This window comes from Dermacentor silvarum, chromosome 5, assembly GCF_013339745.2.
Source record: "Dermacentor silvarum isolate Dsil-2018 chromosome 5, BIME_Dsil_1.4, whole genome shotgun sequence".
In the NCBI taxonomy this organism is placed as follows: Eukaryota; Metazoa; Arthropoda; class Arachnida; order Ixodida; family Ixodidae; genus Dermacentor; species Dermacentor silvarum.
Window position 1 is genome coordinate 102,628,059 of NC_051158.1, and position 61,104 is coordinate 102,689,162.

The 61,104-nt window shown below is 46.6% G+C and overlaps 2 protein-coding genes across 2 annotated transcripts in view; one reads left to right on the top strand and one right to left on the bottom strand.

The window, feature by feature from the left end:
* Window positions 1-1,945, top strand: part of LOC125945742 (cytochrome P450 3A43-like) — an 18,741-nt gene extending 16,796 nt beyond the window's left edge. The window contains exon 5 of the mRNA XM_049668014.1: window positions 1,856-1,945. Within this exon, the coding sequence (XP_049523971.1) occupies window positions 1,856-1,945 (90 nt within the window). The remainder of the gene's footprint in view (window positions 1-1,855) is intronic.
* Window positions 1,946-23,970: 22,025 nt separating this feature from the next.
* LOC119454293 (thromboxane-A synthase) lies at window positions 23,971-51,745 on the bottom strand. Its single transcript, XM_037716262.1, has 7 exons — window positions 51,672-51,745; window positions 48,880-48,976; window positions 47,945-48,070; window positions 45,404-45,641; window positions 30,666-30,729; window positions 24,485-24,625; window positions 23,971-24,001 (listed from the first exon to the last, which is right to left on the bottom strand). The coding sequence occupies exons 1-7, from the start codon at window positions 51,743-51,745 to the stop codon at window positions 23,971-23,973; spliced, it is 771 nt and encodes a 256-aa protein (XP_037572190.1).
* Window positions 51,746-61,104: the final 9,359 nt, after the last annotated feature.

The window sequence follows — 61,104 nt, forward strand, 5'->3', positions numbered from 1 at the left end:
GTAATAGTGCTTGCTTCTACCCTATTTCAAGTGCCGCATCAACTTTCTAGAGTAATTTTTTTTCCGGAGGAACGGCGGCTACTCCGTAGAATCAGCCACCACAGCAATGTCAACAAGTGTTCAAATAGCCCTCCATGGGAAAGCCGCAACGTCAGTGTTGCCAGTTTGTAACGACGGGGAAGAACCACAGTGGGCCAACCACAAGTCACGAAACTAACTGTTTATTGAGCAAACTTGTGCCCGCAAAAACCAGTAACACGCAGAGCACGAAGCGGGGAGCATGATCGCTGAAGTCGGATCTACGGGTCAGAACATCGGCTATGTTACATGACTCGTCGGAGGTTCCAGCGTAATAAATGGTACTGGCGTACCTTCCGGAAAGTGCACCATCCGCGTGGCACATACAATCTGATACTGAATATACTCAAGGCTGGGCAACAACGTAGACAGAAATAGAATCAACAGTAACACTCGAGAAAGTTCCTATGCATGCAAGCGCATTTTGTGCTGGGCGATAACTTTTAACAGTTGTTAGCGGGTTAAAAGTGGTCCCCGGAGGAAGGATAAACAAGTACGCGCGTCAGTATATTAGCGATTAGGAAATATTCTCCCGCGCACTTCACAACAGACTGAAGCACTTCTTCATTTCGCCTTTCGACGATTTCGCAAATCAAATGCAAGAAAACTTACAACTAGATCAGAGGGGCAACCCTGGATTTGTAGAATCAGCGTTATTGCAGTAGCTTTTTCCTTAAATCCCCCATAAATTGTACGTTTATTGAAATAAAGGCAAATTCAAATTAAAATTCAAAGCTCAAGTCGACATGTCTTGGCGACCGTTTGTGGGCTCGGTGCGAACCTTCAAATGTGCGCGAAACTGTGCTCTCTCTCTCTCCTCTCTCTCTTCATCAATATACCCACTTCCCCTTGTGCAAGTTAGAAAACCAGACGTGCGTCTGGTTAACCTCCCTGCCGTTCCTCTCCTATTTCACTGACTCTCTCAGTTCAGATGAAGCAAGCTGTTTGCCTGTGTCACACATGGGATTTCTATATGCTCTTTCTACATTAAAGATATACACTGTAGACAAGTGGCCAGCATGACCCCAATAAAATCAGTGTTGTTGACGTCGTTTACACACACAGGAAACGTCGCGAACATATTGGTTTGCATAGGCTCGACGTACTCTTCAAACCCATCTTTCCATTGACCAAGAATAGCGCCTAACCCGACACCGCTGGCGTCCGTGTGGATCTCAGTGGGTGCAGAGGGGTTGAAGTGTCGCAGTATAGGAGGCGACGTAAGGAGACGGCGCAATTCGTTGAAAGCGCTGTCGCAAGCAGGAGACCATGCCGAAAGGTTATTACTGCCAGCAAGGAGCTTGGTCAAACGCGCGATGATCATAGCGAAGTTGCGGATAAAGCGTCGAAAATAAGAACATAGACCGGTAAAGCTGCGGAGATCGTTAACGGTACTTTGGTTTAGGAAACGCTGAAACGGCTGTAAGTTTGGCAGGGTCGAGCAAGGCATGGCAGAGATAATAAGGTGCCAGCGGCGTGTTGAGGAGGAGTCTTCCGTCGCTAGCACGTTGAACATGACCGAATAGACAGTCAAACAAAACGGTACATGCCACGCCAGTAGCACTGGAGCCTAATAGCAGAATACGTCTTCATAAAACCTGCGTGGCCCCATTGTGGGTCGTCGTGTTTAGACAGGAAACGTCGTGACGACGTTTACTGGTAATTAAGTATTCCCCTGAACAATATTATATAAATACAATTATTTGCTGGAATTACGCTTTCGAACTTGTGAATGTCGTCGTTGAATGCCATAACATATATTGTTCCTTCTTTACAGGGGGAATTGAAGCTGGATACCTACGCAGTTCTCTCAGTGCCCAAGGAAAAGCTCTGGGTGAAAATACACAAGCTAAACAATGTGCAATAAATGGCGCACTCCGTCTCACGAGAAGAACGTAATCTATGATTTCTGACAGACCATATATCAGCCGTGATATGAAATTCTGTTATAGGTTCTAGTATCATTATTATTTTATGTCAATACATGCATGTACAATGGACAGAGAGGGAAATAGGGAGGAAGCACGAGGCTGTAAAATAGGGGCAGTGTTCTGGACTTCCTTACAACACTGACAAATTATTAAAGTTATGTTTTTTGAGAACGATCCATGCATACAAGCGTCAGCCGCGAAGGAGACATATTTAAATGTCACCGTGAATATTTCTTTCTATTGTAAAAGCTGCTAAATGCTCGGAACTGGGGTGGCTTTATCCGTACATGCATCCGTACATTCCGCGACGCTGAGGATGACCATTGTCGTCATTGGCCTTAATGTGTTGTCAAACTGCGCCCTCATTAACAGCTTCACCTTCACCGCAGGGTTCAGAGAAACTTATAAAGTACGATGCCTTTGTTGGAACCTTGAGAACGTGAGGTTTTTGAAGCATTTTCGGCGACGTTGTTGCTTGACGCTGAGGCCTGTTTGTTTCTTTCATAGCGCCGACGTTGAATTTCGTCTTTCCGCTTCGGAGGTCTGCTTGGGTACCTCTGCTTGTCTCCTCTCACCAGCACTCTAAATGAAAGCACACGATTGCCCATAGCACTTCATGTTAGCTCGTTGCTTCGCGTGATTAATGCGGTGATGCTTGCGTATACTGTGTTTGACTTGGCGTTTGGCACCAAGTACGTGTCGTGTGCTGCGCAAGAGAGAAGCCAAACTTCCATGTCGACGATGCCACGACAAGTGTATAAGGACAATGGAATAATGCTGAATGCAAGATGGCAATGGCGTGACCACGACTGTGTGGCGAAGGTCGCGTGTGTGGCGAAGGTGGCGTGACGACCACGGCATGACGAGAGTCGGCTGACGAAACTGTAGTGACGACGATGGCAGGATCACGATGACATGACGCAACGGTATGAAAACGGAGGAATAACTGCGACTGCCTGACGATGATTACACACGACAACGGTGGCATAATAACCAGAGAATGACGACTACGATTAGAATAGAATGACGAAGAAAAATGGACGTCGCTGGAATTACAAAGGTGGTATCATGACAAAGGCATGACGACAATAGGATGACGCTACTGAAATGATGACGATAGTAAATTGACAGCGTGACGACAAAGGACTGACGACAATGGGCTATTACAGAACTTGGACCACTTGGTCGGAGTAGAAGACGTGACGACGATGGCATGACGAGAGTCAGATAGCGAAGCCGGATTGACGACAGTTGAACAACCACGATGGCGTCACGACGGCGGCATGGCACCGAATACATGAAGACTGTGCGACGACGATGTCGTCACGACGAGAACAGGACCAGATTCGGATGACAAGGCTGGAATGACGTCACTGCAACGACCAAGGTGCCATCACGACCGTGAGCACATACCTAGGGGCCCAAGCTATTAGGCCAGTTGGGTCACTGGGTTGGCGTAAGAGGATAGATAGATAGATAGATAGATAGATAGATAGATAGATAGATAGATAGATAGATAGATAGATAGATAGATAGATAGATAGATAGATAGATAGATAGATAGATAGATAGATAGATAGATAGATAGATAGATAGATAGATAGATAGATAGATAGATAGATAGATAGATAGATAGATAGATAGAGAAGCTGGAAACGGCTGAAGTAGGCAAAGACCGCTAATCGCATTAGGAGCTTCTTACTCCTGCACCAACCCACGTCGTCCTCGTTGTGGGTGGTGGCAATGTTCCTGTCGTCTGCATGTGTACAGTACGCCTGTTCACAAAGGGTATACCTAGAGGTACTCACCAGGGTCCTAATTGCTCGCACTGCAGACAATGGAAGCTCCCCGAATAGGCTTATATGGGACAGACGTTTTTCCCACATAGTGGTGCCGGTGAGCGCACGTACGTTGCGTACGTTCTGCGTGATCAAACAATACATCACGACATAATACCTGCTATCATATGGCAGCCTTTTATGCATCTCTAAAGCACGCAGACCCGCTAACGTAAAAAAGAGCGAATAATATTTAAATGCTTTTATCACCTGAGTTGTTGCAACGCAGTATTGCATATACGCACGCGGGGAAATTCGCGGAGGGTACCCTAACAGGCCCTTAATACAGAACTGTTCGTACCACGGCCACTAGAAACCGAGCTCACATCCGTGCAGCAATAATCACTTTAAAATCGGACACCCTAACCACTGCACTATACACGCAACATTAACACTGGTAATTTCTGCGAGATTTCGCGCTCCGTGCACATATTCTGAGAGTGGTGCCTTTTGCACATCTAATTCGGAGGCCACTACAATCGATACTGTAGCACACGTGGATGACGTTTTGTGGATCACATTGGAGTTGTTACGATGTAGCGGTATTTTGGTGTGCAATTCTACATTTTCATGGTCGTCACGTGTACGTTATTTTTTGTGGGTGAAGGCAACTTGTCAATAAACCCACATATGCTACCTGAAGGCATCAATGTTGCCGGATTCGGGCCCTTGTTATGTAATCAACAAGAAGAAAGAGTACCGAGGGGCCCGATTTTTATTATTCATATCATAAGAAGCCAAGAAACAATGACACCAAGGACAACATAGGGGAAATTACTTGTACTTACTAATTGAAATAAAGAAACGACAAATTAATGGTGATGACAATGGATGCAAAAACAACTGGTCGCAGGTGGGGAACGATCCCACGACTTGGCGTATATATATATATATATATATATATATATATATATATATATATATATATAATGTGACGGGGATAAGCGTAGGCCGAACAAAAGGGACCATGCATTGATGGAAATATACAAAGGGCGAAGCCGAGATGGCGGAACAACAACCACACCAGCAAGCGCTTCTTCGGTCGTCGTCTTCCTCCACTTGTTGGCGCCTTCTCCAATTACCCCCGGCTTGCGCTAGCTGATTCCAACTTGCGCCTGCAAATTTCCTAACTTCGTTTCTTTATTTCCTCTTTTCTTTCCTCATATTTTCATTTCCTCTGTTCTGTCCTCCTGAAATAACGGGCAGGTGTTGTGCCCCTCTCGGTGGCAGTTGTTAGCTTGCTCCCTCCCTATTTCCTTCGTGGCCTTGTGTTATATGTGTACAAGCGAATAATAATAATAATAATAATAATAATAATAATAATAATAATAATAATAATAATAATAATAATAATAATCCCTCCCACCGAGTTTTCTGCCGTCCTCGACTGCGCTTCCCTTCTCTTGGTATCTATTCTGTAACTCTAATGATCCACCGGTTATTCATCTTACGCGCAATACATGGCCGACCAAGCTTCATTTTTTCCTCTTAATGTCAACCAGAATATCGGCTATGCCAGTTTGCTCTCTGATCCACACCTTGTACCACAAGGTGTGCCACAGCTTGTAATACACATACATACATACATACATACATACATACATACATACATACATACATACATACATACATACATACATACATACATACATACATACATACATACATACATACATACATACATACATACATACATAAAACTTGGAGGGCGCTTACCTTCGCCTTTAAGATTGGAATGCGAGAACATTCAAAGATACCCGACAGTTTCTCTCGCTTCCCGGTAACTGCACAGCTTACGTAACCATAATGCTTACCTGCAAACGCTATCGGCGAACGTTATGCACCAAGGCGGCCTTTCCGTTTCCCTTTTTTTTTTCTTTCCCCCCCACGACGGGAACCGGCGCTGCCGCGGATGCGCGGAGGCGAGTGCCATCTGGATGGTTTTGCAAGGAACAACCTCAAACGGCAGCTCGAAAAGGAGCTTGTGTTTGAGTTTCCGTGTGACAGAATTATGTTTTCTTGCATAATCAAATTAGTATCTGACGCCATCATGTCTGTAAATTGTGTGTAAGGCGTACTTTACGAACTTTCTGAATCATTTTACTTTGAGAAATTCAATTAGTTCAGTAACGTTTATGCTGCACGCGAAGGGCCTGCATCGTTCGGGATGCGTGGCTCCGGATGATTTTTTTCTAATGCACAACGCTGTCAAGGCCGATGCCGTCACCGGATCTTGTGCGGCACGGGTCCCTTAACGCTGTCGTGTTAAGTGAATGTTTCTTCGAGTGATCTAGTTGTTTTAAAGGAAAGTATACAAAAGGAACGGACTCCTCATGAGCGAAACGGTAAAATTCTGCTGACGTTACGGCTAAGGTCAGACCTTTGTCGCAGAAATTTCTCTCTCTCTCTCTCTCTCTCTCTCTCTCTATATATATATATATATATATATATATATATATATATATATATATGTGTGTGTGTGTGTGTGTGTGTGTGTGTGTGTGTGTGTGTGTGTGTGTGTGTGTGTGTGTGTGTGTGTGTGTGTGTGTGTGTGTGTCTGTCTGTCTGTCTGTGTGCGTGTACGAGAAGAAAGGAAACCGAGGGGCGCGATTTTTATTAGTCATATAAGAAGCCAACCTTCTTGTGATATGTCTCTCCATAAATATTGATATACAGAGAGAGCTAGAAATAGAGAGAGAGAGAAGGATGGGGGATTGCCCCCACGCGAGAAATATATGGTTCACAACTGCTTGTGTACCGTAAAGCTACCAGTTTACATCTGTCTGCGAGTCACCGTGGATGCATGCTTTTTGCGCCACCGAATTTTCCGCTATCTTCACAGTTATTACTGCGTAGTTTGTTCCGTGCAAGCATGCCGTTAAACAACAAAGATATGTTCAGCGTATTTTGCGGCCACTGTAATAAACCATATTGTGACTCGGTCATCCGCTTGTCAGACTACTCGGAATCGAAGATAAAATTTGAGCGGTGTAGCCATTGTCCAAGCGCTCACAGCCATGTGTCCGCGCTCGGTGAGTTACTATAATAGATATCTTGGATTTCTTCGCCTTGTTAAGGACCATTCACCCAGGACCGCGAAGGTAGTGTGGGCCTGGCGATCTGCAGCTTGACCAGCATGAAGGGGCCCAGGCAGAGACGAAAGGCGATCCACGTAACGAGTAACAATTAACGTTTAATACACCTTTACAGAGTGGTCAGCTCCACAAGCGTCCTCATGGAGAACGACACACAGACAACCTTGCTCAAATTCTGGAGGCTAAAGTCCGTTGGCGGGGACGTGTTACATAGAACCCAGAACACGCTCGCTCTGGAGAAAGAGAGCATACACTCTCCCTACTGTCGGCCGCCGCTCGGTGCTTCAAGGAAACTCCACGGTTCCTCTAACCGCCACAGGCCGCGCACAGGGAAAGGCACAACCGCACGCACATGCACACACAGAGACAGCTGGCGTCTTCCTGGCGGAAGAGAAGGAACGAACGCACGCGCAAAGCTTAACCATCCCGCTTCTTAAAGAGAGACAGTACGGCGGAGCCTATGGAGACATCCGGGCGCCGCGCGCGCCGTGGTGCAAGAAGGCCAGAATATGCCCACGAACGCTAACATCTTTTCGCCGTTGCAGTTTCCGAGGCTTTTCTTTAACGGTTGTGGGCGGCTAGGCATATTTAAAACACCCGGGCTTTCGCCGTTGCTTTGGTGGCGCCACATGAGCTGTTGAACACACAGCCAGTCGTAATAGCACCGCAATAATTTCTAAGGTTTTACCAGCTTTCTTGGCGCGCGAATTCTATTGACCATTTCTATTGAACATTTCCGAGGAGCAGTTTGTTCTAGAGAAACGAGATGGCGCTTCCTGCGGCGCACGAATTCGAAACCATTACCGCTTCTACCTTGTTTCTGTGCCATCAGCTGTCGGAAATGCAACTGCGTTTTCGCTAACATCCAATCATGCTGGATTTAATCATGTGGATTGAAGACGTGTGCAGTGGCTGGCTGCAAAAATAGTGACTGACATACTAAGGAATGTAATGAATATGTATGGCCAAGTTTGGGTACCGCTGCTGCAACAGTCCGAACGTGTTTTCGGCACTTCGTGATGTACGGCTTTCCTCGAGGATACAGAAATTCGCTCATCCACCAGCGTTGTATCGTTAACCTTCAAAGAAAGGGCTTCAGCCACGGTACGTCGGCAAGAGTGAGTGCCACTCGTTAAACAATGATAAAGGGAATAGCGGCGCTTCCTGTCTTGGTAGGTTTCAAGCACAGTATCTACACACATCTACCCCAACTCGCACGGGAACTTACGCCCACTCTTTCGCCAACATGTGAAGAATAAGTGAATGGGCGCACACTTGAGTATATGCGAACTATATAGGCACAATAAATGACGGTACTACACAGATAGCACACGAATGGTCGAAGCTGAATGTTTCGTGACGGTCCACAAGAGTAAGCGAGTTCCTAGCGATAATAAGTCTTTGCTAAAAAGTATTACAATGTGCAGAACGGATAATTTTCAAGCATTGTCTGCAGCAAGAACAAATCTAACGGAACTGAGCACACCCGTGATCGATTAGGTAGAAAATAATGAGATAGTGACCGCACCGAGGAAGTTTATTGAGTCAGAAACATGACAAGCCGCTGCTTCAAATGATTTGCCAAATAAACAACGAAGAGCAAAGCACGATAATCCTGATTCAATTCAGGAGCAGAAAGTTTGGATAGCTTGGAAGACATATTTAACCCCGCTTTTAGAGCAAGCACCATATACGCTGCTCGCGCCGTTTGGACGTAGCTTAATAAGCTCCGAAAGCACGTTTGCATGTTCTCTGAAGCTGTGGCCAAAGCTTCATGTCATCCACCTAGTCACCATCTACGATACCTTTTATCCATTATAAACACGGAGGCAACGGAGGAAGTTGTGGCAAGCAATGGACGCGTCACCACGTGATCAAACATGGCAGCGCCCACGGGATCGCCGCGAGAAGGGTCAATAAGCTTGCTCACTTTTGTGTAGATGAATTAGTAATTGCCTAATGAACGCCGATTATTTCTGGACGTGGTTTGGTGTTGTTAATGCTTATTCCGTGTCGTTGGTGCATAGTACAATACCAGAATGTAAAGAGCGGTTCGTTCAAACTGAAGGTGGGAACCTTTCTTCCGCTGCGTGTGTGAAATAACTAAGCCGCCCGGTTCTGAAATGCATGTAGCATCAGTTGCTACATAGGGCTGTCAAGTAGGTCAAACCTAAATGTTTTTGGGTTCGGTTCTTGTTTGGGTTCACGCTCTTTCGTTCCGTTCAGGTTCAGCGGCAGGCGATAATTATAATGGTTGTAATCGTTTCAGAAAGTTCTCTATCGGTTTATTCGGGTTCTAAGAAGAAAAAAAGAACATTTTCGTGCCTCCGGCTTCCATAAAAACTTGGTGTACAGTACATATGCATATAAAGAGTTCGAATTAGTATTGTCTCGAACAATTGCGGATCATATTCTGCTGTGTAATATCTGTATTTCATGTCAGCTATGCAGTGAGAAACTTGTGTCTCTTGTGATATTGAAACCCAAAAGTGTTAAATTTATTACCATTATTATTATTATTATTATTATTATTATTATTATTATTATTATTATTATTATTATTATTATTATTATTATTATAATGTATTATAATGTATTACTATAATGTATAAAGTGTAAATCAGATGTGTCGAATTATCGCCCAATTTCTCTTCTCTGTGCTACGTAATAGATTTTTGAGCTTGCTCTTCACAACAGATTGTCTTTTACTGTGAAGAACTCGCTCATTCCGAATCAGCATGGATTTCTCACCGGCCGCTCCACTATCACAAATCTCGCAAGTTTCATGACACAGATCTCCACGCCGGTACTTCAAAGGGGGCAAGTTGACACCATTTACTGTGATCTCAGCAAGGCTTTTGATGTAGTCAGCCACTCGCTGCTTCTGCTCAAGCTTACGCACTTTGATGTTGACTCGTCAGTTGTGAATCTCTTGCGCAGTTATCTTCTTGATAGATCGTGTTATATTAACGTCAATGGCCAAACATCTTCTTCGTACTTGGCAACTAGCGGCGTCCCTCAAGGGTCAGTATTAGGACCACTCCTTTTTTTAATTTTTATTAATGACGTTCTTTCTGTTATTCGGAACTCTTCTTTCCTCCTATATGCCGATGACATCAAGATTTTTAAGAAAATTCACACTGTTGATGACTGTCGCGCCCTGCAGTCTGACCTGTTTTCCTTTTCTAAATGGTGCAAGGATAATAACCTTACCTTGAATGCTGCTAAGACCAAAGTCATGACTTTCACACGCAAAACCGCAAGTATTTCTTTTTCTTATTCTATAGATTCTGTGCCGTTGTGTAAGGTCTGCGAGATCAATGATCTTGGTGTACTTTTTGATGCAACCTTACACATTTCGGCTCACACTAAGCGTGTTGCAATGCGGGGTATGCGCTCTCTTGGTTCTGTATGCAGACTATCGAGAGAATTCAAGTCTCCTACACCGTTCCGCAAATTATACACAACCATTTGTCTTCCTCAACTCGAATATGCGTCGGTCGTCTGGAATGGCTCTTCTAAATCCAACAGTGACATTATAGATCGTGTCCAGAAGAAGTTTCTAAGCATATATAATCACCGCTTTGCAAACCAGGACATTGCACCCTGTACTGGCACTGTTGGATTGTTGTCATTGCCTTCACTTCGCGACCGACGTAATCGCGCTGACCTTCTGTTTCTCTTTAAACTCCTTCATGGTAACCTCACATGTCCCGAACTTCTCAGCTGTGTCATGTTCCGCATCCCACGCAAGATCACCAGAGAACATAGACCTTTCCATGTTCCTGCCTGTCATCACGAACACTCAACTGTCCACAGAATACAGAATCTTTATAACGCTTACTTTCGTGAACTTGATATCTTTCATAATTCCTTGTCATCGTTCTTTTCCGAGCTTTGCCTTGTATTATAATTTCATGTATTGTTCAAGCGCCCTTCTCCTCCTTTTTCTTTTGTATTTACTTTGCGCTTTGTTGTTCGTACTCTCTTCTTTTCAGAATTTTTATTTTTATTCATTTATTTTTTAATGATTTTTCCCTGAGTGTCTTGTTTTTGCTTTGTAATGTATGCGTGCGCCAGCACTCAGACCTTAGGGTTGTTCCTGGGCACGTTAAATAAACATGATTGATTGATTGATTGATTATTATTATTATTATTATTATTATTATTATTATTATTATTATTATTTGTGAAAACATAAATACACTAGACAAAGAGAGAGAGAGGAAAGAGAAAGGCAGAAGGCAGGGAGGTTAACCAGAATACCGTCCGGTTCGCTACCCTACACCGGGGGAATGGGAAAGGGGAACAAAGATGACAGGGAGAGAGCGGAGCGAAGGAAAGAAGGGGAATGAGCGGTTAGTTCTCTGACGCGTGTGTTATTGCACTAATAGTCACAGACGTTGGCACCAAGACGTCGTCCTCAAGAAGCGCAAAAGTGCCTTCACCGCTTTATGGGCCGACGAGCGATGGGGCGTTCCAGCAGGACCTGCACGGAAAGCGTCCGATTGTCCAGCTTTTTTAGCGCATTAGCAAGCTCTTGTCTTTCCGGGGCATATCGTGGACAGTGGCACAGCAGGTGGTCGATAGTTTCGTCGGTGCCGCAGACCTCGCACTGTCGGTCACTCCAATTAATGTAGAGTATGCCTTTGTGAAGGCAACTCCTAACCAAAGGCGACAGAGAAGCGAAGCTTCACGTCGAGGAAGTCCGAATGGAGGTCAGAGTTACAGTGAGGGGTTTAATTGATGCAGTCGTGTAAGTCGTAAGTTTGGCGAGTTCCACTCTGTCAGTGAGAGACTGCGTGCCACGTGTCGAAGCTGCCTTGCGGCGTCTGTCCTCGAAAGTGCAATTGGAACGCTGAGCTCTTCTTTGTGTGATGTGCGAGCAGCGTTATCGGCGGAATCATTGTCACTGATTCCACAATGACCAGGTACCCATTGAAAGACAACCTCGTGGCCTTTTTGTTGCACGTGATGAAGTTTCACGGTTTCGTATGTCAACTGTTCATGACCGCCGCGTCGGAGAATTGACTGCATGCACTGTAATGCCGGTTTTGAGTCTGAAAAAAACAGCCCATTTTCTAGGTCTTTCAGAATCAATGAATTCCAGTGCACGACGCAGAGCCGTTAGTTCTGCCGCCGTTGAGGTCGTGACATGCGATGTCTTGAACCGCAGTGTTATTCCTCGCGTTGGTATAACCACCAAACCACCAGAACTGGACGACGTAGTCGATCCATTGGTATAGATGTGCACGTAGTTACTGTACTTTTCATGCAAGAGGAGTAAGCTCAGTTGTTTTAGAGCAGGAATGGTAGATCTGACTTCTTCTGTAGCCCTGGAATCGGTATATGTACTTGTGGACGGCTTAAACACCACGGAGGAAACAGTGCCTTGGCCGCAGGTGCGTACCCTGAAGTAAACGATGCGCGGTGTGCGCTGACAGTAGCGCTAAATGTCGAGTAGGTCCTTTCAGCAGTGAGATCGCCAAGTGATGGGAAGGTGTCCTAGCATAGTGTCTGAGATGCGTACGCATTGTCTCAACGGTAATGTGCGTCGTGATTGGGTAATCCTGGGCAATGGCAATGGTTTCAGCCGTTGATGCACTGCGTGGTAAGCCAAGACATATCTTAAGGGCTTTGGCTTGAATGCTCTGAATCGTACGCAGGTTAGTCTTGCCGGTGTTGGATATTGCAGGCAGGCTGTACCGCTGGAATCTAACGAACAACACCATGTACAGCTGTAACATACCGTGTATGGATACTCGCCAACTTTTTGCTCCAAGGAACCTGAACAATTGACAGATAGCAGTCAGCCGCTTTTTCACGTAATTCACGTGCGGAGTCCAAGACAGGTCTCTGTCAATTATGACTCCCAGGAACCTGTGACTTCTGCTGTATGCTATAAGTTGTCCGTTAATTGATATGCCGTACGCAGACATAGGCTTCCTGGTGAATGCCATCATTGCGCACTTTCCACATGAAATTTGAAGTCTTTGTTGACGAAGGTAGCAAGATATCATTGTGGCTGCCTTCTGAAGCCGAGTGCGAAGCTGAAGTCGTGTAACACCTGATGCCCAAATGCAGATGTCGTCCGCATAGATGGAAAGTCGTACGGTGCTTGGCAGGTTGTCAACTAATCCAATGAGGGTTAGATTGAAAAGCGTCGGGCTAAGCACTCCGCCTTGAGGCACCCCTCGGCTACCGTAATGCTCGGATGTCGGGCCATTTTCTGCGTGCACGTAGAATGATTTTTCTCGGTAAGTAGCTGCACACCCACATATATATCTTACCACCAAGTCCTACTGCTTCTCAACGCGCCAAGGATGGATTCATGGGGGACATTATCGTAAGCCCCTTTAACGTCTAGAAACAGAGCAGCAGATAGTCGTTTACAGGGCTGGTGTTGCACAAATGTTACCAAGTCAACAACGTTGTCTGTTGACGAACGGCCACGCCTGAATCCGGCCATAGCGTATGGGTAGATTTCATAGTACTCTAAGTACCATTCCAGACGTGTTAAAATCATTCTTTCCGTTGTTTTTTCGACACAACTGGCAAGTGCAATCGGACGGTATGAGGAAATGTCCAAAGGCGACTTGCCAGCTTTGAGAAGTGGAATGACGCGACTTGACTTCCATTCCTGCGGAAGCATACCCGTCTACCAGGAGTCGTTGAATAGGAGCAAGAGTGCCTTCCGAGCTTGGTCTCCTGGGTTACACAGGGCACGGTACGTAATGCCGTCAGGTCCTGGTGCTGAAGAACGTCTGCGCAAAGCCAGCGCAGCTTATAGTTCTTCCATAGAAAACGGGCACTCCATGCGGGGATCGCGTGAGAACAGCGGGTGGTCGAGCGTCCCCGTTCCCTTTCCATCGGAATTTGCCACGCCAGCAATCTTTCTGCAGAAAGATTCAGCGACGTCAATCTTTGTACATTGTAGATGTAGTGCCAGAGATTTAAACGGGTGGCGCTGACTAAAGGTTCGTGCGAAGGCCACGAACAGTCCTCCATACAAGCGGTAACGGTTTTTGCGGATCCAGGTACTCGCAAAAGGATACCCATTGTCGGGAAGCCAGGTTGTTCATGTGACCCTGTATTTTCTTTTGTGTTCGTCGATCTAATCTCAGATCATGAGTGGACTTCGTGCGTCTATATCTTCGTTCCGCAGGACGGCGAATTGCTCGAAGTTCCTCGAGTTTGATGTCGAAATTGGTGCGGGCAGAACCCTTCAAAACCGAATGCGTGGTTGTTTGTATGGCATCCTTTATCGCGCCCTCTAGGTTGTAGGAGGCACCGTCACGACAGCAGTCTTCCATGATTATTTTGTATTTACGCCAATCGGTGCACTGGACGGCTCTGGGGGACTTGGAACTAGTCAAACCTTCAATCTTCAAATAGGTTGGGATGTGGTCGCTACCTAACGTTTCTAAATCCGAAAACTAGTGCACTCTTCTCGAAAACGAACGTGAAAGGAAGGTAAGGTCCAAGCAGCTACTATACACTGATCTACGCAGATAAGCGGGGCTTCCATCATTTGACAGGCAAAGTTCGCGTTCAAAGACGAGAAAGGGGTGACGACGGCTCGATGACGCTGATGACGCGACGACAACAGCGTTACCAGAGTCGAATCATGAGGCTGGAATGACGACAATGGAACGATCTCCACAGCATCACGACCACGTACACATGTTGGCCGAAGCTGCAAGCCAACTTCAGCAGCTGTGTCGGCGTAAGACGCTAGATAGATAGGCTCGAAGGCCCTGAAGTAGGCGAAGAATGCTAATCGCACGAACAGCTCGCTGTTAAAAGGAGGTACAAAAACGACGTGCTTATGGCAGAACGTATACTAGAATTTGGTGTCTTGGCTCATACCCAGTCTGTCAAAAATTGTGAATTGCTTTTTCTCGCAGGTTGAAATTGGACATTTATTTCGCATTGTTCAGCTTGTGTACTTTGATCCAGATCTTTTCCTTGGGAACTGCCATAACTGCGTAGGTATCCAGCTTCAATTCGTGCTGTAAAGAAGCAACGGAATACTTTATGATCTTTTCACATTGACATATATACATTCCAGTGCATGAAACTGTAAAATAAATGCTTCTTCTGTCGAGTCAACCCTGATTTTATTGTGATTGGGCTGACCAGCGTACTGCATGATAATTTACTGCGAAAAATAGAGACTCTCAGCAATCACATGACACATGCAGCAAATCACTTCACATGAAAACCTTTGAAACGCAATAATACATAGTGATTGATTTCATGAAAATTAGATTTCTCATGCTTTGCTTCCGAAATAGTCAGTGCTCCAATGAAAACAAAAGAAGACTGCAATCTGCCTGTCAAGTGCACAGAAAATTCTTGCCAGGGGCTACTAACGACTTCGACATTTTCCCATGGAGCCCTATTTGATAACTTTCGTGGGCATTGCTGTAAGAGCTCATTTTTCGAATTAAGTGGCCGTTCTTTTTTCGGAAATGGCTATATTTTCTCCAACGAGTCAGGGCACATAACTTTAAAAAATATATCGGCAAGCGTTATTAGTACAGCACCCAGGAAGCGATAGTGCTTATTGCGACACTCGTGTCTTGCATTTCACTTCACGTTGTCGTGATAATCATCTGTTGTAGCTGCGTTGCAGTCAGATTTAGTATAGTACCCAAGAATAAGAGCGCTCGCGTTAGCAACCAGCGCCAGTATTCTTAAAAATGTTCTTACGCTCTAACAGTTAGCAGGAGAAAATTCCAGTCAATCGCGGTGTCGAACATAATAATAGTGAAGGGGGACAAAACATGACAAAAACCACTTAGGCACAAAACGCTTTGTGAATTCGGCCCCAGATTCGGCGCCTTTATGCTAATATTTCTCTGAAGATGTAAAGACGTGATGTAAAGCCACCAAACCTCACAAGGCTATGGCAATAGGTTTGATTCTATCAACTTACCGTCTGACTGGGCCCTAGACTGATGCGAAAATGGCGCAAGACATGCGCAGTGACCGAAAGAAGCTCGAGTACAGCAAAGCGCTGGCCTAAACACTTGCGTATTCCAAGGCCGTAGGGCTGGTAGGCGATGGGGTTGACGAGGTGATTGTTTTGCGGGCTGAACCTGCATCAATCAATCAATCAATCAATCAAAATGAGCTTTATTTATACAATGTATATAATGTGTACAAAAATAGTTGGACCAATAGCCTATGTGGCTAGTACCTGGTCCAATACAAAAATAGCATATAGGTCAACCACGTACATATTCTCTCAGTGAATAATAACATTGCATATATGAACAAGTATTAATTTGTAAAGGAGGTGTTATTGTGCTCGTCTAGACAAGAAGAAGCGTTTACATGCAAGATCAAAGTTTCTGGTTACTTTCACTTCCACAGGCACACTCTTCCATGTTATCCGAGCGTGCATAAGACCCCACTGAAGGTAAGCAAGGTACAGGTTGGGGCTACATGGCTTAAAACAATTCAACTATCTATATTTTATTCTTATTCGAAATTGGGTTTTCAAATTACAGAGGGAAAGCCATAGAAACAAACGACAGCAAATGCAACATCACTAGTACCAGTAGTAAAACTACATCAATTAGGTGAAGAACCAAAACAGGTGGAACAATCGAATATGACGATGATGGTAACATAGATAGTCGAGGTTCAAATTTTGATAGGTACAGAACTACGAACTGGGTAAAATATTAACAGAGAATAAACCACGCAGGTCATTATCATAACCACAGCAATGATGTAAGAAGAAGTTGAGACAAGAAACAAAACTTTAAGTAGAACAATTTACTAGTCCTCAGAGACAGACGAACAAAAAAAAATACATCATCTTCCCGAGGGGAGAGAGAGAATAAACATCTTTAATGTGTAAATGCAGCTTTGGAGAGGCGTCCTCATTCCAGAATGCCTTGAGCTCGGGCCGCGTCCTGGGCCCTCGCAATCAGCCGTTGCCGATCTTCGAGGTCGGAGCTGGCCAAGGCTCTCTCCCACAGCTCGTTGGTGTGGTAAGGGTTCGGAGGATTGAGTGGTGCCTCTCTGCAGCCCCCTACTATGTGCCTGAGGGACCCGGGCTCTGCGCAGAAGCGGCATTGCGGAGATAATTGTGTAGGGGCTATGAGGTGGTTTCTGGTTGGGTGGGGGAATGTGTTAACCTGTAGAGCTCGGAGGAATCGCTCCTGCTCTCTAGGTAGTGACTTGTGTGGGGGTGCATATGTTCTGCGGGTTAGCTTGTAGTGTTGTGTGATGTCTTGGTATGAGACCAGAGGGTGCATGCGCTCGGATTCAGATTCCTCGGCGTCGGCTCGGTAGGTCAAATCTCGAGCCACGTGGTTGGCGACCTCATTGCCAGGAATGCCGTGATGCGCTGGCGCCCAGATGATTATGACTGATCTGGTTGGCGGCTTTTGATTTATTATCTTGAGCGTAGTGGCGTGAATTCTGCCGCTAGCGAAGTTGCGGCACGCCTATTTGGAGTCGGTAACTATTACTTCAACCTGTGTTTGGGAGAGCGCTAGGGCTAGGGCCGCTTCCTCGGCTTGGAGGGGATTGTATCGGGTGAGCGAAATGCTGCTCCGATGTTCTTTGTTGACGATTACGGTGGCTGTTGTGGCTGCGCGTCTGGGGTAAGACCCCGCATCCGTGTAGGCTGTAGAGGGCAAAGTCCCGTATCGCTCGTGTATGGCCCGAGCCCGGGCCTGCCTTCGCTGTGCGTGGTGCACTGGGTGCATGTTGCAAGGTAGAGGAGGTACGGTGATGTTGCTCCGGATGGCATGGGGTAAGCTAACAGTCTGAGGCGGCGGATGGCTGAGAGGAGAAGATAGCCCCAGGCGTAAGAGGATGGACCTCCCCGCTTCCGTAACCGCCAACCATGTTCGCTGGCTGGATAAATGTGCCTCGATCAGCTCCTCGGCCGTGTTGTGCACGCCTAGTCGTAGTAGGCGTTCTGTGGACGTACTGATCGGCAGGCCCATCGCCTGCTTATATGCCTTTCTGATCATTGTGTTGATTTTTGTGAATTCCGTTGCGTTCAGTAGTGCGTATGGAATAGCGTAAGTTATTCGAGACACGACGAAAGCTTGCACAAGCCGAAGCGTGTCCGCCTCCCCCATGCCTCTTGTCTTGGTTGTTATTCGCCTGATCATGTGGGTAACTTGGGCTGTTGTATTCTTAAGGTTGTTAATTAATATTGTGTTGGTGGGATCCGGCTGGAAAACCATTCCCAATATTTTTACGCTCTGAGACGGAACGATGGTGTGTCCCTCCAGTTGTATGTTGATAGTGGGCGAGCCGGATGCATGCTTCTTTCGCGGTGAGACCAGGAGTAGCTCTGACTTTTGGGGGGCGCAGCTGAGGCCGCAAGACTTAGCATAGTCGCTCACCACGTCTGCCGCTTCCTGCAAGCGGCTCTCCATTGCCCCGATGGACCTCGTGGACGGCCAGATGGTAATGTCGTCGGCATATAGGCCATGCCGGATCCCCGGGATGTTATCGAGGAGCAGCGGGAGGCCTATTAGGGCGATATTGAAAAGGAGAGGGGATAATACTGCGCCCTGTGGTGCGCCGTGCCCGCCCAGTAGAAAGGGGTCTGTGGCTTGGTCCCCGACCTTTAGGATGGCTTTTCTATCTGAGAGGAAATCTCTGATATAGGAATACGTCCTGGCCCCACAGCCCACCGTGTTTAGCCTCTGTAAGATTGCTGTACGCTTGACGTTATCGAACGCCCCTTTAAGATCTAAGGCGAGGATAGCCGTGGGGGAGTTGCGTGTCGCTGGTACAATCACCTCCTCTTCCAGCTGAAGTAGGATGTCTTGAGTTGAGAGTTGTGGACGGAATCCTATCATCGTTGTTGGAAGTTTCCCCGAGTCCTCCAGGAATGGTTGTAGCCGGTTGAAAACGATGTGCTCTAGGAGCTTTCCTACACACGAAGTGAGGGAGATCGGTCGTAGGTTCTCAATGGCTGTTGGCTTGCCTGGCTTCGGTATCAGATGAACCTCAGCCATTTTCCAGTCCTCGGGAAGGTTTCCATCCCTCCATACTTCGTTAAGGTGAGCGGTAAGCTCTAGTTGCGAGGGGTTGTCAAGATTGACAAGTGCCTTATTGGTGATTTGGTCCATTCCCGGGGCTGTGTGGCGTCTCAAGCCCATTATCGCCGCCGTTACTTCATGCAGATGAATGTCCTCATCTAGGAGCTCATTTGGGGTGCCGGTGTAAGGTGGCAGAGGCTCCGATGGCTGTGTGGGGAAGTACTGGGCTTTGAGAGTCAAAAGGAGGTCCGCCTCGTTTCCTGGAAATTGGTGCATTACTCGGGCCATATTGTGGTGGGATTCCGTTTTGCTGCTGGCCGGGTTGATTAAATACCTCAATAACTTCCACGTCTTGGAAGTACTCAGTCTTCCTCTCAAGCTGTCGCAGAGGGATAGCCAATTTTCGCGGCAGAGTGTGTTAGCGTATTCCGCAGCCTCTTGTGTGAGTATTGCGATTCGCCTCTTGAGCTTGCGATTTAATCTTTGCCTTTTCCAACGCTTCAGCAGGCTACGCCGGGCTTCCCACATGTGGAGCAAGCGAGCTTCGATGCTTGGAGTGGTGGTGGACGTTTCAAGTATTTTAGTATGCGCCTTCACAGCCTGGTGGAGCTGAGTGATCCCGTCCTTAATTGACTGAAGCTGTAGGCTTTGTTCGTTTGTAGCTCTTTCTTTTCTTATCTCCCGCAGCTTGGTCCAATTCGTGAGGCGAGCAGTGCCTATCCTGGCTTTGTATTCGAGGCCATGGAGAGCGGTGGCTAGCAGCGCGTGGTCGCTGCCTAGGTACTCCGTCAGATTGGTCCAGCAAGCTTGGGGGATATTTATGGTGAGGGTTAAGTCGGGGTTAGTGTCTCTTGTAACACTTGTGCCGAGCTTCGTGCTACTCCTTGGATCACTGACGAGTGTGAGGTCCATGTCCTCAATAACTTTGTGAAGCAGGTTTCCCGTGGGGTTGGTGTACGTATAACTCCAGAGGGGGTGGGCTGCATTGAAATCGCCCACTATTAGAAGCGGATGGTTGCCTGCTGCGAGCGTGGCTTGCCCCAAAACCTGTTTGAGGACCGATGGCGTGCTTTTCGGCCGACAGTAGGCGTTTAGAACGAATATGGGACCCTTCTTCTTTGTTGCCTGCGGGATAATTTCGAGCAGAATGGCAAGCGGTTCGGATTGTTGGAGATGGTGTTGAACGGCCACTAACTAACCTCTTACTGTCACCCATATCGGTGCCATACGTGACGTATCCGGGTAGGCGGACGTGTGTGTTCGTCTCTTGCAGTGCGATGATTTCAGGTGGTCTTGTTGATGTGGCGATGTATTGTATCAGCGATCCATGTTTGTTCTTGCAACCACTGCAACACCGTGGTTTCGCCGGGGGAGCCCCCGCGCTTACTGCATATATGTTGAGGAGGAGCCATCTTGGTTATTAAGGGGTGTTGATGCGCGCACCAGGTGGGGTTCTGGTGAGCCTAGAGAATCTGGCAAATCTGGTAGGGCCTGATGAGCTGCTTTCTTGGGGCGCCGGCTTTGACGAGCTTCCAGTGCTAGTATGCGTTCCTTTAGTCTCATGATGCGTTCCGCCATCTGGGTGTTGGAGTGTTGTTGTTGAGTTGCGAATTGTTGTTGTTCTGCAGCTGACTGTTGTATAGCTGTGAGTTGTTGTTGCATAGTAGCTTGTAGGGATGTCTGAAGGCTCTGAATGGCCTTTGCTACTATCTCCTCTACCTTCTGAGGATTGGCATATAGGACGGGAATGACTCCCTGTGTTGTTGTGCGCTGGGCGGTTGCTCGTTGCGGTGTCGGATTTGAAGTGACTGTGCGCGCTGGTTGCTCTTCCCGTTTCCGCTTCTCCGGGGGTGGGATTTAAGTGCTTTGTGTAGGGGTAGTACTATTTCTTCCTAACAATTCATCTTTAAGTGCTACGAACTCTGCGTGTACTTTACTGATTTCTGCTTTGAGTGTTGCGTTCTCTTCAGACCGGAACCGGAACGCGGCCTGGAACTGCTCCTCTCCAGGACAGCTCCACGTCGTTTCGGGGATCGCGACTTGCGGGAAGCTGAACGCTCGCCACGTGGTCTCGCAGACGAGGAGCCTGCTCTCAGGGCCTGCTGCGGTTTCCGACGGTTGACGGGTGGCAGGAATCTGTTGGGGCAGGTTTTGGCTGCCGTCGGGTGGTTCCCGCCGCACACAGAGCACCGAGGGTGGCACTCGTGCTGCTCCGTTGCTAGCGAAATGCCGCACTCCCTGCACTTGGGTGTGGCGGGGGGACGCGGGCAGACGTCCTCTCTGTGGCCTGTCTCGTTGCAGGTTCGGCAATGCGGCACGGTCCTCTTGTAGAGGTAGCACCGCAGAAGAAGGCCGGAAAATTTGATGTAATATGGTACTGTTTTCCCCAGGAATGTGATCACCATGGTTGTTGTGTTTCCTAGTCTTCTACATGTCAGCGCCTCGTATACACCACGCCACGCCAGAAGTAGCACTTCTGGCGTGGTGTCGTTATCGATGTTGTATATCACCCCTTTGCACGAGTTATCGGGGGATATACCGTATGATGCAATATCATATGTTGTTGCACCAATTGTAATTTTCTGCATCTTGCTTAGTGCTGAGGCCGTAGCTTCTGAGGCAGTGCTAAGAACAAGGATGTTTTGGTCTTCGTCGATGCGTATTTTGAATCCGGTGGAGCCGATTTGCAGCTTTGCCGCATTTGTGATGGCATCTACTAACTTCCCTCGGCTCACCTTGTTGAGCTGCAGGCCGTTCCGTGGACGAACCGCCAACTTGTAATCGTCGGCAGGTAGGGGCGGTTGTCGGGGCTTGCGCATCGCCGGTCGGCTTTGGCGGAGAACGGGCTTCGGTGGTGTTTGGGATAGTTGGGGCGTGGTCGAGCGTGTCTGCAGCCGACGATGACGGGCACGACTGGTAACATTGATCCAAGGCTCATTGTCTTCTTCGTTCTCCTCAGCGGCCGGAAGAAGTCCTTGCGATTCGCGAATTTCCATGTCCTCGTCCTCCGAGGCCTCGGTGGACGATTGGTGGGCTTTGTCGGCGTCGGTATTGCGCAACGCGTTCGCCATCTGCAGCGGTGCGGCGGCCGAAGCCTTTGCTAGGCCTCGCCACTAGCGTAGTGGGTTTAGCGGGGCGGCCCCGCTTCGAAACTTGATGTGACCGTAAAATGCAAAATATAGCACTTACACCCTCAAGTTCGGTGTCGACGTGCTCTGGCTGACTTCAGACACACGATGATTACGTAGAATCTGGAGGCCGGGGTGATTTCGCCGAAAATGTGGCTTCTGAGTGGAGCAGATGTAGAGCCCATCCGACCCGTCGCCGCACTTGCCCATCAGCATCATGGTTCCCGAGGGGAACCATGGGCTGATGCGGAGCATCGCGGTCGTTATAACGGCGTTAATTACGTTGTTATTACGGTGTTATTAACGTTGTTAAGTTGGTGTTATTACGTTTTTATTACGTGTTAGCTTGCGTTGGTCACCATCACATCGCGTGAACGCCGTGCTGCTGCTCGACGTTCTCGAAACGACGCTGCTTCACGTTGCCGAAGCTCAGGATCCGCTGCTCGACGTTCACGAACCAACGCGGCTTCACGTTCTCGAAGGTCGGGTTCCGCCGCTCGCTTCGTACGTTTACGTTGAACTTCACGGTCCCGAACCTCAGGTTCTGCTGCTCGACGTTCACAAACCAACGCGGCTTCTCGTTCTCGAAGCTCAGGATCCGCTGCTCGACGTTGACGTTTCGAAGCGGCTTCGCGTTCTCGAAGTGTGAAATCCGCTTCTCGACGCTGACGCTTCGAAGCGGCTTCGCGTTGGCGAACTGAATCTGGATCCGCTGCGCGTCGCCGACGTTTACGTTTTGCGTCGCGAGCTCTTCTCTTCGCAGCCTTGTCTTCAGAGGTGCTCGCGGTTCTGTTATTGAACTGGCTGCTGCTGTTTGAAGATGTGCCGGACAGTTGGTTGACAGATTCGTTGGCATCCATTCAGCGCATCGGACGGCGCAGCGTGACTAAACCGAAACAGCAACTGAGGCAGCGGCGCATGCACCGGGTTTATATAAGCAGCTGGCGCGGAGAGGAGGAGGAGAGAGAGAGGCGCACATTCGCGCGCTATCGCACAGGTGGCGGATGAAGACACGGAGGGAGAATCGCTTTATCGAACAGATGGCGTGGAGAGGGGGAGAGAGACGTTATCGCACAGCTGGCGTGGAGAGAATGAGGAGAGGTGCGGACGGACGCCGACGCCGACGCCAACGACGGCGCGGGATAGGCCACCGCAATAAGATGCTCCGCATCTAAAAAATTGTGAATTCCAGTATTAAATGTATGCAACACTGCTGTAAAGCATTGTAAACAAATCATATGGCTCCGTTAACAAAGAGAGGATAGTGTGGGGAGGAGAGAGGCGATTGAGATCAATAACAACAGACATTCCTAAATATGTCCAGACAGGTTGACAGACTGAAAATGTGTATGTCTGAAGTAATGAAGACTTAAGAGGCGAAGAACCACCTCGCTCCTAGCTAAAGAGCGATATTTACCGCGATATTCTACAGCAGTACAATGATTGAGCCTTACTTCAGGTGTGCATACTTATTCATGTTCACTGCTTACTTTATCACCATCCTATTACCGTATTTTGGCCGGATACCCATTCATTGAGATATACAGTGTGAAACAGCTTCTATGCTGTAAGAAAAAAATATATTTTATAATTTTCTCCAAACTATCGTAAGTCGTTGCCTAGCGCTGGAAGTAAGTAAAAAAAAGAAATGAAAGCAAGTTGCTTAGTCGCTTAGTGAGCACTGGATTCCTGATCAAAAGAGCACTGCCTGATGCGCTGTATGAAGCTTTCAAGAATTGTGCTACAGCTTGCAAGAGGATGGGATTTTTCGGAGTATGTGAAATAGAACACTAGAGTAATCCGCCGAGCAATTCAATATATGTAAATTGAAATTAGTTTAGTTTTACTAATACAGGTAAGGTAAAATGACGTCACTACTGCCCTTCCACATTGGAGACATATGTCCTGCAAAGAATGTTTAAGATATAACTGACAGCAATGAATTTAGTTCACGGCTAAACTGAAATTTGTAGACTTAGAATGGTGTCAGTTAGTATTATTTATTGGTGAGTTGATTCAGGATGTGTGTGTTACTCTTCATGTAATCTAACTTAATAGATTAAATCGCTTGATTAGAAAGATTAATGGAGGCAATATAGCCGCACCAGGGAATCACGCGACTGCTATGCCAGTAAAACTATGCGAACTATCGTTTTAAATATTCTCAGTAGCAGTGTAGTGTCGTTGAGCTCCATACGTTGTGTTCGCTCTTCTATCGTCGCTTCAAAGCGTGTCGCTAGTCAGGCATGAGTCCGCAATCTGATGATCTCACGTAATCCCACCAAAACAACGTGATAGAGACGTGGTTCCTCGATAATATTACGGTGTGACAAACCAACAACTCGAAGAGGTCTGTGACATTGTTAAGCAACAACTCAAAGAGGTCACCTTTCGGGGTCAAACTTTTCGGGATCGGACCAGTACAGAGGGTCATGGTGCAGGTGGTAAGTCGGCGAGAGAACGGTCATGCCTTTTTTGATAATATAGTTGCCGTACTGGAAGTCCTCGTCCGATCCTCGCGTAATAAGCCTGTGGTTACAATAAACGACAGATAAGTGGGAGCAGTAAGAACAGCATACCTACTGACGAAGCCACACCTACTCCAAAGCAAGCGTGGTTTGTTTGATTGAACTTTCCAGCTACTTTTTTGAATATTATCCGCCGGTTATTGGAACTATTTGACTTGAACGCTTTTTTGGGGTCTTTTGAACATGGCGTACTGGCGAGGTAAGACAGGTGTTCTTGCAAAACTCAGAATTTTCAAGACAACAATGCCACACATCTATTATCTCCAGCACTATTTTGTGGTAAGGCATAAGGCCAGGGCGTTTTCTGTAGGCCGCCGGTTTACTCTGGCAAATATTAGTGGCCATGAATATTCGTGCATATTTTTCTCCTACTAAGTTACACTAACATCATCACTCTTATTAGCGCGAACCTGGATTGCAAGCCTCTAGGTTCAATTATTTGGGTTCTGTATTTTCATCACGAAATGGGACAATCTGACCCTGAGAAACGCCGCTGTGGAAGGCTTCAGAATAAGTTAGTCACTGAGTTATGAATTAAAGTGTCTTTTATGAAATTCGCAGCGAGGGAGACTGCAATTTTATTGCTACTTTGTCCGTGATAACCGAAATCGGTGTACTCCGCAAGCGGCCATGTGCTCTCTATTCAATTATCCCTATTTGTTACAACAATTTCCGCAAAAACAACACGGTCACAAGATTAAAAATACCATTCCGACTTAGCTGCATACCCGATAAGGGGCGGATACATTCGCAGAGTCTCAGATATGACCTGGTTTGTGTAGCGCAGATTGAGAAGGGTCTGCGTCGACAGTTCTTCGCCCTATAAGCAGGAGAAATAAATAAAAGCAAATAGCCCGTGAAACACTCGTAAATCCTCCGTGTATTCCGAGCAATTTGTCTTTCGAACGTTGCGTTAAAAAAGCTGTGTGAAGGGTTCATTTCGACCATGAAGTTTTGTTCACACAACACATTGCTCTAACCAACACAGGGCCAGCTGTAGGTGACATTGTTGTATATTTTCTTGTTCTGGCTATGGTAATCTTATTTATTTCGGAATGAATGCCTCGTTTAAACAGCTGCAGTTGAATCACGTGCGTTCCGCCTCTCTCTGCGCTTTTATCTAGATAAGAGCGCCAGACGCCCGTATTTAACGAAATGCCATGAAATGCACCCAGACCAATAATAATTTTCAGGGCGAAGTACAGCTCGGTGACGCGCCAACCTCAAGGCTGACTTGTCTGGGCAGATGGCCAGACAATCAGCCAGACAGATTGAATATTTGGCTCTAGGCTCTGCTTATTTCTGTTGCCATTCCTTTCATCGTTTCACCTAACCTGTGAGGAGAGTGGTGGCGTAAGCCGACCGAGAGCTTCAGGTGAGGCGTGGCAAGACGTGGTTTGCAGAGGCTGCGTGCGCCGTTGACTGTACTTGCCATGGGAAGAACCAGGTGGCCCAAGTGCGGCGGCGAGAGAGGAAGGAACACGGGGGTGGCGCAAAGGGTGGTGTGGTGTTTGGGTGTGGTGGGAGTGCGCTAATAAAGTGAGTGTTTGCGACGGACGTGTGCGCCTGTAGTCGTTCGTAACAACTATTCTCATCAAAATGGCATGCCAAGAAGTGCGAAACAGCCATGCACTATGGGCTGGAAGAGTTGTGACTAAGCTTCTGTAATTATAGAGTATTCGAAAGGACTTTGTGAGAATATTTTGAAAATCGTTCAATTACCGTGGGGTATACTATTTAGAGAAAACGTCTCGCTGAAATTTATAACTATCACCATGCCTCTCGTGATAAGAGGCGGAACCATATACCTGTGCTCCAACGTGACGCCAATATGCTTCAATCTCTCAATCGAGAACAGCTCCGCAAATTGTATGCGTCGTCTGTGCGCGGTTTTCGATTTGAAAAACTGCGACTAATCATGTTTGTTTTGGTGCCGCATAGCCTAGTTTGAATCGGATAACCATTGGTTATCATAATATTTACAAGACATGAGGTTACTTGAGAATACGACACAAAGTCACGAAGAACAGCAGTGCTTTTTTTTTTAATCTGACCGCGTTGAATGAGGTTAAAATGTAAGCCTGCTTGTTCAGAAATAAGCTATTACACACAGCGATCGACATTACTTGGTCAGATTAGATGCAAATGCACGCTAGAACTGTTCAGACAGCTTCGTCTATGGCGTTGCTGTTGTGAGCAAGTTCACTAATACCGTAAAAAAATGAACTGAACATATAACAAGTTTTACGATTGTCTGCGGTCGCACCATTTCTGGTACCTCAAAGGAGACAGCGATCGAGAAAGCAGCGAACCCTTTCTCTGCGTCACCTTGCTCTAACCTAAGATCAAATTAAACTTTGCATTGCCCCCTTGCGCACATCTAAAAATAATTAAAAATAAATTAAATAATTAGCGAGAACAGTGGTATCTAAAGTTCTGAAATTCCTGGTACTTGACCCGTACTTGACCCCTTCGAAGGTCACATAATGCTAGATGCCATGCGTATCGCCTACGTCTGCGGTTGAAAGGATATTCCACATTCGCCGCCATGGCCGCGAGTGACGGCCAAATCTTGCGCACAAACGCAAATTCCTAAGAAAGTATAGTGGTAACATGGCCGCCGCGGTTTGCTTAGGTGGTAAATCACCACACTCGTAATGCGGAAGACGGCTCCCACCTGATTTCTCTTTTTCTTAAGCCATTTCAATTCAACATAAACATTAACTTTCCTTATGCTTTATCTGGCTTCGTTGCCTTTTCTCTTCATGTGGTGGTGACTAACAAAAAACGAGCCTCTCCGATCCCCTTATTATTTTCATGATATAGGAGAGTGATGCAAACTTACAGAATTAAAATCAATACATCAATTAAATTTATTCACAAGGAAGGCTGTGTGGTAAGACTATCAGAGCAGGCCAGTGCTTAGGGTAATAAAAAAGCAAACTAAAACATTCATAGCCTGCTTGTCAACCAGTCCTGGCGTGCGACATGCCACATGACGTCACAGTCTACAGGACAAAGTAACGCTAGTGATTTCGTAGTTCGCGGCTGGCGCTGGCTCCAAATAACCAAAGACAGGGTGCTGTAGGACGGTGTGACAAAAGAACACTGTTTTTAATGCTCCAACGCTCGTCATTTACATTGATTACAAAATTCGCCAATTCCTTCCTCCCCTCCTTCCTATCTTTCCTATCTAGTTTCTCTCGTACTTTCCGAAGCGTAGGCAGGCGTTGTGCCCATTCTGGTGGCAGTTGCCAGCCTTGCTACTCGCTTTCTCTTTCCTGTGTATATGTTTTCAAATAAATAAATAAATAAAATTCGCCAACAACATTACATTTCTTGCACTATCTCCGGAATGTCAGGGAACAAGGAAAAAAATATTTGTGCTCTTCTTCAAAGCAAATAATAAAAATGACACTTACCTCTTTTTGAAACGCTTCCAAGACCTCCGTCCTCATTTTCTCCTGAATATCTGGATGCTTACCCATGACGTAAGACCAATAGCTTAATGCCAATCTCGTCGTATCGTACCTATGCAATAAAAATCAAAGCCCCTTTCTTAAAGATAGATGGTTGAACGTGAAGCTTTCTCCCATGCAAACTGAATCAAAGTCAAAGTTCAAGCCAACGACCACGCAACGAATCTAAGAAATTCTGAACGACCCGATGCGATGCATATGTGATTTGATTACTTGTTTAGGATTGCATTTTTTGAACGTTGAATGAAGACACATTTCGTTAAGTTTCATAGCCTTTATTTTAGATGATGCAGCCGTTGATTACACACACACACTCACACTTTCACGGACCCTACACTTGCACAGTATTGCCTTGTGACCGGTGTGGTAGACGGTCAGAGGCTCTGCCGTTGGCGATACACGGGATCGGCCTTACGGGCACGATCGCGCTCGCGCTTACGTTCGCGTACGGCAGCCTTTTCTGCCCGCGCGCTGCACCCGCGGCCTACCCGTGGTTAGAATGACAGAAAGCTGAGCTAGTTGGTAAGGATTCATAACGGAAAAAAGATAAGGCGTGCAGATACGGAAACGGAGAACAGAAGTGGACAACACTAACGCCGTGTTGTCGACTTCTTTTGTCCGGCGTTCTTGTTGTCCACTTCTCTTGTTGTCCGTCTCTGCACGCCTTACCTACCCATGGTGACGGCCGGGAATGCATTGCGTGACGCGCGTAATGCAATGCAGATATATACAGTTCGTCTGGGTAGCGTGCCGTTGCAGTTCCCATTCTTTGTCACTTTACTTTCCCCTCCCCTCTCTCCCCAGCGTAGGGTAGCAAACCGGATCTTCCCATTTGGTTAACCTCCCTGCCTTTCCCCTTTCTTCTCTCTCTCTCTCCCCATTGTTCTTATCGATACAACTGCGAATGTAAACTATAGTGTTCTACGATACGTATGTCATGCGCCGTTGTTCCATTGAGTGCGCAGATGCGCAGCCGTTGTTCTATTGTGTGCGCAGATAGTTCCATTGTGTAAGGTGGCTTTCCCGCAGTGCATTTTTGGCGCTCGCGGACGAATCAGTTTGACATAGAAAGCTTCGCTTTAAAACAACCCTAAATGTAATTTATTTTCTTCAACAGGTTTGCTGATACTTCAATTAGAATGGAATAACGTGTAATAGCTATATGCAAGAATTCTTGGGAAAGGTATACTGTAAATTATTATACAGATAACCCTTTTTACCGTACAAAACGCTCTTACAGCTTTTTACCGTACAAAACAGATAATTTTTAAGGCGTAAGTTGCACGGAACGATAATGATAGTTGGTAATCAATATCCGAAATAGCATTTGTTGCCGGTTTATTTCGGCGAAATGACACGAACACTCTCTAGTGCTGTAAAACTGCGTCTATATGGACGCAAAGCGTTGGGAAACTGTAAAAACGACATTATTGCTCCTCGTTACTCCGTAATTGCGCACGCGTGCTTCCAGCGATATTTTGGGGCCAGTGGATCCAAATTCGAGTCCGCCATTTTTTACAATAGCACAACATCAGCGCACACGATCCGTCCTTTTACACAGTGGTACAAGGTGCTGATTAAAATCGAAATCTTTGATAAACACGCCGTGTCACGAATGCGCTTTAAAGCCACGCTAAAGGAGAAGAAATATTTAGGCTGTATTAGTTGAATTGCCCTTCCGTAATACCAAACACCCTTGCCGGGCGAGTACGCTTGGTAAGCCATGATAATGCCCATGACGTCACGGTGACGTCACCATGACGTCATGACTTTGTCGGCTACGGTCTAGTCAATACGTTGTCCGCAAAGAGGGACTACACTCCACTCTAAAAGAACGAACGACTGAATTTAACAAGCTTCAAGAACACTTACATGGCCGCAACGGTCGAAATACAAGAAAGAGATATTGCAATTCACGACGTCAGAGTGACGTGTGGCGCTGCGGTTTCGTCACGTAATTCAACAAACGAAAGCTTTGCCTTCATTTTCCCCGCTAATAATTTACCGATCATGGCAAAATTGAAATTGAAAAAAAATTACTAAGAAATACTTTATCAGTGGACAGTGATTTAGTGTTTCTCTTTAGTGTCCATTCGAGACCGGCCCTCGTGGCCTCTTTATCGCTAGCGAAAACATGACGCGTGACAACCGTGCGTCCCACCGGCGTTGTGAGCGGATTTGTGAGACGGAAACACTTGCACGTCACCCAGCTGCGTTTCCCAGTACGTAGCCTAAAATAAATCACAAAAGTTATTCCAGCGCTCTCGATATGCCCCCAAATAAACACCAAATTCTACACTTAAAATGGCTTTTGACGATAAAAAAGGCGCAAGAAACGAAGACGGACAGAAAGATAAGGATACGAACCACGAAGTGTAGCCTCCTTAGCAATAACCAGCAAATTAAGTTGGATACTTTGAGAGAGTATTAGAATGCACTCGGTATTTGAATGTTAAATCAATTAATTTGATTATTTGGTTTGTATTAGTAATTTGGAACCCGAGTTCTCACAGATTGTTAAGTTTAAATTATATGAAAGAAAAAAAACGTGCGTGTACTTACCCTCCGAGAAAGATTACCATGCAGTTTGTCGCTATGTCTCGCATCGTCTCCATAGGAAGCGAATCTGTGTGAAGAACGAAAGTGTTGAGAAATGTTCAGCCAATAACTATTGTGCTTTGTTTTTAATTGAACCGAGGCGTCATCTTTTAGCGACGACGGTATCATCCTAGGCCGGCAACATAACTAAGTTCTTACTGGCAGAAAAAAATGTAATTCACATGAAAAACTGCGCATTACTGGTAAACACAATGCGGAGGCAAAGAGTTCATTCCGCTTGCATTATCTTTTTAGCCTTGGCAACCCGTCGCTGTAACAGACGAGGAATAAATTTGTCCCATTATACTCACGCTAAAGAACGAATATGGCAAACAAACTTCCACGGAAAACCATGAGAATAGGAGAGTGGTAGTTGAACATTTGCACGTATCGGCGTGGCGTCATTCCGCTTCGAGGTGAGATACACGCTGTATGACGGGAAAACACAGTGCGGCTTCGCATAAACTTTATTGATGGGACTATTGTGCTTTGATAGAGGTACTGGTATTTTAGTGGTACAGCATTTCCTTTTTCTTTAAACGTGATAAAACACAATGTCCAGTGCAGACGCTGTTTTCTTCTGAAATTTCTCATTTATAGCAACGTACAGAGGCAAGATATGCGCCGGAAGGGCAGTTACGAAACGTCGGCTTCGTTAAAAAAATTTAGAGTTGCATAAGGAACTTACACCACTCCAAGTGTCAAATTGATTCTACTATAATACATGCGAGAAGCACATAAGAAATACATGTGCCTAACCACGTTCATGTAAAACAACTCCGAAACATGGCAACCATGTCCTTCATAGTGTACAGTCGCAGATTTAAATACGTTATTTTAGCACTTTACCATTGATGTGATCAAGTCATGTAACTCATTTTCTAAGAGATACAAAAACAATGGCCCTCAGTTGCGACTTAACGTATTGCCTCAAGCATTGCCGTAGTCTTCATAACAACCCAACGTATACACAAAATTCGCCATTTATGTTGACGACCTTACAACTCGCAGGAAAACTCGTAGGAATTCCAATGTAAGCAGCTACAAAATGCTCTATATATCCTAGACGCATGCGTACAACAGACCAGAACCCCTCAATTATCAACAGAAAAGTCCTGCTAAGTTCATGTCGCTAACAAATAAAGCAAAAAGGTTACTCTCTGCAATTATCTTTAAACTCAATATTGGTTCATTAGTCATGCCAAAAAAATGTAGGTGCTCTTGGCGCAGAAATAGAGCATCGTAGCTTGTCTGCGTTCTGTGCTCTATGTTGCCCTGCTAAGCACAAGGTCGCGGGATCGAATCCCAGCCACGGCGGCTGCATTTAGATGGGGGCGAAATGCAAGAACGCCCGTGTCCCGTACATCGGGGGCACGTTAAAGATCCCCATGTGGTCAAAATTAATCCGGAGTCCCCCAATACGGCGTGCCTCACAAGCAAATCGTGGTTTTCACACGTAAAACCACAGAATTCAATTCAATTCGTTCTGTCCTCCAACCATGCATTGTCTGCCAAGCCCAGTTCAATCGATTGACCGCTTGCTTAACAATGGGCAACACATGAAGTAATCAGCATAGAAGCCATGAGGGCAATGACGGCAATGCCAAGTCTTGCATCAATTCCGACACTTTAAAGAGTGTGTTCCATTTAACACAATTAGAGAGCTTGTCTTTCTCTGCGGGCAAAGAAAAATAGAAAACTTGACAAGTCGAAACGTGTTAAACGTGTAGCAGCGCAAAAAGAAAAGGTAGACAATGAACGAAAACAAGGGACGACGGAAGCGCTTGTGTCGTCCCTGCTTACCCGTATGTGTCTGTTTATTTTTCGATCTGCTACATTATGAAAGAGCAAGCAAGGACAGGTAAAACAACAGTTACGTTTCATCACTGACTCTTTCAACGCTGTGAAGCAGTAGAACTGAGATTTTAAAAAAGCACATATTTGAATCGATCCGTAAACTTCACATATCATCGCATTTCACCACCAAAGTCCACTGGTTGCAAGGTCACAGTTACAACCGCACTGTAGTAACACAGCCAACAAAATCCCCCACTCTCCTTATTCACCTAACAGTCCACCTACCTTCGTTGCCTCTTACCCCCGCTCCCTATTCATTGCCCGAAAATATCTTCTGCGATGGGCGACACGCGCTCTGATCCCCCCGTGTAGGTGTCTTCAACCCTTCCTCTTAAGATAACACGGGTAGCGGAAATCTCTGTGCAGAAACTTCAGGATGGCGCAGCCCTTACTCTTACCGAAATCCGGGCCGAGGACCCAGCAACTGAAGACCCCATGAAGCGCCCAGAGTGCCCTGCCCCCCCCCCCCCCCCCCCCCCTCAGCAGCGGATGCCTGCCGACTATTGTGGCAGTGTACATGGACGAACACCACACGAGTAAAAGCGCCTAGAGGTCCTAGCTTACGAGCAGGCCACAGATTATGAACGAATAATTATGGCCAATATGTTCCACAGACCACTTATGCAGCTCATTCACGAATAAGGGCAGCGCGCATTTATTAAGGCGAAAGCCCTAGGTATCTGATGGGTCGAAAAATCCGACTACCATCCGGCGTTATGGCGCCAAAACTCAAGTGACGTTCCGGGTGACGTCTCGAACACATCAAAGACACTGTTTTCACGAGTAGGAGCAAGTTCAAAATGACTAGGGAAGCTGCGAACATAACCACATTTGGCGACGCATGGTCCATTAAGTCATAAATTTCTTTATCAATAAAATAGCTCGATTACCTATTTTTGCGTTGAACGAACACGTTTCTAAACAACCAGTGTGGCCGCAAAAGTCTGTCGTTGTGGTTTTCTCGGTTTTGTCCATATTTGCTGAGCAATGTACACGTGACTTATGATGTTTTGAGAAGTATAGTACGCCTGCGAGAACTGGAAGTAAATCTGTTGTTGAAAGTTATAAGCGCTGTGTTTGTCTAATGTGCTCTTCCGTCTCCCCCTCATTCTGCCTGCACCACAAGAAAGTAGACGAACGAAAAAGAAAGAGAAAGTCACGACCATTGTAACGTGCAATTAACCACGCAGAACCAGCGGCGATGTCTAGGCGACCGCAAAAGATCACAAGTAAAGAGAAAAACGAGCAAATTTTAGAAAACAATTAATAGGAAGTAAGAACGCATTCGAATGAGAATGTCAAAGTTATTCCACAAACGTCACGTTAGCGCGACGGCGTTCGCCTGCATCCTCATTAACGTATGCTAAAGGAACTGTCAACGTTTTAATCATAATGTGCCATATGGCAAACCTCGCGGTCACAAAAAAGAAAGCAATGAAAAAAAAATGAATCATCAAAACCTATTTTTTTCACAATGCTTGCTCTTGATCCTAGTTCCAAAGTTTCCTTGCATAAGAGGGACACACTGGATTTCCAAAACTCTCTTCATTTTACCTCCGGTTACACCTCATCTCAAACTCTTCTTTCACCTGAAGCCCAAAGTTTCTAGTTACCCTTAATAATCATTTGTTCATTGATGTCTCCAAGCTGCTGAATATTTCTGACGTTAAGGGTTGTTGAGTTGCTTCATACATTCAAGTATCGAAATGCATAAGATATCTTAAATCGACAATGTACCGGGTGCTCTTGCAGCCTCGTTGTTGTCCTTGAGTTGCTCGCTCTTTCGTCCTGTCGCATCGTCCAGGAGTATTTGAGCCATGTCAGGAAGAACCAGCTGAAAGGAACAACAGTATTTGTGGCGATAACAAATGCACTCCCTTCACGATGTAAGAAACAGCGCTTGTATTCACAGCAAATTGTTGAAATTGCGATCAGTACAGTGCTATACGATACTACTGCACGGAATTCTCTGATGAACATGCATAGATAATTGACATCTGTTGAGGCCATGAAGACAGCAGCTAATGACATATGAATTTACAGGTAGCAGTATCTATGATAACCTATATCTGGCACCACACTTTACTTCAGCTCGCTGCACCATCTGACAGTGAGTGTTCCTTGGTAGCGGCCAAATTACGTTCGTTCATTGGCACACTCATGGCACACTCATGGCACACTCATGGCACACTCATGGCACCCCCCCCCCCCCCCCCCTTGTAAAGGCGCGCAGCATTATTAGGTTCACAACAACTCTGATGCGTAAAACTTGAAAACATCCCTCGGGCCTTCCACTCAGTGACGATGATTAACCAGCGAAGGTGAAACGTGCGGCCCCGGCGTTCATCATTGGGTTAATCTCGAGGGTTCATTCAAGTATTTCTCAATTATGAGGTTACACACACGGTCGGCTATGACGGAAAGAACGACGTCACTGACAGTATGCCCGCAGGCCGCCGTTGTCGCTTGCATTCGACGTCTCGAGTTTGCTCGGCGGCGTGGTTAGCAGCATTCGCCCGCCATTGCCGCTTGCGACTATTCGATATTAAATGGCTTCAAAATTAAATCTGTCCTTTACGTAAGACAATGAATGGCTCATACGCCCGAAAACATGGCCTCCCCATTACGACGACAGAAGAGAAGTGGAATTCTACGCTGGAACGATTAGCGGCAGCGCAGCCAGCTGTGGAAGCAGACGACGAACGCGGGAGTAGTGGCACGAGCGCGTGCCGACCACGAGCACAAGCCAACGAGCCAGCTGCGGAAGAAGACGATGACACTCGAGACAATGCTGATGATATTTTCCTGTGAACAGGCGATTTTGCCGAGCCATATACGATTTCGCCTAGCCATAGAAAGCTTCGCTTTAATACTTTGTAGTTCGGTCCATAGCGTACGCATGATGTTAGCATTCAAAGTCTGAGCCCACGACGCTAAGGTGTTCAGCTAATGTAAATGTGGGCGCGTTTTGCACGTTCATCAGCTAAACAGCTAACCCATATATTTACCAGGTGCGCAGCAATGCATATTGATGCTATAGACGTGGCTGGTCCTCGTGCCACTTTGGCAAATAGGGAGTAAAACTGAGAAGAGCAGTCGTCGCCCCGTTTCGAGTCAAAGTGTTGCCTTCTTTGCATCCACGCATCTCAGCACATCGCATATCCAACTTCGTTGGGCGCCTCTACTTGTTAACAAACGAGGAATTAAACAGCCCGTATACGGGCTGCTATTCGGCCGCAATTGGTGCTTAGCTGCTCAAGGCTAAGCATATGTCTCAAACGCTTAGTTACGCTATCTGGCCTGTCACGAAAACTCTAGGATGACGCAAAGTATCCGACTTGACTAAGTGATATGCACGCTGGCAACTTTTTGTGGCAATGAAGCGAAAGCTGCAGGGGAAGAAGTTATGCACATGAGTTCAGAGTCGAGCATGCTTTCGGTTTCTCGGAGTAGATACAGAATCAGCGTAGTCTCGGCATGCGACGGTCATCGCATTTGCGAAAACTCGGAAGAGCAAAGCCGGAAAAATCAAGTCATACTACCAGTCCGTATTGCATTTTGTTATGTTGCTGTTGTATATAAGGTGTTTAATGGCTCTTCACCAGATTAAACTAATGCGAATGAGTGTACGACATTTTTCGGGAAAACTCCTATTTGTGAACGCTCATCGTCCGTAGTTTTTCCTTGAATGCCAACAAACATCTGTCCGCGAGTGTTGGCGGAGGAAGCCGCAGAGGTGAAATTGCGCAATCCTTTTCAGCCTCGCGACTATTTTAAACACAATAAACATCTGACACAAACGTGCACGTAAGCTGCATTCTATTTTGCGTCTGTTAGCTATAATATAATGAATAGTAAGGCCAGTCTTAAAACGGAGTTGTGAAATCCATCGCCGCGGAAGAGGCAAGCCACTGCATACAACGACAAAACGTTTCATTCGTATATTTCGTTACTTCGCTCTCTCTTTAGTTCTCATATTGTGCATATTTACGCATAGGAACCACATAGTTTATGTCATTAAAAGAAAATCGAGAACTACTGGACCTTTCTTCAAACAAGCAGCCAGATATGAATGGTTCCTGCGGCTAACGAACCATTTTGTCTCACAATTCGCATATCGGACGCACATCAGGCGCATCTTGGTTAATGCCTAGGATGAATTCCATGCTGGCATATTGCGTCAAGCAGTTTGCTTTAGCTATGTGTGTAGAGTTCTTGTTGGTAGAAAAGAAAATATTGTAGCCATGGGTGCCATAACCCAAACATATTTCAATCTGTTTCTATTCCATTTCTGCCACTAGCCCTCCACGATTGGTCAAATGTATTTTTTTCAGGCCACCCCCACTTCGCCTGTCTGTAAGGTGACTTTCAAAAAAACCGCGAAAGCTCCCCAACTTATTGACATGTGCAGATTAATTATGAATGTTTAGTCCGAAGAAAACAACTAAATCTAGAATTTCTTGCTTTTTTTCGCCGTTAGAGCTCCGCTATTGGTCGCCTGTGTGTCATTCGACGACACAAAACTGCGAAAACTCACCACGTCAAAGGGGTGTGTACGCAAGAAAAATGCATTAACATGCCGAACAAAACTGAATGTTCTTTTTTCCGAATAGCCGGAGGCTTCCCAGTTCGGAAAGGAATATAAGTTGGCTGCCCGCCGATCGCTCTAGCACTGGTTACTCGTAGCTAAAGAAAAAATAAACAAAAAAAATGTGTGGCAGTGCAACGTAGTCGAGCGGTTTTGGCACGTGTGCATATCGCTCTGCCAACTCTTCTTTGCTTAGGATCTGTTTTAGCGGCATTTTTAACGTTCCCCTGCAGGCCGCTGCAATTTTCTACCAGGCAGGCACCGCAAACGAAGCAAGGGGAAGCAGACCAATCGCAGATGCCGGCGCCGTCCTCCTCATCCGGTTATCTACTCTCACTGAGCGAGCTCAGACCACTGAAACCGTCTCCATTCTGGCCCGCTCTCGCTTTTGTCAGTCAAATACATAATAGTGACCTGTCAAAGTAGGTAATGCTATTGGTTTTCAAAGAAAGCAAAATTTTCCTCCTATAAACGAGGATAGCGTTTCATGGGGCTGTTCAAGCAATGCTGCGGGACACCACGCGATGCTTACGTCGTGGTTACGCAAATTTGACGTCAGGAGTTTGGAATGAAATCACAGTGGAATAGTTTTACGTTATCCGGGCCCATAGTCATGTCTCCAAATACTCGTACCTAGTGTGCGAAGTCAACTCTTCTAGCTCGATAATGCACATAATCATTTTACACTGCAACATAAACCCGTACCTGCCATAGTGGCTCAGTGGCTTTGGCCTTACGATGCTAAGCACAAGGTCGCGGGATCAAATTCCAAACACGGCGGCCGCATTTCGATGGGGCGAAACGCAAGAACGTCCGTGTAGCGTGCACAGAGCGCACATTAAAAACAACCTGGTGGTCCAAATTAGTCAGTAGTCCCCCAACACGGCGTACCTCATAATCAGATGGTTGTTTTGGCACGTAAAACCCCATACTTAATTTTTAAATGCGTAAGTCCACATACCATTTAATGCTGAATATCACATTAGTTAGGCTCTAGTGAAACCGTTTTGTTTCTTTGAAGTGAAACGAAAAGAAGAGACTGTTAAATCGCCAAAACATCTTTTGCGGCCGCTATACTACAGTCATCGCATATATTAGAGCAGATATAAAATACAGCGCACTTTCAACACAGGCTTTATTGCAAGCTTAGCCTGCAAATCCGCGCCATCTGCTTTTATCGGCTGCCGCCAATTCCAGCCAACTTCAATGTCGCGGCTCGGATCTGCAACATCAGCACTCAAGCTTCTCTTTTTTATCGGGCGAACTAAGCAGGCGATGATGGCAAGAGTTTTAGAGAACGATAGAGACAAAAGTTGCGAACTTGTGGCAAACTTCAGCAAAGGCAATCTACAGGTGTAACGTATATTTTATTGCAATTTTTCATGCACATAGCAAGGTCACTACATGCTAGCAAGCAAGAAACGCTTTAGGCATTCTTATTGAACATTTGGACGCACCACGCGGCCAGTTTACATAACACACAGTTTCTTTCCGGTTATATAAAAGTCGATGTTTATTTCCAATCAATTCAAGGTATACTGCCTTCCTGAAGCACCTGCATTTTTTCATTAAACAAAAAAAAGAAGGAGGAATGCTTAATTTTTTTCCTCCAAGCACTTAGAATTCTCAGATGACCAGAACCCACAGAGCCGTCTTCACCCGAGGGACTGTCCACGAATAAGCGCGCAGTTGAGGGCCCCGTAATGTGATTTGCATTATGCCTCACGCCTAAGAGAAGTGAGGACAATTCGCGCGCAAATAAACACATTACAAAAATAAAACGTCCGTTGTCACGAAAGCAACCGCAAAATGATGGCTAAAGAAAGTTTCCAACCTGCGGGTTCTGGCGCCGGAATTCGATGACGTCGATTGCCTTCTTCGTCACTTCAACCATCGGGTTGGCGTAGAACACATGGATCACCCGAGAGAATGCCTTAAATAGCCACGGCCAATGAAATAGATTTTCTGAAAGGAACGTCCCAGGTTAAACGATTGCTAAACAGTTTGTTTAAGACTGTAATCTTGCAGCAAGCAATTTCAACTGCGCAAAAATTTTGTTTTAACGCGAACCACTGTTTGGCCCATATAAGGTAGGTTACTGTTTTCCCTCGTATTATAAAAGAAAATTCAATTATCCAATGGTGGGATGGAGCCTCTGACGCCGAGCTGAGGCGCTCTATGCTGCTAATTGTCAGGCCTCGATCTCTTTAGGGGCGAAGCACCTTAGGGCCGAGCCTTCACCCCGCCCCCCTCGTCGTCGCCGTCGTCTTAGCTCTGGTTTGCATGGAGTCCGCTAGGGGCGCTGCGGTGCACAAGGGCGTTCGTTCCCGACGCGCACTCTCTTTCTCGCTTCAGCCATGGATGATAACGGTCGCTTCTGATAACGGCGCGCCCGCTATAGATGAAAAGGCGAGAGTGGCGGCTCAACTGCAAGCGGGGTCGAGGGCTCGCAAAGCTGCTGCAGCACGGCGACGCCGGCATGCGGACCCGGAGCTGAGGGCTCGCAAAGCTGCAGCAGTACGGCAGCGCCGGCAAGCGGACCCGGAGCTGAGGGCTCGCGAAGCTCGCGCTTGAACCGAGCATCGGCACCACCAACCTCAGGTAGAGAACGCTTCCGGCGTTTTGCCACCGCTTCCCGCGCTCTCGCCGCCTCTGGGTGCGCTTGCCGGCGTCGCCGGGCTGCTGCACTGATCACAAGGCAGTCTTAATGAAGGGAAAACGAAGTACGCACTTCAATACCATATACGACCAATAAAACAACATTGCATATACTGTACACATGTGTTGTCACTTATTTGCATGTTCGAGTGGGCAATGTACGGGGGATTCAGGGTTACCCGTATGATCCCCCGGTGCTTCGCCCACTCATCATCATTCACTTCGTGGATATGTGGTGTTTTTTTAATTATATTTATCGCCTACTTGTCATCATATAGAGGAATACAACATTCGACTAATGCTAGAAATGCCTGCCGCTTGTTGGCCACGCCAAGATTGCACGCATACTTTGCTCGTGCCAACGCCAACTACACTCTAGTTCATACATCAGGTGAAACGCCATGGAAGCTACGCAAGAAGCTCGGTCGCCAAAATTTATGACTCCGCGCATTCCATCTGCACTTCGCCGCTTGCCAGCAGAGTTTTCTCGCACGAGCATGCACACCAGGCTGCTTCGACGGAGTGCAAATAAAAAACACAAAAATAAAACCAACAAAAATCAAGTTGATCTGAAACAACGCATTAGCAGCCATTTAAGTGCATAGTTTGTTAGTTTCTAAGAATGCAATTTTTTCCGTCAGAATTGAGCCTATATAAACAACGTTTTGACAAAAAAAATTGTTCAGAAGCCATTGCAAGCCTCTATACTCCATCTCACCAGCTCGTTGTAGCACCGTGGAAGCTACCCGAATTCTTTAGCCAATCGGAAGGCCGAATGCCCCTCGAGATGTGCTCATCAGCGCCGCGTCGTCTGCTCAGCGTCTGCTTGCCACCCTATTACATGCTTCGGACCACGGTTGGCGGATTGACGCAAAAAAATGTTTTGACGCCGTGACCATAAGCTGCGTTTACATGCATGCGACAGCAGGGCTTTGCTTTATCTGTGGCTACCTTGCAGCCTGCATGGCAAGTAGTACGGGTGAATGCCTTAAATATGTTCACATGGGTCACAGCGTCTGCTCGGCATCTACTTGGCATTTGCTCGCTACCGCCATCACATACCAGGCTAGAGTGGGACAGTAAATAATGATGCAATGAACAATTAGGCTTTTATAGCATCACCAATGCTAATGCTGTGCCGCCATCTTCGAAGTAGAAATGAAACCAGTTTTACGGCTCGATGGCTTCTCTGTAGTCCTAGCAGGGTGAAAACAGTTCATTCTAATAATTACGACAAAACACGCCTAATGATTTGACCTGAGCTTCAGATGAGACCTAATTATAACATTTGATAAGTTGGTTAATTAATTAAGACTAATTATGTAATTAGGCGGAATGCGAAAAAATAATCTGGGTATCTCCAAGCGAGGACAAACAACATTATTTTGGTTCTGTCAAACTGCGTGGCATTTGCATATTTTTTTAAATCTTGGTGCGTAATAGTTGGGACACCCTGTATATATGATGTACGTAAGCAAGTAAATATGTCTGCTCAATATCCAGCAGGTCTATATTTCGCTGCAATAAAATATTTTGCTCGCATAACATGCTGCTCTTTATTACTCATATTTATACCTCAAAACCACGCTTCCTATACGCACACAAATCACACTAAGAATGCTTCGGTTTACGTAGATGACAACTGCAGTTGAGTCTACCTGTTTTTATTGAATACCACTTTTTCACTGTCATAGATGCTTATGTTGATATCCTTCTGTGCTTGAAATGTAGGCAGACGCTGCCGTATGCTGGCGAAATAGCGAGAGCAGATTTCGCTGTCCAGTGTGCCCTTCTCTCCGTCAGTAAGATTTAGAAAACTACAGGGCGCGTTGCGTGACCGTTCCGCCGGGACTATTGTTATTAGATGCTGCTCATTAGAGTGGAAATATTGCGTGGCAGTCATACGCAGAATTGAGAAAGTAAGCGCAGTCTTGAGTTTCCGTATACGAACCCCGCACCTTCTAGTCGGGATAGCAGCCAAACTGTCCAGAATTTTGAAACCCTGAGTAACCCAGTAGCAGCACTGCTGACCAGACTCAGCACAGCTGCGGCAGAACATTATGTTAACGAGTCACTGTTTGGATCATGTGACATAAGAACCTGATGATGTAGCGTGCTAAATATGACAGCAGTGAGTGAATGAGTGTTTTCGCCATCATTATCAGAATACTTTTATGTCCACTGCCGGCCTAAGGCTTCTAACTGCAATCTCCAATTATCCCTTTCTTGCGCTAGCTGATTCCAACTTGCCCTTGAAATTTGCCTAATTTCACCCCCTACCTAATTTTCTGGCGTCCAAGGCTGTCCTTACCTTCGCTTTGCACCAGTTATGTAAATTGTCACTGTTTAGCTGCCTTACGCATTACACAACCTTCTCATCTCCTAATATGTGAACTAGAATATCGACTATCCCCGCTTGTTTTCCTATCCACACGGCTTTCCTCCTGTCTCCGAATGTTACGCCTAACAATTTTTCATTCCACCACTGCTTGCTTGGTTCTTAAGTTACTGTTGAGATTCTTTGTTAGCCTCCAAGTTTTTGGCCCTCATTTTAGTACCGATACAATGCAATGATTATGCACTTGCCTTTTCAATGACAGCGGCAAGTTACCAGTCATTCTTGGAAATGCCTGCCGTATGCGCTCCGATTCATTTTCATTCTGTTATTTCCTTCTAATGAGCAGGCTCCCCTGTGAGTAACTGACCAAAATAAACGTACTCCTGCAGAGATTCTATGGGCTGACTGGTGATCATGAATTCTTGTTTCTTTGCCAGGCTACTGAACATTATACCCTTGTATTCTGCATATTGACACGTCAATTCAGTGCGCATTCGCCTACGCATTCGCTCTCAGCAACACTGCGATGCTCGCAGGTACAGCTCTGCCACAGAGAAGTTACCTACCACCCCGGAGACAAAGTATGAATCTGGAGTCCCGTTCGCCAAAGCTGGAGGTTGGAGAAACTTCTCCGTCATTATTTCGGGCCTTACCGGGTTCTTTAACAACTCAATGACGTCAACTACAAGGTTGTTCCAGAGAGCACCACGTGGTGCTCCCGCCGTACACCACAACCGGACATCGTCCACGTGGCTAGGATGAAGCCATACTACGCACGCTGATCGCCTACCGCCCCTACTTCGAAAGCATCGAGCCGATGCTTTTGAAGGGGGGGGGGGGGGAATAATGACACGTCAATTCAGTGCATTTTCGTTTGTTGTGCGGCTCCCGTTCGCTTGCGCTTTATTTTGCGCGCCGTGGAGGATTAGGTGAGGACAGCCGAAGACAACGAAGACGTGCTGCTCGATCGGAGCTGTTCTGCTATGTTGCCGGCTGTTGCTTGTCCTGTTATTACGGTGACAATATTAATCGTCAACCCTACTTCTACATTTTTGTGGTTCAGGTTCTGAATCATTCGTTTTAACTCATCCCCAATGTTGCTGAACAGGACAATGTCATCTGCAAACCGAAGGTTTTGAGACATTCGCCATTGATCGTCACTCCTCAACCTTGCCACACTTATAGCTTGAATTATGTCCCCTTGCTTGATTCTTTTCTTGATAGGTATATTTACACTTTCTCTGTGGATAATTAAGGTAGCTGTGGAATCTCTAGATATTTCCCAAGATGTTCATGTACGCCTCCTGTACTTGATCATGTATACCTGAGAAGAATTCTGTGAGTGTCAACCTATTGGACATGACCATTCCGTGTGCTACTGAAGTGCTGATTGGCCGGAGGAGCCTGTCTCCTTCTGACACGTACCCCAGCCCAGCCAATCAGAACTTCAGCAGCCGATGTAATGGACATGTCCACTAGGTGGACACATACAAAGAACTACCCCCCCCCTCCCCTTTACTAGGCATTTCTAGAGCGGTTAACAAGCGGAATGAAAATGTGTCTTGTTGTTGAGTATCTGTCAATCGCTATGATTTCTATTGCGCAAAACCTCTGCGTGTACGTAGCGGGGACTGGAGCTGCACAATGAGATGGCTTAGTGCTGCTGTACGTTCAATTAACAAAAAAGCTTATTTGTTCTCGCTTTTTTCATGACTTTACCACAGCTTTCGACTATATTCTGTGCACAAGGTTCTCCCTTACGCATGAATTCAGCTTTATTCGCATTATTTGAATGCAAAAAAAAAAAACGGCAGTGATAATCAACGCAGCATGACCCCTTCGTGATTTTGCCCATGATAGAATTTTGGGAAATTAATGCTCCTTGATTTAGCGTTCACTTGGTTGGGCTCACTTGACCTCGATATGCCATAGCACCTGCCACTTGGTCTTTACCTGACGCGAAGTAACCCATACTCTGCTACACCTGCGTGGGCGTTGCGTCACGCATGGTCACACGTCCACCCTTCATTAAAATAATGACAGCTCTGATTGCCACCCCTGTCATTCCATAAATAGCACAGAAACCCAAATATACATGACTGTCCGCCCTGGGGAAATCCTAGCGCTACCAAAATAACAGCGATGCAGCGGGTGTTGAAGCAAACCACACTGAGTGGCCTGGTTGTGTGAGGCAGTGTTTGAGCACTTCGCCTGTGCCTACAACGTGCTTAAGTTGGACCTGTTCCCTCTTATTTAGTTGTCCTTCAATTTGCCGCTTCCATAGTGTCAAAAAGCCAGCATGGTCTCAGTTAACTTCATTGCCGTTTCTTTTTCTCTCTCTCCCTCTGTCTCCGTTTTCTTCGCTCCTTCTGGCGTAGATGTAAGCACGTACTTGTCCTTGTATACTAACCCCCATTCAATGACGATTGTCTTCAGCACATAATAGACAACATGAATCCTGACTACGGAGCCTACGCAGTCATATATTTCTACGAATAACAAGAACTTCAAAAGCGCAGAACAGTGTGTGAGGCCTGCAAAAAAAAAAAAGATTGAGCTCTCTGTAATTCTCTGAGCTATTTGTTGATTGATTGAACGAATGATGGAAGAATGAAGTGGTGGATCAATCTATTCGTTGATTTACCTGAGCCTCTAAATGCTTCACCTAGTTTTTTGCTGCGTATTAGTGCCACGCTATCAATTATTGTTTTTTTTTTTTTTTTCATAGCGACGTTCCGGAGTGTGCGCCATAGTGCAAGTACAGGTTCATTTTCCAGGGGAAATGCAACTGCATGTCTTGGAGACTTCGCTCCAACGCAAATTTCCTGACAGAAACAATTCGAGCTAAAACACACTGCCTTTGGTAATGTAGGTCTGAGACTAATGCTACGGCTACGAAGCCCGGGGTTTGCATCTGAACTGCGAGAGACATGATCTTTTATACAAAAGGTGTTCGCATTGCTCCGCAGACGCTATAGTGTACTTTTGGGCTCATTGCAAGGAACTAGTCTGCAAACTCAGTCCAAAGGCATGTAAGCCTAAGGTCAAGTATTTATTAATGTTAAGCCTACGCACTACATCATAATAATTAATGCCCGCGTGCATCCTGCTTCAACAACACGTTGAATGATGCATATTTGTTCTGTACCTCAGCGCTCTGTCGTGCTTGCATGCGGTCGTCGCACAAGGAGTTTCGACGTGTGCAATTGACACGGCTAAAGCTGGGCAGCGCTGAATCTAGTCGACATTTGTGACACTCACGGGCTAGGTTGTAGAAGAATCCCGCCATGTAATTTGGAACGGTTGCCAGGCAGCTCTGGAAGAGCGGGTGCTGCGGGTTACGTTGCACGTTTGTGTCGATTCCAAACGCTGCCTTTGAGATGACGTCGAAGGTCAAGCGCTCGCAAAGGGTGTTGATGTCGACTTCGTCGCCACGCTCGGCACACTCATCGAGAATCTCGATAAACCGCTTGAGAGCGTCCATCAAACAGGGCATCACCTGCGGCAAGATAAACCAGTGACTACGACTTCATTGCGGTAAATGCACGTGTATACGATTGCAGATACAGGCGGTGTGTGCAGAGAGAATCTCTTTTTTTCCCCATCACTTCACTTGACAACTTGGAAGCGAAATGTTGCCTTTTTTTCATTAAACGGGAGCGTCAGTAAATGTAACGATCGCATAATCGTGACGGAAATCAATAAAACTAGAAAAACGTTTTATCAGTGGCCGAAGGATTCAAATTCAAGCATTCTGGTGGGAACAGGATGAAGGAGGATGAAGCGGCTGTTCAACATAAGCACCTGCATGGCCCGCTTCATAAATTGTCTAAAAATACATGAAATAGAAACACTATACCGGTTTGAAATGATCGGGTATTCTTTGAAAACCTTATTATATGTATTTCCCATCATGAGGCTGATTACTAAACGAGAAAACACACCCAAGCATTATTTTCTCGAATTTCGCACCGAAATCTCCGCAACCATACGTCAGTTTTATGTCACCGATTTCAAAGCATGTTCTCGTATTTTGCCAGTTGTGGCGCCAGTGAAAGTTCACCGAACTGGCCATGTTCAGCCTTCGGCTTATATACAATACAACATAGTCCATCTTCATTGATAAACAATTACCTCGGTAAGACGAGACGCTGTCACAATTCGTGACGTGTAACTGCTAGCTCCTGCGTAAACTTCAGGAGATGTCCGCAAACTACTTTTGCTTTTGCGCCATTTCTGGCGCAAAAGCATCCCTCGCGGTAACAGTGGATCTTTGGTATTGGGGAAGTGTGATTTAGTAACACAGCGCAAATTATATTTCTCTTTCGAGTTCCTTCAAAGTGAAACTAGTGCATAGCCCGACGAAGCCGCGGTGTGTCAGACCAGTTGTGTCCAGACAACCTTGGGGCTAGCTCTCATGCATTCGAATCACCCACACAATGATTCGTGCAAATTAGGTCGTTCGTTAGCCTTACCTCACTTCATATGCAAATTTCATTTTGATTGCTGTTCCCTCACATTGACTGAATGTAGTCAAGCTTAGAATCACGAACTAAGGTAGTCTTCTTTTCATCCATTCTGTTCACATCGGCAAAGCATAAAGTGCATCCAATGCGCGATTCGGCAACTCGCAAGTTATCCGGTGTTGACCGTGATCCTTCTGGTCATATGCAATATCCGGCACATTGATCGCACTACGCTCAGTAGTCAGACAGCTCATTCACATGCTAATACTCTTATTCATTGTTGAGTTTGTATTATTTCTCAATCATCTTTTTCATGTATTTATAATCTCAGAAAACCAAAACACCATTTCGCATCAAAGAAAATAAACACTTCACATTTATTTCTTCCTCCATTGAGTGTACTCTTACAAAGAGAGAAAGTTATTGTTATTATGAGAATAAAATTTTGGGTATAGTAAGCAATTATTTATTAACCTATTTACTGGACTATACTCAAGAGAACACCCTCTGTGGCATATATACCGAAACCGGTAATGTAGGTTTTACGTTAAGCGTCAATTGGTAAAATCTAAATTTTAAGACACCAATTCAGCGTTTTAGAAATGATACGCTGTAATTTGCAGTATTACATTTTTCGTTATAATATAGCGCCTTCTCCGGAACGCGTTGCTAGTTCCACGGTTGACCCTATGCAGAGATCAGAAAAAAAATATGTTATTTCCCTCTTCCCTTTGAAGCCTGTACAGATGCGCCATTCTCTATCTATTGGAGCGAGCATTGCGTCAGTACCCGTGGCACCGTAGAGTGAATGGAATGTGCCTTTTAGAACATTTTTACCGCGATAGCGTTAAGGGCCCTGTGTCGCAGAAAATCCAGCGTCGGCGTAGGCTTTGGCGTAAGCATCGGCGTCTGTGGCATCCGTGGCGGATAAATTCATCCCGAACCACCCCGACTAAAGTCCCTAGATTTTCTGGGGACTTTATCTAGGGGAAAAATATCTAGGGACTTTACCCCGACGACACAGTCCATCCGCGTGGAGCAAGGGGTTAGGGAAGAAAAATCGAATTTCTCAAAGTAAAATTCGTCAGAAATATTGTAAAGTACGATTTAACTACAACCCACAGACATGATGGCGTCGGATTGTAATTTGAATGTACGAGAAATAAGCCTGATAAGCAGCCGGGGATCTTCGAATGCTATCGCGTTCCACTCTTAAAGGCGAAGCTTAAGCGTCCTCCAATTCTGATGGTGTGCGTCTCAAGCAAGCAACGCTCACGCGACAATTTTTAAAGACAGTATTTCTTGCCGAGTTTTACTTTTGACTGACATGACACACCGATTTGAGCTTTGTCGGGGTGAAGAACTGTGCCATGGTGTGTCGCATGTCCTTCCAGACGTTGCCCTTGGTGAAGAGGATGTTGCGAACGAAGAGCGGCTGTAGCTCGTGGACATGCGTCATGTGCTGGAAAGGACAAAACGGGCGACACGTATATCGACAAAAAGCGCAGAAGAAAATGTATTTGCGCAAAAACACTTATTTTCGTATGTTCCTGCGAGATTTAACCGGACCACATCATTTTTTTTTCTCTCGCTCGAGCTTACATTTCTTAAAATAATTACAGCTTGTGTCTGCCAGAACGCCAAGCCAAACCTTTCGCCTTTTTCAAAAATAACGCCGGATGGTATCGTTCTATTAAGTAGGGCCGGTAACTTACAAGTGTTGCTTTCCAGAGCTTGCGGATTACGTGTCGTTTCAAGCATGAGCTTATTTTGGGGTTATTTGGCGCCAAAATAAGAGTTAATGATCGAGAAGAAAGGGAACCAAGGGACCCGCTTTTGTCGTACAAGCGAAACGAATAAGAAGATTCCGTATCGAAGACAATGATTATATCCGCCACATAAATTACCTTAAAGTAACGCCAGCGGAACGAAACTATCCACAAATTCCTCTCGACCGGGCTTGACGTCGCGTCAAGATTAGAGACGCATTCAGCATTGGCAAAGAAACAACCTACACCAGCATCTGATAGACCGCCAGCCTTTACAACGAAATATTCCGATGCCCTCCCAAACAGAATGCAACATCCTATGAATATACCACCCAATATTATCACTTTAATTCAATTAGTAAGTACAAATAATTCCCCTATTTTGTCCTTGGTGTCTTTCCTTGTTGGCTTCTTAAAATAAGAGTTAAAAGGTTTCTCGCGCAAGCTTTAATCAATGCTAGACAACAGACTGTACACTTGTTGGGAAAGAAGCCTGACTTACTCCTCTGGAAGTAAAGTTCTTCAAATTCTTCACGAATATCTTCTCAATCATGTCCAAGTCTTTCACCACCACGACGGGAGCATCGCCTATGTATAACCTGAATGCGAGCAAAAGGTTGAACAGTTAATTTCCAAATTTCTATGTTGAACACCAATTTAAGCTTATTCCGTGCCCGCCAAGAAAGGACATTATACGTCACCTATAAAAGAACGCATTGTGAAATACAAGTACGCTTGCTTTTCTTGAATTGGCCACTTGAGCATTCGCTTAGCAAAAATATTTCTATAGCTTCCGCTTACTCTCAGTGGCCTTATTCTTAAGGTTTTCTTAATGATACTCAACAACGTATCATGTAGTTATGGTAACGAATGAAAGCGCGGCTTTACCTTCGCTCCTGACATATTTACTGCTGGCACTTCCAATAAAAAGCATTGCGCTACAACGTCCTCGAAATGTGAAAGAATCTTTCTCTGACTGAAAAATGAATTTTTATATTTTCAGTCATGCTCCCGTCAATTGTGCTTTCCCGAGGCGGTCGTCTGAAACTGCACTCGACAGTAAAAAGGCGCATCTCGATGTCTTCAGGTAGTCAAAAAATGTTTTTTTTTTCCTTGTGACTAGGGAATTAATGCCTCACCCAAACACATCGCCGTATTCGTTCAGCCATCTTCGCACGCTCTCGATTATGGTCTGCAATCAAACAATTCCCATGAAATATTTAGTTCAAGTGGACACTCATAATAAAACCTGAATGGATAGCTTGTATTACAAATCACCCATAAAAATTGAATAGGTTGACCTCAAACTAGAGGGCGCATTTATATCACAAGCCTTCAAATACAACATCTTATTCTGCATAACACAGCGACCTATTTATTTTAATGTTCGGAATTAGAAATCGGGGAGCACTGAAAGCATGGGTGATAAAACTAAGTCACCGACAATCCTGCTATTCTATTCATCAAAATAAACACTAGTGATTGAGAAAAAAACTAAACAAACAAAAGAAAAGACATGGCAAGCAGAAAAAAGAGTGATGAAATAGAAAGTCACTTAACTCAGGCATAACGTGTTCTGCAATATAAACAGTCAGAGCACACTGTATTTGCAAAAACTAATGACCAGTCACAGCGTGCGTTACTGGGGCTGTCCATATCTGCCCGATGACGGCATGAAGAATAAAAAAGACTTTGCAGAAAGCAAAAAATAACGCATCCCAATATCCAGTGTTCGGCAGTTTATGTGAGCTTGCACTTAAGAGAGACAAGGCACTGTTGAAGCATGCTCTGTATATTGGTACCGTTCTACTTTATTTCACGCTTTAAGTCACTTATTTAAAACTATTTCTGAATGTTGTCATTCGCTTTGAAGCTCTGCTGATGGGCAATGTGAAAAGCGGTTAAAAGACAATGCATCTAAATGAGAAAATTAATTTTTAAAATTTCGATATATACTTTAACGCTACAGTTAGGGGTGCAAATACATTTTACACGTTTATATCTGGGAATGCTTGGAAACCATTTCGCTTTTCTTTCATACATGTTGCAAAGAGCCCTTAAATCACAATGGCGCTGTCAAGCAAGCACCAGGATTGGCAATCGATATCAAAAGGTAGCTGTCGCATTCAAATTCACTTTCCGGTGCTTAAATATACACGAAATTTGAATTAGCATATGTGTCATATTACCGGTTTTGAGTACTCATCTGCGTTGCCATTGATAAGACTTCGAAGCGGCACCGTCGGTATTCCCGTACCTTCGAAGTCCTTGAAGCATTTTCGACGCTGCCTGCGCCAGTAGAAACCAGGAATACCTGTATGGTGATCTCTTGTAGAAGGCCACAGATGATTACAGCACAAAACACTAAAGGAACATCGTTCTTCTGTCCGACGATGGTTTAGTAATGAGGTGAAAAACCATAGCACCTTTACTCCCTCGTCTTCACTTCCACTTCACCTGACAAAGAACAGCTTTCGCCCCCTTCCACACACCTCTGCGGCATTTCCTCTCGCACTTGCAGGAGTACTTGCAGTGCTGACATCTTGCGGTGTGGGCGCGTCCTCAGAGGACGTCGGCCCGGAGTGTACCTCAACATGCCTAGCAAGTGAATGGCCGCCGTTATATGACACGTGTGTATGCTAACCGCGTGTGTATAGTAGCCGCGTCGCCGTAGCTTGCAGGACAATACTGGACTGTAGAACATGCTCGTAGCAAGCTGAGTTGAAGAACGCACCATCTTCCTACGCTAAGAAGTGGATTTTTTTTCTTCCTCAGATAAATTGCGTATACCGGGTAAGCACAACAGTACCTCCCTGGTACTCACCAATTGCTATTGGCGTTTTCTGATATACTTTAGAATGGAACACGATATTTCAGCATTAAAGATATCATCTAGTAGAGATGTCCGGGGGCGGAGAGTAGCGAGTGTAAGTTAACTTCAGTTTCGTTTCTGAAGGACGTATGACCGCTGTGAAAGTAAGTGATCGGAAACGACCGACCACAACCAACCATATCACGCATAATCACTGACATAATGAAAATGAAAATTTACCGCCCTCGAAAATGGTATGCGGTAGTCCGGCGCAGAAACAGATCGACACAACACACCGCTCGGCTAATAGTAGGACGACCATCCGATGCTCAGTTCTTCGGGAACACGCTTACGAGCGCAGCAAGCGAATGCGCTAACCATACCAAACCAATCGCTTGAGGAGTACCACATCTTTTTTTTTTTAGACATTCGTTCCAATTAAAAGGTGACGCGTTGAGAACAACCTACCTGTGTTAACTTACCTGATCAGCCACGAGACGACGCCACTCAAGACGCAGACAACTACAGCCGCAAACCAAGCCCACCCAATGTCCATAATTGGCGATCGCGAACCTTGTGGCTATCGTTTGACGTGAAAACGAGCGCGGCAATTGTACTGTCTTCTGTGGTGGCGACTAGAATGGTAGCGCTTGGCGGCACCGGTGGTGCTGCGTGGACTACAGATGGGGTTTCGCCCTCTCCCAAGTCCGCGCCTCCCGGTCAGGCTCGAGGCACCGCGGAAGCGCACTGGGAGCCAGGGACCGTCCTGTTTTCGCGACCTAAGCGCATTTTAAGCAGCGACGCCTTTCTGTGGCCTCTTCCGTCGCTGATTTTCCTCTCTGGAACGCTTGTTTCCTTCCGCACCGGTGAAACCATAATATCACGTGATCTGCCTGCTGTAGGTGGCCGCGTATTGCTCAGCCGTTGTTGCCAATTACCGCGTAGCTCACGTATGTTGGTCATTGTTCAGAGATCAATGCTTGCGTAGGCGAGAACTTTCCCCAGTGGAGTGAAGGTATTCAGTTCATAGCCCTTGAACACGTTGAAGCATTACGCGATAGAAAAAAGCGTCCAGGCTACAATAATGCAGATCCTACTCCCATGTTAGAATCTGTATTAAGCGATGCTATAGTGAAGCGGTTGATTTAATATCCTGCGAATGAATGCGATGCATACAGTTTCATTATTTTTGTTTGTTCTGTCATTCCACACCAACTGTTCCAGGTGTTTCCTTCGACAATGTCACATTTCCCTTTAAAAAATCAAGGCTATATACTAGCTGTTTCGAGGTATTATTTCCCAAAGTGTCGGGCGAAATACATGGGCGTTCCAGTTACTTGTGTGTATCAGTGCATAAAAGAGCGTTCCGTTAAAAAAATAAGCGGAACAACAGTGGATATTTAGGGCGAGTTTGATGGTGCATATCTCCGAACTTGTGCCATTCTGCAAATTCATTTCAATTGGGTACGCCTTTCAAACACCCAGGCTACAATTCGTAAATTGCAATGTGCGCCATAAATTATTAATTGGGAAGTTAATTAGTCAATTTCTTCAATGGGTAATTTCTTTATGTGAATATACGCGATTTTGACAATTTTTGTTAAAACAGATCAATGACCTAAATCGAAAATCCGCTTCCTACAGTCATTAGATTTTAAATTTTTCCTTCAAATACGTACAATATGCCTCATCAAATTTGGAGCAATGGTTGCTGGGAAAAACGATTTCTCCTTTCCCATGTAGTATATAAATAGAAGCCCGAGCTATATCTTAACTACGAGGTAAATAATATATTTGTTGGTAGCATATGTTTGTAAAGCAGCTTAGGAAAGAACAAGCCGCAAGAAAGTGGAAGGCAGGGGTGTTAATCAGAAGAGCGTCTGGTTGGGTAAAAACCTATAAATGCTTACTTCTGGAAAAGACTGAATAATTTGTAGATGCCACTGCCGTGTACACCGGAAAGGTTCAAGGCGCTGCGCTACAGGATGTATTACAGACGTCCTGTTCTTCTATAGTTATTTTTAATATACGGCTTAAAAATTCCTAAAAAACTCACAGCTCTTGTGTAACCTTACAGAATACAGGGAAGGTTCCAGCGAAGCTTATTCTGTCGAGCAGTTGCAGTAGGAATCGTTATTGCCTGTAACATTAACACACAGCTTAAAATTTTGCCTGCATATGTTTTTGCAGAGTGTGCCCGCTTGAGCCCCTTTTCCTCCACACTGGAAGCAAGTGTCGCGTCTCGTTCTCCCAAGACGCCTAAAAATATGATTGTGATGCTTGTAGAACGCCGTAATTAGCCGACATGAATTCAACTTTGCAAGCACTTGTGACGCAACCTGCGCCATTTCTAAAAATATGGAGTCGTTGCCTAGTTTAGCTGACCAAGGACCATAGGCATGCCTACTAAGTACCTCGTATTACGTATGAAAATATAGAAAAAAACAGTATTGACTAATTATATGCAAAACTCTTAATCAAGCCAGATAATGCCGAGTTGGTGCGGCGGGGCAGCAACTGCTAATTTATTTCGCTATGCTGGCATTACTAGCAGCCACCAACTGTACCGCTATCAAATCAGAGAGTGATGCAAACTTAAAGGTAATCATTGTTTACGGTAACTGTCAGCAATTACTTGCTTGAAAAATAAAGGAACACGGCTATCAGACGAGGAACGGTGAAACGTGCTAAGTGTTAGACGCAGTTTTAAATTCTGAAGTCCTTTGAATTCTTGCGAATATGTCTATGTTGATTCGTTTACCTGCAACTCAGGCAAGTTAGGCTTAAATTTGTATAGGGCGGCACCATAGTGCGGTTACGCAAAACTTATTCTGCTTTCATCTGTTCACTGATGATTGAGTTATCTATAGAGAAACAACAAAAAATGGCGAAGATATCAATAGAGTCCTCTCTGACCTTGACACTAACTAATAACTGTAACGAATGGCGCATGGAAATAAAATTTGTCGCAGTTTCACCAGAAAGGCGAAGCACCAATTGCGATAGCAAATTTGTAGAGAGCTATACGGAGTAAGGATAGTAGTTTTATGAGCTGTATAAACTTGGACATGCAGCAGCACCAGCAACGCGCAGAACTGTGTTCGACGCCGTCGGCGTTTTGCCCGCGTTCGCACCGAACGCGCGCGGCGTTTTTATATAAATGCGTATTTGGTGCGGCAGCTAAACGTCGCCTCCCCTCCCTCGCTCCCGTCCCCCCACAGCCTTTCGCGAGACGGAAAAAGTTGCGTCTGCTCTCTATGTATGGAAAGGAGGAAAGAGACGCTTAATTCTGCGGCCCTTCAGGGAGCACGGCACAGAACGCGCGTTTGCTCTCCGACGTGCGTTCGCTCCCCCTGAAAGCGCGCGTCCCTCGCGCTCTTTCACTCGCACATACAGCGTCCGGAGTGCGGCGACCATTTCATCGCCGTTGACGTCATACGGAACCTCACGGCGACGGCGACACCGACGGCAGAAATATGCTTTGGAGTGTCCATATAATTGCTATCGCAATAAAATGCTAACCAATGTGAATGTATGCGCGCGTCATAGATTACTTGAATTTTCTTCTTTATTCATACATGACCGGCAGCGTCATTAAGACATTAGGGTGGGGTACAAACTTCACTATTGTTAATGGACACCACAGCCGCAGGCAATGGACTCCAAGCGACAATGGTTCCTGGAAAAAAAAGAACATTCAAAGATATCAGACCTGAAGAGGTACGGCACGACTTTAGGTGGATGGACTTTACGCGAAGAAGCATAATGAGGGGCCTTCTGAGGAGCTTATTCCTGTTTGGTAATGGATGATTGAATAAAACAGCTTAAGGCCTAACCTTCTTCGTCGTCCAAACAAAGAGATCACACCAAGTTCTGATTCCATTGCTGTTACACTTGGAAAGCGGTCGTATCTCCCGAGGAGAAACCTCGCCGCGAAGGATTGAATTTTTTCTAATGCAGTAATATGCACGCCACAAAACGGATCTCACGCAGGGCAAGCATACCCAAAAATTTGTAAAACCATAGGTTTTATACGCTGCTTCTTTTGGGTCTACGCTAAGGTGTTTTAAACAGTTTTGCAAGAAGACAACGGTATGACCTGCGCTTCTACATACGGTAGCAACATGTACTAACCAAGAGCCACCCTGTGACAGCAGGCCACCTAAATATTTGACTGGTAGATTATTTTTTTATTTCTTAGCCACTTAAGAAATATTTATATCTGATTTTGTTAATCATTGTAGCGAAGCTAATGTACGCAGATTTATTTATGTACTAGTGACATCATATTTTTATGCACTTCAGGTCCACCGCCAATGAAAAACCGATATGTCTCATCGAAACCCTTGCATACAATGCACAACCATCCGCAAACAATCGTACATGAGTTTCGTTACCATCACTAATATTATTATTAATAAAAAAGATACAGAAGCCGCTCCCACACGGAGCCTTGTGGCACACCAGACGTAAAAGCAACATCGTCTGAGCAACTCCCGTTCAAAACAACTCTTATTCGATGTACTTACTTAAGAACACTGCTGGGCAGCCTGCACAGTGATATTGTTACGCGAAGGACGAGTCAGTAAGACTACCAGCTATTTACAGGTTGTATTTACAACAGTGGTTGCAGCGCTCAGCGGTTAGATTCACAGCCGCGAGCCCAGCTCCTTCTTCCTCTTCTTTTCTCGAGTGATGGCGCCCGCGCGCCTCGTTCAAACAACCAAATACCACACGCGTGTAGCATAATCCCCCGGCGGCAGAAGCGACGTCCCGGAGCGTCTAAATGTCATCACTGGGAGGGTGATACTGCTTCAGTCGTGTAACGTGCACGATATCACTGGACTGGGAAGCAGATGGGGCGTCAGGGGCGATCTCGTAGGTGACGGGAGTCACGGCACGTAGCACTCGGTAGGGGCCTGTGTAACGAGACAGCAGTTTTTCTGACAGGCCGACCTGACGCGACGGAGACCATAGAAGCACCAAAGAACCAGGCGGGAAGTGCACGTCGCGGTGTCGCTGGTCGTACAAACGCCGTTGACTCTCTTGGGAGTGCAGAAGGCGGTCACGGGCAATTTCACTTGCGTGGGCAGCGCGGGCGACGGCGTCAAGTGCATATTCACTGGTTGGTGCTGCGTGAACAGCGAGGCTTCTGTCGAGGGGCAGTGCTGGTTCTCGGCCGAACAGAAGGAAAAATGGCGAATAACCGGCTGTGTCGTGGCGCGAGGAATTATACGCAAAGGTGACAAACGGTAGAGCGAGGTCCCAGTCAGTGTGGTCGGAAGACACATACTTCGCGAGCATGTCTGTGAGAGTGCGATTAAGACGCTCCGTGAGGCCATTCGTTTGCGGATGGTATGACGTGGATAGCTTGTGCCTCGTGGCACAGGACTGCAGGATGTCCGCGATAACTTTTGACAGGAATGTCCGGCCACGGTCTGTGAGAAGTTGTCGCGGAGCTCCATGTAATAAAATCACGTCGCGTAGAAGAAAATCGGCAACATCTGTGGCGCAGCTTGTAGGGAGCGCTCGGGTGATGGCGTAGCGCGTGGCGTAATCTGTGGCCACAGCGATCCACCTGTTCCCAGAGGTAGAAAGAGGAAAAGGACCAAGTAAATCTAAACCAACCCGAAAGAATGGTTCCGCGGGAATGTCAATTGGTTGAAGGTACCCAGCAGGGAGCGTCGACGGTGTCTTGCGTCGCTGGCATTTCTCACACGCAGCTACGTATCTTCGAACGGAGCGAGCAAGCCCTGGCCAAAAGAAGCGTCGGCGGATCCGGTCGTAGGTACGTGACACACCGAGGTGACCGGCAGTGGGGAGGTCGTGAAGTTCGTGGAGAACAGCCGAGCGAAGGTGTTTAGGGATCACAAGGAGTAATGCTGGGCCGTCGGGGTGAACGTTGTGGCGGTAGAGTACGCCATCTTGAAGTGTGAATAAGCGAAGGGAGCTGTCGGCAAGTGACGATTCCAGGCGGTCAATGATGATACGCAAGGACGGGTCACGGCGCTGCTCGTCGGCGACATGGACCAGTGGAAAAACAGAGAGAACGCAGGCGTCGGTGTCAGTATCAGACGTAGAGGTCGGGTCTTGGACTGGGTAGCGAGAGAGGCAATCTGCGTCCTGGTGTTGGCGTCCCGACTTGTACGTCACTGTGTAGGGATATTCTTGTAGTCGGAGAGCCCAACGACCGAGCCTACCAGTAGGATCCTTGAGCGACGAAAGCCAACACAGCGCATGATGGTCTGTGATTACTGAGAAGGGCTTGCCATATAAATATGGGCGGAACTTTGAAACAGCCCAGACGAGAGCAAGACATTCGCGCTCGGTAATCGAATAGTTGCGCTCTGCAGTTGTCAGGAGCCGGCTAGCGTAGGCTATAACGCGGTCGTGTCCGTGTTGCCGTTGCGCTAAGACTGCGCCGATCCCATAACCACTGGCATCGGTTCGGACCTCTGTAGGTGCGGACGGGTCAAAGTGGGCCAAGATCGGTGGATTGGTCAGAATCGTGATAAGGCGTGAAAATGCGGCAGCCTGAGGGGAACCCCACGTAAAAGGCACGTCTTTCTTCAGAAGTTCAGTGAGTGGTCGAGCGATTGCTGCGAAATCTTTCACAAACCGTCTGAAATAAGAGCAGAGCCCACAAAACTCCGGACGTCTTTGACAGACTGAGGTACAGGAAAAGCTGTTACTGCTCGAACCTTCTCCGGGTCGGGTTGTACTCCGGAAGCATCGACGAGATGGCCGAGCACTGTAATCTGTCGGCGCCCGAAGTGGCACTTCGATGAGTTTAATTGGAGCCCAGCCTTGCGGAAGACGTCAAGGATAGCTGCGACGCGCTCAAGGTGCGTCTCAAACGTAGGAGAAAACACAAGGACGTCGTCGAGGTAACAAAGGCAAGTTGACCATTTGAAACCTTGAAGCAGAGAGTCCATCATCCGTTCGAACGTGGCGGGGGCATTGCATAAACCAAACGGCATAACCTTAAATTGGTAGAGGCCATCTGGAGTGACGAAAGCGGTCTTTTCTTGGTCTTGCTCATCGACGGAAATCTGCCAATAACCAGATCGAAGGTCAATGGACGAAAAGTATTTGGCACCGTGAAGACAATCAAGAGCGTCGTCAATTCGTGGTAACGGGTAAACGTCCTTTTTAGTGATTCGGTTTAGGTGGCGGTAATCAACACAGAAACGCCACGTGCCATCTTTCTTTTTGACGAGCACGACCGGCGACGCCCAAGGGCTCGACGAGGGCTCAACAATGCCTTTGGCGAGCATCTTGTTGACTTCCTGCTGAATAACTTGCCGCTCTGCCGTGGACACGCGATACGGTCGGCGATGAATGGGAACAGCATCACCAGTGTTTATCCGATGCTTAACAAGGGACGTCTGACCAAGTGGGCGATTGTCAGTGTCAAATATGTCGCGATAGGAAAGCAAAAGGCGATATAGGGCGGCTGCTTGGCCAGGGGCGAGGTCCGGAGCGACCATGGGACGTAATGGGCCGTCGAGGTTCAAGGCATCCTGCGGGTAATCAGGAGGATCTGGAGACGCGTCGGCTGCAAAAGCAGTGACGTGGTCGTCTGTCACTGACCGGAGCGTGGCCACCGCTATGCCTTCAGGTAACACTTGCTTCGTCAAGCCAAAATTGACAACGGGGAGACACATCCGATTAGCGGCAAGGGTAACGACGGAGTGTGGCACAGAGATGTCGCGCGCCAGGAGGACATCACGAATAGGGGCGACGACATAGTCGCCATCAGGCACGGTTGCCGTTGAGGCCAATTCGACGAAGGTTAGGGCTTTTGGAGGTAACCGAACAAACGCTGTAGTGCATAGGGTGTTCGGTTGTTCGGGGCGAACGTCGGAAAGAAGAGGAAGCTCGAGGCACAGCGTACCGGTGGAACAGTCGATGAGGGCAGAATGCGTCGTCAGAAAGTCGAGCCCGAAGATTAGGTCATGAGGGCAACTGGTCAGCACGGAGAACAGGACTGGAACTTGGCGGCCAGCAATTCCTACGCGAGCAGTGCACATACCACAGACGGCAACAGTGGCGCCATTGGCGACGCGTACGGCTCGAGTGACGGCAGGCGTAAGAACTTTTTTGAGGCGACGACATAGGTTAGCGCTCATTATGGACACTTGGGCTCCAGTATCAATCAATGCCGTCAACGGGACACCATCTACGTCTACTTCAATTAGGTTCGTGTTCGTGAGGAGCGTCAACGGAGGATTTGGACAGGACGAACGTGATGCAGCACTACCTCCAAGAGCTGCATGGCCTAGTTTTCCGTCCGGCGGTTTGGCGAGGAAAAGCGGCGAGGTTGGGGTGACGGGGAGCGACGGCGTTGAGGCGACGGCGATCGCCCGGAGGAGCGGCTGTCAGGGGCATCAGAAGTAGGGTACGGACGGCGAGGGGAGTAACGGCGAGCGTCGGCGTATGGGCGAGGAGCAGGGAATGAGCTCCAGTACGGCGGCATCCAGGTGGTGCGGCAGTGGCGGGATACGTGACCAACTCGGTGGCAGCGGAAGCAGATCGGTTTGTCGTCAGGTGTTCGCCATTCAGCAGGATTGCGTGGTCTGGGAGCGAAATACTGGTCATTAAAGGTGGTGGACATAGGAATGGGTGCCGAATCAGGTCGGGAGACAGAGCAGGCGGTAGGGATGCCAAGGTTTGCAATTTCTTGCCGCACAACCGCTTGTATAACGGAAATAGTAGGGGCCGCTGGGTCAAAGGTACCGTCGAGGGGTCGAGGATGAAGGGGGGCCGGACTCGCCGCTTCAATCTCACGGCGAACGATACGCGTGACGTTCTCTTGAAATGGTCGTGTGGCAGGAAGAGCGGAGCAAGAGGACGTGGCAGGGGTGTTTGGGAGCCGGGAAAACTGTGGGACGACGCGGCGGCTTTTGGCTACCTCGAAGCGGCGGCATTCTTTGACGATGGCTTCGACAGTAGAAACGTCGTTATAGACGAGCAAATTGAAGGCGTCGTCCGCGATGCCTTTTAGGATATGGCCCACCTTGTCAACCTCGGTCATGTGCTCGTCGACTTTCCGGCAAAGCGCGAGCACTTCCTGTATGTAGGAGACATACGATTCTGTCGACGACTGGACACGGGAAGCAAGCTCGTTTCGCGCAGCCTGTTGGCGACCTGACGGGTTGCCAAATAGGTCGCGAAGCCGCTCTTTGAAAGTGTCCCAGCTGGATATCTCAACCTCATGGGTGCGAAACCAGACAAGCGGTGTCCCGTCCAGATAAAAGAGCACATTGGCAAGCATGATGGTAGGGTCCCAGTGGTGGCTTCGGCTAACACGCTCATACATGCTGAGCCAGTCGTCGACGTCAACGCCATTTGGGCGGAGAATGTCCCAGGATCACGGAGACTAGGAACCGTAACGTACGTTGTGGTTGGCGCCGCAGGTGTAGGTGGCGACGAGGTGTTTCCATCGGAAGCCATGGCTGAGAAGACGACGGTGCGGCCGCTTCGGAGCTCCGTGGCGAGGACGGGGAACGTTCCACCTCCACCAGAATGTTACGCGAAGGACGAGTCAGTAAGACTACCAACTATTTACAGGTTGTATTTACAACAGTGGTTGCAGCGCTGCAGCGGTTAGATTCACAGCGCGAGCCCAGCTCCTTCTTCCTCTTCTTTTCTCGAGTGATGGCGCCCGCGCGCCTCGTTCAAACAACCAAATACCACACGCGTGTAGCAAATATGAAATGTGTTCGTGAATCTAGCGTTGCACCTAAGAGGCGGGGATACAAAGGCAGATTGCGGCAATAGTCAATAACAGCGTGGTTTTGCAAGGCCGTGAAGATAAAAACCCCTACCTCATGGCTTCTTGGTTATGATTGCAAGGTCGGACGCTAGGCTTCCGCCGTGTTTGTCGAGTGCTTTGGCTGAGGCGCAGATGGA

Bases quoted from the DNA above. Each gene is read 5' to 3' on its own strand.
- LOC119454293 (XM_037716262.1), bottom strand. From the start codon at position 51,745: ATGGACATTGGGTGGGCTTGGTTTGCGGCTGTAGTTGTCTGCGTCTTG. The intron at 45,642-47,944 runs GTGTGTCATGTC...ATCTTGCCGCAG, and splicing joins CCCCGACAAAGCTCAAATCG to GTGATGCCCTGTTTGATGGA. The intron at 24,002-24,484 runs GTGACCTCTTTG...CATTCTTTGCAG, and splicing joins GAAAAGTTTGACCCCGAAAG to GACATATGTCTCCAATGTGG.